The sequence below is a fragment of the Perognathus longimembris genome, chromosome 14, assembly GCF_023159225.1.
Source record: "Perognathus longimembris pacificus isolate PPM17 chromosome 14, ASM2315922v1, whole genome shotgun sequence".
Lineage (NCBI taxonomy): Eukaryota > Metazoa > Chordata > Mammalia > Rodentia > Heteromyidae > Perognathus > Perognathus longimembris.
Genome location: NC_063174.1, coordinates 55,220,276 through 55,271,306, shown reverse-complemented (window position 1 = coordinate 55,271,306; position 51,031 = coordinate 55,220,276). Strand labels below are relative to the sequence as shown.

General features: G+C 59.5%; 2 protein-coding genes across 2 annotated transcripts; one reads left to right on the top strand and one right to left on the bottom strand.

Annotated features, from left to right (window-relative positions):
* Positions 1-11,129: 11,129 nt before the first annotated feature.
* On the top strand, positions 11,130-44,018 carry Asb2 (ankyrin repeat and SOCS box containing 2). Its single transcript, XM_048362345.1, has 10 exons — positions 11,130-11,447; positions 21,043-21,289; positions 27,006-27,110; positions 29,129-29,295; positions 29,931-30,086; positions 32,242-32,487; positions 35,012-35,183; positions 39,424-39,994; positions 41,342-41,495; positions 43,360-44,018. The coding sequence occupies exons 2-10, from the start codon at positions 21,096-21,098 to the stop codon at positions 43,494-43,496; spliced, it is 1,902 nt and encodes a 633-aa protein (XP_048218302.1). The 5' UTR covers positions 11,130-11,447; positions 21,043-21,095; the 3' UTR covers positions 43,497-44,018.
* Positions 44,019-46,803: 2,785 nt separating this feature from the next.
* Positions 46,804-47,685, bottom strand: Fam181a (family with sequence similarity 181 member A). The gene has a single exon (XM_048362856.1). It carries the CDS (start codon positions 47,680-47,682, stop codon positions 46,804-46,806), a length of 879 nt encoding a protein of 292 aa, XP_048218813.1. The 5' UTR covers positions 47,683-47,685.
* Positions 47,686-51,031: the final 3,346 nt, after the last annotated feature.

Here is a 51,031-nt window from a genome sequence, read left to right as displayed (position 1 = left end):
CTCGTTTGTAAAGGCTGAAGAGCTTTCAACTAAAATGACCAACTGGATTGCTTCTGAAAGATTAGCTGGCCCTCATTAATTCATAAACGAGGTCGCAAAGATCGTTTTGCCCCATCAGAGCCTGGGCACTTAGGAAACCTGTGCACTAACATTAAGTTAGCCTCCTCCCCGCCCCTCCCCTCCCTCTCTCCAGTGTGGCTACTAGAATTTCACCCCTTGCGAATGGCGAGGCAGTAGTACCACAGGCACAATTAACGCCTGTTGAGAGAATGAATGTTCAGGATCGTTGACTGTGGCTCAGGAATGACATGGAGGGCCGTGTGGGACCCAGGTGTGGGTGACTCGCCTTGTGTACAAGCCCATTCATGCATCAAACAAGGAATGTTGATCACCCAAGATTCCTTCTTGACCCCTGGAGGAGCTATTGGGGAGGGGGGGTGTGTGCTGGGGAGGGTTGGGAAGGGGGATTGTGCACGGTCCACACCCATTTCACAAGTCCAGCGAATTGCATATTTCTAACTTACCACGGTGTGAAACCATTCATTGAATTTTGATTTTTTTTTTTCTTGGTCGAATTCACTCCCATCCCCAACCCCACCCCCAAGTCACAGGAATAGCCGCATCAAACCACAGCTATTTAGCCCTTGGAATCAGGAGGTAAATGACTGATCATCTACAGTGTGCTGTGTTGCTAAGTTTAGTAGATTTGGCATGTTTCATGCGTAATGGACTTTCAGCTTATGGTGTGTGTGTGTGTGTGTGTGTGTGTGTGTGTGTGTGTGTGTGTGTGTGTGTACTGGGATTTGAACTCAGGGTCTAGGTGCTGCTCCTTAGCTTTTTCATTCAAGGCCGGAACTCTACCACTTGAGCCCCAGATCCACTTCTGGCTCCTTGCTGGTTAATTGAAGATGAGAATCTCAGAGACTTTCCTACCTAGGCTGGCTTTGACCAGTTCTCAGCCTCCTAAGTAGCTAGGATTAGAGGCATGAACCACTGACTCTTGTCAGCATATACTTTAAATTTATAGTAGATTTGTCAGGAATAATCCCCATCATAAATTGAGAATCATTTATATCAATATTACCAGGCACCTGTATTAAGCAGTTCCCCTCCCCCTTCCTAATCCTCCTTGTCCCCAACCTCTCCACCCTTGGGCCCCAGGCTAGGCTCTTGGGAAAAAACAGCATCTGAGATTCTTTTTCTCAAGGCTCTACCACTTGAGTCACAGTGCCACTTCCGGCTTTTTCTGAGTAGTTTATTGGAGAGAAGAGTCTCACAGATATTCCTGCCTGGGCAGGCTTCAAATTGTCATCCTCAGATCTCAGCCTCCTGAGTAGCTGAGATTAACAGCCCAGTTACTCTGTGTGTGTGGTTTTTTTTAAATTTAATTTTATTGTCAAGGTGATGTACAGAGGGGTTACAGTTACATAGAAGGTAATGAGTACATTTCTTGTCGCTCATTATTGCCCCCTCCCTTATTTACTCTGGATTTTTTTTTTTAATAGCATAGCCAGAGAAACGACAGGAGCACTCCCATACAGCTGAGCTAGGAGCATGCCATAGACTCCTGACTCCTCATCTAGTGCTTGGTCCGAAATGTGCTCCAGGTCCCTTGATGGAGGAGTGATGGAGCCAGATGGCTCCGTGGGGGTGTGGATGGGAGTTTCCACCGCCGAGAGGTGGCTAGGAGCACCAAGCTGCATTAAGCAGGAGGCCCTGTTAAGCTCTGAGCCCAGGACGCGCGCCCTGCCCATCTGCAGGCCACAGCAGCTCCAAGCGAGGCCAGGATTGGGTTGTGGAAGGTGTGCCGGGGCCTCTGGCCTCTTCCACTCACTGTGCGTCCTCAGGCCACGCCTCCGCCCTCCAGTTCCTTGTTGATGAGAAGGCTGATCACCTGAGTAGTTTAAAAAAAAACAACAAAAAAAGGCTTAACATATATACTTGATAGTGACGTCTTTGAGCAAACCACTCTGAACGCGGGGATGGAGTCTTTGCTACCCGAAGGCCCGGATGAGCAGGAAGACTCCCAAGCCCCACCCGCTGCCAGCGTGTGCCTATCTGTAAGAACCAGATGCCTGGAAGTTAGTTCCTCCTGGTAATCAGCTAAAAGCAGCTGGGTCCAAGATGGCGGCTCAGTCAGCCACCGCCAGCTTCATTATCATCTGATTTCCATGCTAAGTGACACACCCAGCAAGTCCCATGGCGGCATCCAGGAAGGAACGTGAAGGAAAGGAAAGAAATCCTCATGAATATCCCTCGCCTGTCAGTTTCCGCTCTTCTACACCTGTGACCTCACAGTGAGTGGATTCGGGGTTCCCACATCTCTTTGGCCGCTGAAAACAGCGTGTGTTGTCCCCGATACTTCAGTGTTGTTGTTGGCCTTGCAAACCCAAACAATCCCTCCTCACCAGAGGGCCAGGACTTCCTCGGCAACAGCCAAAATGACAGCACGTCCTTTCCAAGGCTGGGTTACCTGGCTGTTTCGTTGGCCTTGCTAGGCCTCTCGCTGGGGCCCTGTGTGCCGACCCACGGGCCGGAGCTAAGGGAGAGCCTCAAAAATTGCCAGTAAAGAAGGGGAACCTTCAGCCCAACAGCCTATGGAAATCCTACCTGCTGACAGCCCCGCGGGGGAGCAGCTGGAAGCTGAGTCTCACCCAGCCAAGACTGCCAGGGGGACCACAGCCCTGGCCAGAAGCTCGATGGCAGCTCACTAAGTGCTCCTGAGCCAGAGGCCACATCCTTGTCCCTCAAGAACATCATGGGGACAACAAATATGAATGGCACGTCCAATTTGTTATGCAGCTTCCACTGACAAATACAGCTCCCTGGCTTTCGGCTTCAGCCTGCTGCCCTGTGCTGCAGGATGGAGACTCCGACCTCCAGCAGTTGTGCGGGTGAACGCCGCTGCTCCTGGGTAAGGCCACCCACTGACCCACTCTCTGACGCCCCCACGGGCCCTGCGGCTGTCGATGGATGACTCCATCCCCGTGGGGCTTCGTGAGCGTGCGAGCCCCGGCTCGCTGCGTCCCGCCAGGAGCCCACACTGACCGCACCCGGCCTTCCTCTCGGAGAACGCTCTCTGCTTAAGGAGCAGGTGAGCCTTTAGCTCTCACTAGCCCCCAGCTCTTCACTCCATCTGTTATGGGGAAGAAGATGAAATGAAGACACAGTGGCTCTTTTGACACAAGGGTTATGTCCTCAGAAATCACACTGCTCGATGGTGCCACTGAGCCCCGGATCCCACCAGGCCTAAAATCCACCCAGGTGCCAGGCTTCCGCCGATGACAGCAGTCATGCCAAAACTACCTGGAGAAGAACGGACAGAGTTGGCGACAATCAAGACAGCGCATGAATTCCGTAGTGGGACAGGAGTGAGAACAATCCAGAAACAGACTCCATGTTTACAGTCAGTCGATTTTTCCACTGGGAGACTTTGACAATTCAATGGGGAAAGGATAGATTTATTTTATTTTATTATTATTATTATTTTTTTTTGCCAGTCCTGGGCCTTGGACTCAGGGCCTGAGCACTGTCCCTGGCTTCTTTTTTTGCTCAAGGCTAGCACTCTGCCACTTGAGCCACAGCACCACTCTGGCCGTTTCCTTTATATGTGGTACTGGGGAGTTGAACCCAGGGCTTCATGTATACGAGGCAAGCACTCTTGCCATGAGGCCGTATCCCCAGCCCCAAGGATAGATTTTTATTTTCAACCAATGGTATAATAACAACTGATATTCCCAGAGCAGAAGGATGCAGTTGGAGCTCAGCCTCAGAACATACATGTGACTGTAACAGGAAATAGATATAAATAGTAGAGCTAAAACGATACACTTCTTTTGCTTGCTGTTTGGTTTTGTTGAGACAAAGCCTCAATAAACTCAACATACAGCCAGAGCTAACCTTGAGCTCTAAATACCACTTCCATCGCCTGAGTGCCCAGACGACAGGCGTACACTACCACAGCCAGCCTCAAAGCTGTACACTTCTTAAATAAAAGGGAGTATGGGTGTTCATGGCCTTGGAATAGGCAATGGCTTCCTAGAGACAACACCAGTAAGCGCGAATAACCGAGGATCACATGAATGGATTTCACAAACGCTGTAGACTTTTGTGACTCGGATCACAGCATGAGGAAGGTTAGGGAGAAGACAAGTGTGGGAATGCATGCTTGTAATCGCATCACTTAGGGGGTAGAGGCAGGAAGACGGTGAGTCTGGGCCACACCGTTAGTTCAAGCCTAGCTTCAGCTACATAGAAGACTCTGTCTCAATAAAAGAAGAAGAAAAAGGCCAAAAAAGATGCAGAATGGCACTACCCGGTGGGTAGTTCTTCAAGGTGGGTAGATGCACTGCCTTGTAGGCCACGAATCCCCCGGGGCTGGGCCTGGCCAGGCCTGCCACTCTCCCTTCCGCTCCTCCAGGGCCAGGGGGAGGGGAGGGGAGGTCAGGAGTCAAGGGGATACCTGGTCTTCCCGATCTGGAAGCAGATCAGCGCGGGGCCTGGCTCGAGGGAGGCACTCAGTGGGGGGCCGTTGGATTCCTGCCGCCCCTGTGGTCCCTCCGAGGACCCCACGCCAGGGACGCTCGGGGAAGAGTTGCTAAGGTTGTGGTTGTGACGGGCAACACATGCAGGAGAGCGAGAGATCAACCTGACCTAGGAACTCTGCTTGAACTGTGCGAGGACCCGCATCGCTACCTGCTCCTCACGGAGGGAGATTCTCGGTGGTGCTCCCTGCCCTCCCCACCCTCCTCCCTGCCCAGGGAACAGAGTGGGAAGAGCCCAGAGCAGCCCAGTGCAGGAAACCTCCTCCTCCTCCTCCTCCTCCTCCTCCTCCTCCTCCTCCTCCTCCTCCTCTTCCTCCTCCTCCTCCCACAGGTGGCTCACACCTAAAATTCTCAACTATTCAGGAGGCTGAAATCTGCAGATCGCAGTTCAAAGCCAGCCTAGGTAGGAAAAGACTCTTTATCTCCTGAACCACAAAAAGGCAGAAGTGGAGCCGTGGCTCAAGTGATGGAGTGCTAGCCTTGAACAACAACAACGACAAAAGCCAAGGGGCAGTGTCCAGTCCTTGAGCTCAAGCTCTAGCACTTGCACAACACAAAACAAAAGTGGCTCAGCCCTGGCTCGAACACAGAGAGGACGGAACGCTGGAGAGTTCTGTCTGGATCACCTGTGGCCGCCTTCGCCTCTTCCGTCCCTGCTATTCCTGCACAGTCCACAAGAGGGCGACTCGACTCCTTCTGAAGTACCCACTGGATGCCTGCCCTGGGGTCTGTCCTGCTGAGCTGGGCAGAGTGGAGGCCCCAGAAAGTGGTCCTCACTGTCCCCAGGGCTGTGGTGATCCCGGGCCATCCTGCCTGTGTGCACATCTCTCCGCCCCACCAGCCTTTCCCAGATGTGACTGAGATTGCAAATCAGCTGACCTTGAGATAGCTATGGGGGGTGGGGGTGGGGGGACCAGAACCCCAGGATCCCTTTAAGGCCGGGCCTTTCGTCTGCCTGACAGCAGGAACCGAGCCAGGAGAGGTCAGAGAGGACCCCTGGGCGGGCCAGCCCCACATGGCAGGCCAGGGTGTAGCGGGAAAGCGGAGCCCAGCAGGGCCTCCAGGCTGCCAACGGCGGGTGTGGGAGGGGAATCTTCCCAGGGCCTCCCCCCAGCCCCACCCCCCAGCAGAACAGATCTGGGGTGCTAAGGACCCCCAGACTTTCCCAGAAGCTGTGCAGGAGAGGGACAGTAACCTCCCTCTCCCGCCCCTGCCCCTGCTGCCTCTGGGGGTCACCCCCTCCCCCGTGGGACCATAGCCCCCCATCTGCTCTTGCTTCTGGCTCTTCATGCCACCCCTCCCCCCCCCCCCGCCGCACCCTGTTTCCTCTCCTAAGATGGGCCCTTCCCTGGGGAACGCAGCCACCCTGTGCCAGACAGGCACCTGGTGAGCAAGCAGGCCCCTGGGCACGGTGGCCTGGACGCAGTCCCGGGACATGTGTCACGGCAGACACTCGATCCTGCCGGGTCAGGAGTGGCACTAAATATAGGGCAGGGTAGAGAGAGCTGGCGAGGGCGGCGGGCCCACCCGAAGGGCCCAGCGTCGGGCCTCGGTCCCGTGAGACTGGCTGGCAGGACAGCCCCCCCCCCCCCCCCACCGACCGTGCCCCGGCATTGGCAGGCCGGGTCAGTGTGCCCCTGTCATGCACTCTGTGAGGCCAGCCAGGGACAATGACAGTGCACTATGCAGGTACCAGGGAGACTGGGGAGGGAAGGAGGAAGGAAATGAAGAGAGAAGGAGGAACACTGAAAGTCCAGCTATTGCCGGGCGCTGGTGGCTCATATCCGTTATCCTGTCTATTCAGGTGGCTGAGATCTGAGGCTTGGGGTTCGAAGCCAGCCCGGGCAGGAAAATCCATGAGACTCTTATCTTCAATAGACTAACCAAAGAGCCAGAAGTAGAGCTGTGGCTCGAGTGGTAGAGCGCTAGCTTTGAGGATAGAAGTTCAGGGACAGTGCCCAGGCCCAGAGTTCCAGCCCCAGGACTGGGGAAAAAAATAAAATAAAGTCAGGCTATTTCGTTAGTGCTTGGAAGCGGAGCCCAGGGAAGCAAGCTAGCCACGTCCACCCTTGGGACAGCCGCAAATAGAGGACACCTGCTTTCCAAGCCCCTCGCCCTACTCTCCTAGTGTCAGCTCACACCCTGGGACCCGGAGCCCCACAGGGAGGTGTGCGGCACGTGCGTGCAAGGCGGTGTGCAAAGCAGCTCCCTGCTGGCCGAGCCCTGGTTCAGGGCGGCCATTGTGAAATCCTGTGTGTAATCACTCCGGATTCCAGAGTTCCCCAAACAATGAGCCTCCAGAAACAACATCGTATCCCTTTTGTTTTGTTGTTGTTGTTTCTGATTTCAAAATATTTAGGGAGCCTTGATTTGAATTGCAACTGATTTCCAATAGGAATTTTTGTTGCTGTTGTTTCCAGAGCACAAAGCCCCTGGGTCACCGCAGCGCAGCCGCCGCTCAGCTGGTTTCAGAGGTGCTGGGTGCGCGGTGAACCTCAAGGGCTCCTTAGGGCTTCCGAAGGGAAAGGACTGCAGAGAACCCCACGGAACTTTCCAGAATGGCTAAGACCAGCGGGCTGGGCCAGGCCCTAGTCCTTTCCACAGCATCAGGTGCCTGAGTGCTCATGGAGTGGCTGATTTGTGTATCCTATGTGTGCCTTGAACAAAAAAGCTCGTGGACAGCACCCAGGCCCTGAGTCCAAGCCCCAGTACCAGAATGCGCACACACGTGTGCACATACACACAGACACACACACAGGGAACAGAGAGAGGAGGAGACTTGGGTTTTAGAAAATGAGCGACTGGATCGGCTGCTCAATGCTCGGCAAGCCTCCCGGTTCACCCTCCCTCCCGGCTGCGTCTCCCGGCCAGTGACCTTCGGCGCTGGCCTGTGGCCGTCGGTTATGTAACAGTCAGGGTTCTGGGACGGCAAGTGCCGGGGCCTCCCCGGCTGAGTCCCGAGACGCGGAACCACCCACCGCGGGGGCCGACCCCACCCAGCCGGGCTCGCTGGCCCACTGCGCCAGGGCCGGGGCCCGGATTCCATGTTGGGGTGAGGATGTCTGAAGCAAGGCCCCCCCCCCCCCCCCCCCCGCAGAGTTCAGCCCTGTCCTTGCCTTCTGCTCACCAGATCCTGCCCCACTCGCCGCCCATCTGTGACAACCAAAACTGTCTGCAGAAATTGACAAATGTCCCGGGGGGGGTGGGTGGGTGGAGGAGTGTGCCCAGTGGAGAACCACCACTGCCACCCACCCACCACCGTCCACCCACCCCCACCTCCGCCCACCCACTACCACCCACTGCTACCCACCGCTGCCAGCCACCCTTACCTCTCTGGCTCTATCAAGAAGCTTCTAGGAGGGCTGGGAATATGGCGTAGTGGCAAGAGTGCCTGCCTCGTATACATGAAGCCCTGGGTTCCATTCCCAAGCACCAGATACATAGAAAACAGCCAGAAGTGGCGCTGTGGCTCAAGTGGCAGAGTGCTAGCCTTGAGCAAACAAGCCAGGGACAGTGCTCAGGCCCTGAGTCCAAGGCCCAGGACTGGCAAAAAAAAAAAAGAAGCTTCTAGGAACAGTCTCTTACATCTGTAAGTCTTTATTCTAAAAGATACATAGACATACATATACATGCATGCACACACCTGCTCACATGGATGCATGGATGTACACACCGATAGGTATACTCACATGGATATGCATTGTATACTAAATATAGATGTATACTAATTGTACACTTTGTATGTATGTGCATGTAACAAATACATACATGTTTTAGTATGTGTATGTATACATGCAGAATGCTTTGAGCGTTATTCTACAACTATGTACCTATGTGATTTTTGTTGTTGTTGTTGTTGATGATCATGGAGTTTGAACTCAGGGCCTGGGCACTGTCCCAGAGCTTTTTGCTCAAGGCTAGCACTCTATCATGTGAGCCACAGCCCCACTTCCGGCTTTCTGGTGGTTAATTGGAGCTAAGGGTCTCATGGACTTTTCCTGCCTCTGGCTAGCTTTGAACCAGGATCCTCAGATCTCATCCTCCTGAGCAGCTAGGATGACTGGCGTGAGCCACCTTGGCCCGGCTCACACTTGTCATTTTTAACCCTTGCAGCTTTCCTGTGAGCTAGAGGCACTCTCCTTTTTTTTTGGTCTTTTTCTCATTGAGTAGGTCAGAAACCGGCGGTCCTGAGAGGGGCCGCGTGTTGTCTGAGTCACCCAGCTCTGCGGCCATGGAGGGCTACCTCCAGCCTGAGCCTCTGGGCGCCGGAGGACGTCACGGGGGATTCTGTCGTGGGGGGTTCTCCCCCGCCCACCTCCGTGGTTGCTTGCGGTCTGGGGCAGCCCCCTGCCTCCCAGCTGCGGGACCCCCATTCCCGGGGCCCTGCCCGTGGGGTAAGCGCCCGGCGCCCGCGTTCTATGGCAGATGCAACCTTGACGCACATAGAGGAGGCCGCAGGGGTGAGGGGGAGCCGGGAATCGCGGGGCACAGGTGGCTGGCCACTCGTCCTCTCCAGACTCAGTTTCCCCCTCCTGCAGTACAGGACGCTGGCGTGGCGACTCCCGGGCCCTCCCGGCCCTGGCCCGCTTCCCTGCTGCCTCTGTGCGGGCTGGAGGTTGCGGGCCGTGGGCTCCCATCCCTGCGGCTCCGCGGGTCGGGGGGGGGCCTCAGTTTCTCTTCTGTGACAGCAGAATGGTAAGTTCCAGCGTCTGGGCCGCATCGCCTCCCTCCCCAGCCTGGGTGGGGAGCAGACAGCTGGACGGCCAGCGCCGCCCTGCCCGCCCTCCCCCCTCCCCCCCCCCCCCCCCCCGGGAAGGGGCTAGGCCCAGGAAGCCATGTTCATGAACACCCCTTGCCCGCAGCTGACTTGGGCCTCCGGGTGGACCAGGGGTTCACGTTTTCCCAGAGTTCCCTGGTGACTCAGGCACGGTGAGCCCAGCTGTCGGGGGGGGGGGCAGACACCTGGCTACACGGTGCAGCCCCAGGCCCAGGCTGACCCGGGGGAGGAAGACCCGGTCCCCCGGCAACGGGAGGCCGCTTCTCTCCCGGTCGCTGGCCCAGGTTGCCCCCAGGGCAGGTCCGAGGGCTGCAGAAGAGAGGTGTTTTGTAGAAAGGGCTTCTGCTCCCTTATCCCCCTCCCCCCCTTGTGCCCCCTCCAGGACTGGGCCTCTGCCTGCTCTCCCCCACGCCCCCTCCAGAATGCTGCTGTCCGGGACAAGGCCTGGACTCCTGTCTGTTGCTCTTTATCCTGGCTATGTGAAACCAAAATAAACGGATATGGAGCCCGGGCCCCAGAGGGGCTGCATTTAGCTCTGGCAAGGCTGTCTTTGGCTGGGCAGAGGTTTCCCGGCCTCAGCATTCATCAGTCCCTCGTCTGGTGTGAATTGTCTCCCAGCACACACACACACACACACACACACACACACACACACACTCACATACATATGTACACACATCGGGATTCACGGTTCTCGCAAACATGTACCAGGAGAGAAACCTACAGGGAGAGAGGCCTGAAGACTGGCTTCCTGATCTTCCTCCTGGAAGCTACACTGGGCTCTTGGCTACATTGTGATAGAGATTCACAGTGTGGAGTACTACACAGCCGTGAAAAGAAGGTCCCTACAACCCCGTGGGTGTCTCTGGGAGAATCTCATGGAATACTGCAGGGTGAACGAAGACGGGGGCAACCCGTTCGCCTGGGCCGTCGGCTGCGGGCACGGCGGGAGGAGGGGGGAGCTGGAGGGGCCCTGTGGGAGTGCTCCCGTCTCCATGCGTGAACGGTGTATTCTCCTGTGGGCGTGGGCACACGCGTGGTAATTTTGTCTTTAAGCGCCTTCAAGCCGACGCCGCTTAGGTCCGGATTCAAATGGAGCAAACCAGAGCAAGTGGAGAGAGCCGGCTGCAGTGCATGGCGCCACCCCGACGTCCTATTTCACAGGGAACACCAGGACCTATGGAGCCAGCACAGAGCTGGCCTGACCAGCTCAGCCCCTCGGGACCGGCCCGAGATGACACTCCCCCAGAACCTCAGGCACCTGTGCCCCCTGACCTTCCTTCTGGGGAGTGAACAGGGAGCCCTCTGAAGGCTTTCGGAGTGGAAGCCAGGACCCCCCCAGCCCCCAGCCCCCGAGGCCGAAACCCAACACCCCCATGTAGAGGTGCGGAGCAGCGGGGCGCTTCCGGGCTCAGATCGTGGGCCTGGCAGAGTCCCCCCCCCCCCGCCCCCCAGCCAGAAGCGCAGAGGTGTGGCCGGCCGGGCACCTGCTGCCAGCCTGCGTCCCCAGGCCTTTGACACGGCACTCTTCCCTCCCTCACCCGCCCTCTTCCGTCCTGCCGTCCCTCCTCTCTGGAGTTTCCTCCCTTTGCCCTCTCTTCTCCCCCCATGGGCTCCACTTGCTTTCCCGACTCCCCATCTCCCTGCCCGCCTGGGCTGCTCCTCGGGGGGCCCCCGCCTCTGAGCGCCTCTCCTCTCTCTCACTCCCTCTGGGTCGTTCCAGAAACATAGCCATATATGGGCTCCATGTCAAGGATCACAAATGCTGACATCACGTGCGGGCCAAAGCCCTCCGGAGATGCTCCGGGAGGCCGGGGAGCCCCGCTCCCCGCACCCAGACGGGCGGGAGGAGGCGGGAGCGCCGCTCCCTGCGTGCGAACTTCAGACGGGAAATCCGAGCTTCTCCGCATCTTATAGCTTGGCCTGCCGTCCGTGGTCATGCGGTGGGCCCGAAATAAACTCTGGGCTTCCGAGGAGAGCGTTCCAGAACTGCCTGGCACTGTGAGCACAAGCTCAGGGCCGGGGCGGAGGGAGAGCACCGAGCCCACGTTCTGATTCCGGACCCTCTCCAGCAACTCCCCCCCCCCGTGCCCCCCACGCGCGGGGCCCCGGCCGCAGGACGACAGGTACGTACACCCCGGCTTTCTCGTGGCGACTCTGCAGTAGGGGGCTCGGCAGGCTCGGCTGCTCGGGACGTGTGCTGGCGGAACTCACTGGAAGCCAACCCCGTCCCTGCTCTCCCCCGCAGCAGGCAGGGCACTCTCGGGTTGGGTCTGGGGGACAGCGATGGGCGTGCACACGTCCGTTCTTCTGGAAGGCTCTTGTGGCTTAGAATATCACCGGTAGTCCTAGAAAAGGCAAGGTGACCGGGGCTCTCAAAGACGCCATTGTTGGATCCGGAGGGAGGCCTGGGGCGATCGCTGGGAATATTGTCAGGACAAGTAGGTGTCAATGATCTCTAGCTGGGGTGAGCAGAGCTATTTCCACGCGCGTGCGCGGGGAGTTGGTTAAATGCAGCAGTGCAGCGGGCTGTGCGTGCTCACAGTCACGGTGCCAGCGGTCTGCCTGCCGCTGCTTGGGATTTTGGGGGGCCGGGGGGAGGTGACTCGATGAGGAACATTCTCTGGGTGAGGTTTAACGATGCCACAGAACAGGGAGGGGGAGTCACCCACACCAGGCGCGTGCACGGAGACGGGAAGGTAGCTCCTGGCAGGTGCGTGCACATGAGACACACTCCTCGGGGTGGCGGGGGGGAGGGGCGGGGAGACCAGGAGGAATGCCACTGGGATGGGATGGGGTCAGGGACATCCAGATGGGACAGCAGCTGTTGGGGGGGGGGGGAGGCAGAGGTGGGAAATTGCATGCTAGTCTGCATGTCTGGGCAGAGGCAGGGCAGGTGGGTCTCACTTCAGGTGGCTCCTTGAGAAGCCAGGGGGTGGATGGGAATGAGGGAGGACAGGGAGACTGAGGCAGGACACAGAGCGAGCCCCTGCCCAGCGCCGCAGAGCCCTCTTCCCTACAGGAAGGGCCCTTTGTGTGAGGTAAGGGTTCTAGAGAGTTCCAAGGGGCCCAGGCAGATGGCACCAGCCCCCAGCGCCAGTCTGATTCTGTCACCAGAGACCTGGGGCAGCAGCCCCGCGGGGCAGCTAGTGGCAGATGACCCGGTCCCTTCCAGAACGGTGGGGACAGTGCCCACTGCTGGCCAGGCCTGCGTCTCAAGCTCCCCCAGGGACTGACCGCACTTGGTTTGCGTCATCCCTTCTCTGGTAAATAAGTTGGGTGCCAGTGCCCGCCTCCCAGTCGCCGGGGGTGGGCACCCGTCCCTTCCCCTGGGTTGGGGGGGTCCTGCCGTGACCCACCTTGGCCACCGACACTGAAGAGTCACACAGCCCGTACAGTGCTCCTGGAGCACTCACTGGATGACTCCCCTCACGGACCCCCTCTCAAAGCTGCCGTGAGCTAGAGGCCACGGTCACCCATTTTCCAGATTTGGAAACTGAGGCCAGGAGAGGCAAAGGATCTTGCTTGCGGCTGGGGCAGCGACGAGGAGTTAGGGTCAAGAATCCCACCCCAGGCTTCAGGGTGCACATTGAAAGCCGAAGCCTCAGGCAGCCCCTTGGGGACTGGGCCTTGGTAAGGAGCACCTCCCAGCACCTAGCGCAAGTGTCCTCGCTGCCCTGGGATAGAGCCCAGGCTGGACCCAAAACAAGCTTCCCCAGGGAGGCCCAGAATGGTCCCTGGGGGCTTCTGCCCCAGTGGCAAAGGGCTGCCTGGAGGAGACTCTGTCGCCAGAACGCGCGCGCGGGTCTCTAGTTCTCTTCCACAGCCTATCTTCTGGAACAATCTGTGCCTAGGAGTGCAGTTGTTAAGAGCTTGGGGCTGAAAGGAACGTGTGAGGGAGGTGGTGGTGAAGGAGGTTCCTAACCTGCCCCGCTCTTTCTTCCGTAAAGAGAATAGAAGAGCCGGGCGCCCGTGGCTCACACTGGCATCCTAGCTACTCAGGACTCTGAGCTCTGAGAATCGTGACTCCCAGCCAGCCGCCCCCCCCGCCCCACCCCACCGCCCGCAGCAAAGTCCGGGAGACTCCCATCTCCAGTAAACTGCTCAGAAAAAGCCAGAGGTGGCGCTGTGGCTCAAGGGGTAGAGTGCTAGCTAGCCTTGAGCAAAAGGAAGCTCAGAGACAGTGCTCGGGCCCTGAGTTCAAGCCCCAGGGCTGGCACAAAGATGATGAGGAAGGAAGAGGAGGAGGAGGAAGAAGAGGAGGGGGTGAAGGGAGAGAAGGGGGAGGAGGAGAGGGGAGGATGAGAGGGAGGAGGAGGAGGGAGAGGAGTAGGGGGAGGAGGAGGAGGAAGAGAGAAATGTAAGAAGGAGAGGAAAGGGAAAGGCAGCAGAGGAGATGGAAAGGGTTTAAAAAAGGGCAGTGGAAGAGAAGATAGACCCAGGAAGCGAGAGGGTGAAGAAGGGGAGGAGGTCCCCGCGGATGTGGGTGAGGTCTACTTAGGATCCCCAGCTAGCCCTGCAGTTGAGGGGGGCTGGAAGGCACCCCTGGAGTTACAGAGCCCCTGCTGGTCTGCGACCCTGGACGGGTAGGGAGTGTCCACAGCAGTGCCCATGCGACAGAGCAGGGCTGGGCAGCCGGCCCTAGAGCTGGGGCAGCTGTTGTTAGAGGCTGGGGGGGGGGTGCACCACCCATCCCACCCACCCGCGCTGCCTCCCTAGCCACGGGCACAGATGGCAGAGCTCAGGCAGGAACTGGCCAGGGGCCTGGAACCCCGTGTCCAGCACTGTTTGGCAGAGCCCCACGGTTGGGCCTGTGTGAAGAGGGGGGAGAGGAGGCCCAGGGCCCAGGCTGGTCCCTGCAGGGCGGGGAGGCAGGAGAGATGGGGAGCCCCAGCCTGGCCTGCGGACACAGCAGCTCGGGGCTGGGGGAACAGGAAGGAGCCTGGCTAGTGTTTAGCTGCTGCTCTGGGGCTCCACCTCCATGGGGGGCTTTGGAACTTAAATGCTCCTTGAACAGAATGTCTGCCGCCCAATACAGAGAAGGGGATTCCCCCCTTACTCTTCTATCTTCCTGTTAATTCTCATCATTTCTTTTTTTGGGTGGCTTCCAGAAACAGACCCCCCCCCCACCAGCCCTGCCAACAAGCAAATTTGAAGTTCTGTTAGGGCTTCAGGCAACCTGAGAGATGCACACAGATCTGGGTCAGCAGGAATGGTCCATTCTAGATCCAGCCTCAGTTTCCACATCGGTGCATTGGGCACGGGCCCCGTGACCACGGAGCAGGAGCAGTGGTAGCCCTGGACACGTTCGAATCTCCTGGTGTGGCCTTGAGCCATCCCATCCCCTTCTCTGGGCCTCAGTATCCCCTCCATACAAAAGGGAGAAGAGCTGCGGGGTGCAGGCTCCAACCCTGAGCAGATCTCCTAGGCCACATTCGGCGCCCTGGACCAGCTAAGTAAAATACCCCAAGACTCTGACACCCCCAAGCCTGTTTCGGCTGGAACTAGCCAGGCTGGGAGAGGTCTTTCAGAATCTTCAGAGTCCAGACAAAAGGGTCAAACCCCCAGCAGCTCTGAGGCCCGGATCCCCGAGGCCCATCTGTTCAGCCCCAGGCTCGGATGGGCTGAGGGCGCGGGTCCCACCCCGTCTTAGGGACGTGGCCTCCTGGAGCTCACCTCCTCCCCAAGGCCCAGTCTTACCTTGGCCAGGGCCGGACGCTGCTGAGCACCGAGGCTAATGGACATGGTGTTCACGCCACAGCTCTCAGCACTCAGGAGAGGGAAGAAAAGATGCCCCGGGCCCCTCAACTGGGCTGGAAGGGCCAAGGATGCCACTAGTGATGGCAGCTGGCAGGTGGCTGTTGAGACTTCAGAGCACTGTGATGGGGAGGGAGAAGGGAAGAAGGGAGCGCTCCCGGGCTCTGGCTGAGCCCTCAGCGGGAGCTTCCGGTTTCCTAGACTCTCCGGGGCCAGGGGGCTGGGGTGAGTGGCAGAGGCGACTCTGAAGCCCCGGAGTGGACAAGAACGGGCTGAGCGCAGGCCCGGGAGCCGCAATCCTTCGTTCCGCAGCCCAAGCAGCCACTTTTCAGGGTCACCTGGGACTGAGGGTCTTGTGACATTGGGCAAACCCTCCAGCTTTTGGGGTACAGTGCATGTGTGCACAGACGCAGTCGCCCAGCCGTGGGTGAGAGGAAGTCAGGCGCCAGGACGCGGCCCACGTACCGTGTCAGTCACTTCTGCAAAATGGCGACTAGCCTGCGAGGCCCCCCTGGGGGGACTTCAGAACACCCCTAGATTGCTTCTGATCCCCACTGCGAAGCCCCGGAGGTGCAACTATGTACCGGGCGCCTGTGTGTATGCGTGATGCCAGGAAAGGAGGCTGTACACGTTTGGGAATTACTAGGGCACCTTTTTCTTTTTTTTTTTCCCCCTTCTGGATAGTTTTGATTTGTGGTTGATTGAATGCGTACATACAGAATTCCCAGGTGTAGAGCCCAGGACTATTACACATACGTTGTATGTGTAAATGACAATGTGTACTCCATGTAACATGTAGGAACATATACGGTGTCACATGTGGAGCAAACCACACACGTGTGAAACCAATGAATCCGTGGGCATGTCATAACTGAGCAAAGGAGGTGCGGGTAAACAGGGCTCTGTCGTCCACAGGGGTCACCTTGAGAGGATGGGGGAGGAGCTGGCGAAGACTTCCCAGTTCTGGGGTGGGCGGGTGGTGGGGGGTGGGGCCTCGGATGGAGCTGGGGAAGGAGATGGCGGAACCCATGCTGCCCCTCCCAGCTCTGCCCTTACCTGGGTGCGGGCTGGCCCACGGCTGTCCCATGAAGCCTCACTTGGGGCTGCCTTCTTCCCCCCCCCCACCATTATAAACCAGCTCAGCTGAGGGCGGGGAGGGAGGGGTTGGGTCCCCCAGAGAGCCCTTCCGCAGGAATGGATGGAGGCTCTGTCTCCTGATTTCTGGGGCCACAGCACCTCAGCATCTGGGTACCATTCATCATGAATGCCCTGTCACCTTGTGTCAGATGACAACACAGCCAGGGCCAGAAGGTGGTGTCTTCTCCACTTCACAGCTGGGCAGTTACCCCCCACCCCCCCACCCCAAGCAAGTAGCTCTGCCTTCCTTGGCCAGCAGGGGGCAGGGCTGGGTTGTGTGCCACACACTGAAGCCTTATTCGACCCTGCCATTCCATGCTGCGCTTATTAAACCCCTCAGATTGTGGATTAGGCGGTGGATGGGGCACAGTCCTGCAGTCAGGACGGCTAAGGGCAGGCTGAGGAGCGGGTCCCTGGGCCCATCTGTGCCCCCAGCCTGTGCCCCCCCACTCCTGACCTAAGCCCTTACCCTCCCCAGCACACCCTTGCTGCCCTGCTCTGTGATGGGACCTTCAGGGGTGACCTGCTCTCTCCCCCCACCCAGGCCTGTCTGTAGGGCAGAAAGAACCCGGCTCCAGTCAGTACTGGCTTTGAATCCTCACCTCAGCCCACCTGCTTCACAGATTCAAGATGGGGGCCTCACCCGCAGGAGCACAAGCTGTGCAATGCCAAGGTGCTAACTCAAGTCATCCCGCAAAGCCAGTGACCACCTAGAGCTGACATTTGGGGGTGCTGCAAAGATGACAAAGAGGGGCCCGGTCTCCTGTGTCAAACTGTGGTCTGGCTGGTCCCAGAACCAACTCCACTGGGCCTTGCTCGCTGGACCCCGGCCAGCTCTGGGCAGGGCCTGTGTTTATCCCTGTCTGCCTGGGGCAGGGGGCTTGGGGCTGCCCAGCACTCAGCGTGGGCGGGCGGCTGGCAGTTGCGGCAGGGGCCTGGGTCTGAGGTTGGGGAACTTCAGACCCCAATGTTCCAGCTGCAGGCCCTCAGGCAAGCCCTGAACCCGCCTCTCCCACCCAGTGCCCCCATAAGCGGAAAGCGCGCGTGCCTTTTGATTCTGCTTTATGTTTCCTTGGTGCTGGGGTGGAGCCCCGGGGCCCACTGGCTCAGGATGGATGGCAGTGACAGCCTGGGCCTGGGAGGGGTGTGGCCTGAGAGGGGCGTGGCCTGGGAGGGGCGTGGTTTTGGAGGGGCCGTACCCAGGAGGGCGTGGCCAGGGAAGGACGCAGCCTTGGAGGGGCTGCAGGCCAGCCTCTGCCTGGAGACCGACCCACACAGATGCCTCCCCAGTTCCGGGAGGTGGCCTCTCTTCTTCCCGTTCTAAGGAGAAGGAACCAGGGCCCAGGAAGGGGAAGTGACTTGTCCAAGGTCACCCAGCTGGCAAGCGGCAGAACTGCAACTGGCCCTGAGGCCTCCTATCCAGACCTGAGCTCCAGCAGCTCTCCCCTGGTCCTCCCCACTCCATTGAAGGCAGACCTGGCCCAGCCCAGGCAGGCAGGGAGGGAGGGAGGGACCGGGAGCCAGGCCCAGCCATGCCCATGCCCAGCTGGGTTGGAGTCAGAGGACGGGGGCTCTCGTCCACTCCGACTCCCCCCTATCCCTGCCTTTTTGTGTGCTGGTACTGGGTGGGTCTTGAACTCAGGACCTGGCACTGTCCCCAGGCTTTTCCGCACAAGACCAGTGTTCTACCCCTTGAGCCACAGCTCCACTTCTGGCTTGTTTGCTGGTTTATTAGAGATAAGAGTCTCACAGACTTTCCTGCCCAGGCTGGCTTTGAACTATAACCCTCAGACCTCCTAAGTAGCTCGGATTGCAGGCGTGAGCCACGGTGCCTGACGTTCACCCTGCCTATTCACACGTGGAGAAACTGAGGCACTCAGGCAGGAGGGGAGGGGAGGGCCTGTGGCCGCTGCAATCCAAGCTCTTTCCACAATAACCTGAAGGACTGATGCCATCCCGGCATCCGATACGGGGTGCCTGGGGTGTCCCCTCCCCTGAGTGGACGCAGTAGCCATGCTACTTATTCGGGAAGAAAATCCTTTGTGGGAACACCAGTAATATTTCTGTGTAGGCAGAACTAGGCTCTGTGGCCAGACTCTACTGTCCTGTCGCAGTTCGTCCACACAAGAGACACGCTGCACAAAGCTGAGGTCTGTTCCGAGGGAAGTGAAGCTGGGAGGGCCGCGGGCGGAGACCTGGCTCGGCCTGACAGTGAACTGCAGCCTGTTTCCATGAGGTAGTGGCTTCAGAGAGGGAGGCAAAGTCAAGGTCACACTGGTGCTGCCGACCTCCGACCTCTGCCCAGGAAGAATTCCTCTTCCTGAAGAATCCAGGTGGACTTCCCAGAAAAGAGACACTGGCTCTGCTTCCCTGACGAAGTTGTAGGCACAGAGAGGAGGGAGACAGGTCAGGCAGGCTAAGCCAGGGCGCTGGGGGCAGGGCCCTCTGATGGGCTGGAAGTAAAGCGCAAGGTCCACTTTGAATGGAGGGTCCGGCGTGTGGAGGAGGAGCAGGAAGAGCTGTGAGAACAGCAAGAGGTGAGGGGGCGGGACTCCTCTGTGCCATGTCCAGAGGCTGTTTGTATCCATGAGAACGCGTGTTTGTCGCAGGCCCGCCTCTGTGGCTGATTCTTTTACACGCAGGTGGGCATCTGGGGTGCGTCCAGTTGGGTTTAGGAGCAGCAGGGTTGCGATGAGGTCCTGACCTTGCTTTTGGTGCCTGTAGCTCCATCGTTGTCTGGGATGTACAACTGGCAAAGGAGCTTTGAGCTCATTGGTAGCAAGACTACCCATTTTTCTCACTTGACGCCCCTCCGACGCTGGGGTGAATTGCAGTCGCCCCACACACTCCCCGCTGCTGGCACTTCCCATCTTTGTCTTTTCTCACTGGAGCTGCTGGCGAGTGCGGAGGTATTATTCTGGAGTTTCATTTGCTTTTTCTCCCTGGACATGAATGAAGGGAGCGCCTGGGAAATGCCTTCATCTTTGGCTCTTGGCCTTTTGGCCGTTCTCGGGAAGCGCTCGCCTCGCCCTCCGGGTCTCAGTTAATGAGGGCCTTGGGGACACAGCACTGCAGGGTGCTCCCCAGGACTGGCAGGCTGGGCTGTTGACTGCAGGACCTGCAGGATGCAGGTTGGCAGGCTGGCTTTTCCCTGGGGCCCAGGCTGCAAGGTAGGAGCTTTGTCACGAGTCTGCTTGTGCCTTGTTCCCTGGCCTCCATGGGCCAGAGCAAGCTGGATAGGCTTGGGTCCAACATCCATGGGGAAGGGATGGGGGGAGGGTGGGGTGGGAGGTGAACAAACCCGAGTATCGTGCTGGTACTTGGGGTGTTTTGACTTTCCTCGTGGGATTCGAATGTCCATCCAGGGCTAAGAACCGTTGGCGGGCATCACACCACAAGCTGGCCGGGCAAAACCCAAGTCAGGCTGAGTGGATGTTATTCCATTTCCTAAAAGCTGTTCCCTCCACCAGTTCTTTTTTTTTTATTTTCCCCCCTGATGCATTCTTGTAGAAGGCAGTGAACGATTGCAATGGCTGGTTTTAATGAGGTCTCACAATCTCAAAGGGTGAGCCTGGGTGTGACTCAGCTCTAGTTTTCTCAGCCCTCCCGCCGCGAAGTGGAAGGTGGCCAGGATGGGGGGGGGGGCGCTGCTGGTATGGGAGGAAGGAATGTGCTCACTGCTGTGGGAGCCATCCGGGCAGGAGGGGACAGGGGGCTGTTTGTTTGGATCACTTGTGTGTGCCTAGTGTTGCGTTCCTAGGAAGAGAGCTGGACACAGATTACTCTCTCAACAGTCTTTTGGCAGTCTATGCATGTATGCATCTATAGAAACCCTGTCTGGAGTGGGAAAGTGAATGGTAGATATTTGGATACATGTAAACATGGAAGGATGAGAGGATGAAGGGATAAAGAGGTGAGTAGGTAGACAAAAAGAAGGATGGGTAATGGAGAAATAGATGCATGGTTGTACAGGCGAAGGGACGGAGGGGTGAGGAGAAGGTTGCACAAGCGAGTACTGAGGGATGAGAGAGCAGATGGGTAAATGGTGGGGTGCTGGATGGATGGGTAGGAAGAAGAATGGAAGGCTGGGGTAGGTGGACTTTGGGCCCCTGGGTGGATGGGTGAATGGATGGGCAGATGGATGGCTCTGTAAGTGGGTGAGGAGACAGATGTCTGAGAAATGAAAGAAGATAAATGTGTAGATGGATAGCTTGAGGGAAGGGTAGATTGGTAAATAGAGGAGATAGGTGGATAGATACATGGATGGACGGATGAGTGGATGGGTGGATGAGTAGATGGATGGATGGATGGTGGATGAAGGGTAGAAGAGTGGATAGGTGGATGGGTGGAAAGATGGATGGATGGATGGATGGATGGGTAGATGAAGAGTAGATGGTGGAAGAGTGGATGGATAGATGGATGGATGGGTGGGGGGTAAGTGGATGGATGGTGGAGGAAGAGTAGATGGGAAAAAGGGTGGATGGAGAAGTGGATGGCTGGGTAGGTGGATATTAGATGGGTGGGTGGGTGGATGAATGGATAGATGGTGAGATGGCTAGATGGGTAAATGGATGGGTGGATGGCTAGATGGGTAGATGTATGGATCGATGGTGGATGGGTGAGTGGGTGGGTGGAGAGATAGATGGATAGGTGAATGAATGGCTGGCTGGATGGGTGGCTAGATGGGTGGATAGGTGGATGGATATTGATCATGTGTCCAAATAAACGAATGTGTGACTGCTTAGACAAAGCCTCCCCTCCCCTGTGGAGAGCCCTAACCATCTGATAAAGCACGCAGCGACCAGGCTGGCTTTGGTCTCCTTGCAGGGCTTTCTGCTCGGCCCTCTCCCCGCGGAGCAGCTGTTGTGGAGGCCGGGGTGATGGCGATGGAGGTCAGCGCTCAGGGCAGTGCCCGGTGGCACGAGGAGTACAGCCTGTACAGCAGCCTGAGCGAGGAGGAGCAGATCCAGATGGCCATCGAGCAGAGCCTGGCGGACAAGACGCGGGGCCCCACGGAGGCCACGGCACCCACGCGGACCAACCAACAACCCGCCCATTTCTACCCATGGACCAGGTGAGCCAGGCCGGGCTGCTGGCTGGAACGGGGCCTCCCAGGCCTCTCGGGCATGTTGAAGCCGCAGACCCCCAAAGCTCTTCCTCCTGACCATGCACTCCTGGTCTCCGGGGTGCTCCTAACGCTTGGCGATCTATACGGCTCATCTCAACTTGCTGAGCTCTCCCCCGCCAGACGCCACTCACTCAGCGTCGGAGGGAGGCTGAGACCAGGACGGCCCCGCAGATAGCAAAGTCCACAGGCACTGGGGGCCCTGTGTTCACGTCCCCCAGGCACTGGGCACCCCCCCACCTGCTGTCAAGCCTCTGTAGGTGGCTGAGATCCCAGCACGAGGTGGGTGATGCCAATCATTCTCTGCACGGCCTAGAGAACATGGTAAGAAACGAGTTTGCAACATTCAGAAGAGACCTTTTATTTTTTTCCTTTCCGGCAAATATTTTTGATTTGAGGTTGACTCCGCAAAAGCAGAACCATGAACGCACAGGCTTCCTTTGATCCTTTTAAAGACCCAGGGTGTCCCAGGACCGTCTGTCTCAACGCTGAGACGGACTCACGGCTGCAACTGGGCGAGGATCTCACAGGAAGGACAGGGCGTTGAGGAGATAGGAGCCGCCTAGCTCCGGAGCCCGCGTCCTGCCCTGCGCCGTGGCTTTGTGCTTGAACGGAGGCAGGCGAGGCTCGGACGGAGACCAGCGCGTTCCACTTTCCGTGTAGGAAAGCACAAAGGGCATCTGCTGCCCAGCACAAATGCGCAGCCCTGTCTCCTCTTCCCAGTTCCCCATCTCAGCCCTGCCTTGTCAACACTCTAAGAACAGCCCAGGCCAGGAAGCCCGTGAGACCCTTATTAACCATCTAAACACCGGACGTGGGGCTGTGGCTTCAGTGGTAGAGCGCTAGCCTGATGGGGTGGAAGGTGGGTGACGGGCGTGTCAGCCTTGGCTTCCTTCGGAACTTCCCAGGATTCCCCTCCCCCCCCAAAGTGACCTTGGCCTTGGGCAAGGCTGGTCTACCCCTGTCAGGCCAGGTCGCCCCCAGTGAGGGACCCTTCTCACGGGGAGCCCAGGAAGAGGACAAGGACTCGGGTTCCTGAGTTTCTGGAACCAGAAACCCCAACCCAGCCTAGGTTCCGTGCATGCGGCTGTCTCCGGGAGGCCCTGCTTTCGGTTCTCACCAGTTCAGCTGAAGTCTGACCACAGGTTCCTCTTTCTTAGGAGGAGACTAGATTGAGATCGAGCCCCCCCCCCGTCCCCCCCCCCCCTCACAGAGACAGGCCTGCTGCGCCGGGGCCTCCGGTCCCTGGGGCTGGCAGCCCCTCCCCAAAAGGAGCCCTTCCCCATGGGAGGGAGGGGTCCTAAGACCCCTAGAAATGGGAAAGCCAAGGCCTCTCCTCACTTCTGGGGGAAAATAGGTCAGGCTGCCAGGTCTAAGACTCTATCAGGACTGCAGAGGAGGAAGAGGTGGTGATGGGCCTCTCACCCCGGGGTGGGGGTGGGGGGCTGGAACCTGTGTCTCCTGCTCAGGAAGAAGCCGCACGCCCCCCCCCCCCACTCTGGCAGAGCCGCACCCCGCGCCATCTCCCCCATGCACTGGCAGAGCCGCGCCAAGGGCCTTTCCCACCCATTTCACAGATGACAAAACCCAGACTGAGCTTGTGTGCTCTGAAGTTCAGACACGCAGCCCAACTGCTGATTCCGCAGACGTCGCTCTGTTCCTGGCTCCTCCTCCTGGAAATGGGGTTTGGTTTCCTTACACCTGTAGAGGTTCGCCGTCCTGGAACACCCCCCCACACACACACCCCAGAGGCACGGCCAGGCACCCTGCCCACTTGTACCCCCCGCCATCCCCCCCCCCCCATAGCAGTTTCATCACCCAGCGTTTGGGAACAGGACGTCGCTCTCGTCCCCAGAGGTTGCTTCTCTCTCAGCTCAGATTGAATGTCACCTCCTCAGCGAATGCCGCCCTGGCCGTCGCCCAGGTCAAGCAGGCCACTGGCCCTTCCTGTGATCTTGGCTGCTTCCTGTAGAGTCCAGACGACGACTTATAAGTGATTCCTATTGTCTGAAAATGCCTTTAAGGCAAAGACCTCAGTCCCCCATATTTCCTATAAGGCCCAGGCCTGGCTCTTGGCAAGGGCCAAAGAGCTATGTGTGATAAAAAAATGAATGGGTGAATGAATGAATGAATGAATGAATGAATATGAAGGGAGAGGCCGTAGAAAGTGAAGAGCGGATTTAGAGGCTCAGATCCTAGGACCCTATCACCATTGCTTACCGGCTGTGCAACCTTAGGCAAGTTACTTTCCCTCTCGGAGCCCCGGTGGCCTTCTTTCTAAGATGGCAATAATCAAAGCTTGCTCTACTGACCTTGCAGCCATCTCTGTGTGTCTTTTTATGTGTCTCTATGGCGTGTCTCTGTCTGTCTGTCTGTCTGTCTCCCTCTCTTTCTGATAGTGCTAGGGATTGAACCCAGGGACGTATCCACCGGATGTATTCATCAAACACTGCACCGCCAACCGGAACCCTAACTTCCCTGCTGTCTGCTTGAAAATGTAAACATGACAAGGTTCAGGTGCAGGAGCCTCCCCAGTTCCACAGCCCCCCACCAACTCCAGGACTGCCTCAGCGTCCCCGGCTTCTGTGCCACCGTGGGCAGGGTTCCCGAGCGTCCCCAACTCCCTTGTGACATCTTTAAGATGGGGAGGGGGTACTGTTCACTTTCGTGTCCCCAGTACCCAGCGAAGAGCAGGTGTCATCGTGGCCCCCAAATGGATGCACTTCAGAACCACACATCGCCTGGAGATGCCATTGATCACACTCTTGGGACCAAAGTGGCAGTGGTCCATGTGCCCAAGAAGTGGGGGGGACGGGGACCCAGTCCCCATAGACAGACTGGCCAAGGGGGTCCAAGAACCTAGCTCTTCACCGCCTTCCAACTTGGGCATTTTATTTAAAGTCACGTTGCTAAGGAGACAAGGCGGGAACGGGCAAAGCCTGGCCTTGCTTGGGCTCCCGTGCGCTCAGCGGGAGACGAGCCCCAGCAAGCCGCCGCTGGCGCTGCGCGCAGAGCAGCCTCGTGCTTCCTGGCACTGGGCCTCTCAATGGCCACAATCTAGACGAGGCAAAGGCCGGCAGGTGCACCGTGGCCTGATGGGGAGATGCAGCCACGGGCCCCCACGTGGCCTCTTCTGGGGCGTGGCTGGCAGCCAGAGCCTGCCCGGCCAGGTGCCCCGTCACCTCTGATGACTCAGCCTGGGCCCCAGACGCTAGAGAGGCGAGGCCTCCAGCCTAGCTCCCAAGAGCACCCGGCCTCTTTAGGGGGTCCGGGTCCCCATCTAGGCAGACTCACAGCTTGGGGGCTATGAATGGAAGCCCTGTCTGGCCCAGGAACCAAATGGACACCCCTCCACCCCACCCCACTGCTCCCCGCCTCAGCCCTCCTGCTTTGATCTCAGCCCTGCCCTGAGGCTCTTTCCCTGTTTGTGTCCTGGTCACCGTCTTCAGGAACCGCAAGGAAGTGTGGCTGTTGAGCTGCATCCCCGGTGCCTGGCACAAGCCGGGACCCGGCCAGAGCGGGAAACCTCTGCTGGGTGGCACCCTGCTTCCTCACCCGCAGAAGGAGGACGGTACACCCTGCCGCCCCCGCGGGTGGCGGGAGGATGGAACCAGGCCACGCTGGGAAGGAATTCAGGAGCATTGGCAGAACAGGAATGTCACCCGCGACACATCACTCCACTCACGTTAGCCTTAGCTCCCTGCCTGAGCACAAATCGTGGTGTGTGTGTGTGTGCGCGCGTGTGCACGTGTGTGCGAGCGTGCCCATGCGGTACTGGGACTTGAACTCAGGACCTCCATGGCTAGGGCTCTGCCACCGGAGCCACACCTCCACTTCTAGGGGTGGGGGTTAATTGCAGGTAAGAGTCTCTTGGGTTCGTCTGCCCAGCGTGGCTTTGAGCCCAGATTCTCAGCCTGTCTTGAGTGGCTAAGATTGCAGGTGTGAGCCACGGCAACTGTTAGCAGGCAGAAGCAGTCCTGGTTTTAGGTTTGCACGGCAGGCTTTCACCAATGTGTGTAATCTCTCTAAAAACATTTTAACACACCCAAGAACTCAGAGGCCTTCGTTGTTCCAAGGAAGGCCAGGACGTCATGGGGAGCACAGAACCATAGTCCACAGTGGAGGCCTGGGCCTGTCTGCCTCCCCCCACCCCATCCCAGACTCTTCTCTTCTGGCCAGTGCAAGTGCAGGGAGCGCCCGACCAGCAGCTGCCCCAGGGTCGGCACAGCCATCCAGCCGGCAGCTCTCGACCTATCTCAGACTCAGTATCTCCACACTGCACGGGCAGTGGGAAAAATCCCAGCCTGGTCCTACTACGGTGTTACCAGTGAGGAAGCTGAGGCACGAAGAAGACACAGAGATGCCCATGTGGAGGCCTAGAGCTGAAGAGAGGATAAAGAGGCAGGAGAAGACCAGGCCTTTGGAGGAGGGAGGGACAATGAGGAGGGTGCCTGAACCTCAGCTCTGTTCCCTTATCTGGACTTGTGACCCTGGGCAATCTCTCTCTCTCTCTCTCTCTCTCTCTCTCTCTCTCTCTCTCTCTCTCTCTCTCTCTTTCTCTCTCTCTCTCCCTCTCTCTCTCTCACACACACATCATATGCACATCCACACATCCACATATATATACACACACATACACATATTCACAACACACACACACACACACATACACACACACACACACACACACACCACCAGAGTCTCTGTTTCCTTATCTGTAAATGAACTCTCCGGTTAATCTGACAAAACACCTGAGAAAAATCAACTTCAAGGAGAGATGGGTTTGTTTTGGCTCATGGCTTCGGAGGTTTCAGTCCATGGTTGCTAGCCTCATTGCTTCGGGCCCCAAAGTGAGACAGATCGACATGGAGACAGGGGTGTGTGGGGACAGAGGAGACTGCCTACCTGTGGCAGCCAGGAAACAGATGAAGAGAGGCAGAAAGAGAGAGAGAGAGAGAGAGGGAGAGAGAGAGAGAGAGACAGAGAGAGACCACAGACAGTGACAGAGAGAGAGGGAGAGAGAGACTCCCATCCCTCAGCCCTTTGGTCTTTAAGGAACATTCCAGCATCAAACTAGAACAGGTAAGCCTTTCACACTAAAGCCCAGAGAAGGTGAACCTGTCCCAACCTCTGGATTTGAACCCGTGTCTTACTCAAAGGCCCCATGTGTGCGCCCTTCTAGACTGTCAGGTCTTGAGCTTGAGGCTCCCTCCTCGTAGCGACTGGCAAGGCCCGTCAGCTTCCCTGGCCTCCAGCTGGGCAGAGACCTACCTCCATCCTTCCTGACCTGCTTCTGGCCACACCTCGCATGTTCCGGGGTGAAGAATGTCACCTTGCTTTCCTATCTGCTGCCCTTGTGGTTGGCCGGGGAGGGGGGCGGCAGGGGCGGGGGCGAGGCTAACCTCATTGTTGTCTTATATGGTCATTTAAATCTCCCGGGGCTTCCTCCCAGGGCCAAAAATAATCCAGAGACACAGCAGCTGTGTCCAGCACACCGGGAGGACTCAGCCATCTGCTTTGGTTCAGAGCCCTGTGTCTGTCACTCAGTCTCTCTCTCTCTCTCTCTGTCTCTCTCCCTCTCCCTCTCTCTCCTGCCTCCCGCCATGACCCGCTTCTCCTATGCAGAATACTTTTCCCTTTTTCACTCCTGCTCTGTGCCCTCCAGGTCGGCGGCGCCCCCGGAGAACCCGCCAGCCCGAGCCCCCATGGGCTTGTTCCAGGGGGTAATGCAGAAGTACAGCAGCGGCCTGTTCAAGTCCTCCCAGCTGGCGTAAGTGACCCCCGCCCGGCCCCCAGGCCTGTCACCAAGCTCACCCCCACCTGGGGCCACGAGGGAGACGGGGGTGGGGAAACGGGTCCGTAGCCTCGGGAGAGCTGGGGGGGGGGGGCGCTACGTTGGCATGTGTTCTGGCAAAGTCTCCCCCAAATGTATCCTGTAGACCCCGCTGTCCCTACGGAGCTGCGCCGTGGCCAGCCCAGTCCTGGAATGGCTGCCCGGCTGCACTCACCCCTGGAAGATCTCAGGTGGGGCCCCGGTGCCAAGGCAGCTCCGTGGGGCCTTGAATGTGGGGGTCCAGCTAGAGGGAAGGGGGAGAGGCTTTTAGAACCCGAGACCCAGAGGAGCAGGGAGACAGAACCGAGAGGCTCCTACCTTCTATTTCTTTCCCAGTCTCACACAGCCCCCCCGCCCCCCGCCCCAGTTCCCTCTTTGGGGCCCATCTGAGAAAATCCTAAATCTCTACACTCCCAGCTCATGTTTGGCTTTGCTGTTTTTCGGTGTCAGATGCCCGAATTCAGAAATTATCCGAGCCGCAGAGGGTTCGAGCCGCCTGGCACCCAGGCACTAGGCTAACGGGCTTGGAAAAGTTACGTCGGAAGCAGCTAAGAGCAAAATGGGGGGGGGGGAGCAAAGAGGAGGGTACGGCCAGTGCCCCATTCTGTTACAGAGAGCGGAGGGGCAGCTGGCCAGTACATTCCTTCTTCCCAGCCTTTCCACGCTGCTGCCATGTCCTTGGGGCTTCCAGGGGTTGACAGTCTGAAGAGAGACCCTGTCTGGCCTCCGCCGTGACAGCTAGAGAGGGGCTGTCCCCGGCCCCTGTCCCCAGGTCCTCCTTTGGTGTAACACAGGGTTGGAGAAGAAAGGTGACCCACAAGTTTCCATTCAGTTTGCTAGTCCCTAGTGGCCTGACCCTTCCCCCCTCCTCCGACACCCCTCCCCAGCCCCCCTCCGCCCCCCTCAGGAGGAGGACAGCACTTAGTCTGAATTCATGGGGCAGCCGTCTGGGTCTGTGTGCCATCGCTGGAGGGACCCATGACCAGCTATCGGTTCTGAGGGTGTCCCTTACCAAACCCACGAGGCCAGCCCGGCCCCTTTCTTCCAGTTTGGTGGGGGGGGGTTGTTTACTTACCCCTCTGGGCTTTTCCTGCGGTGGGGGCACGAAGGGGGGTGGGAGGGGGCTGTGGCTGTTCTAAGTGGAGCTCCTGTCGTGGAGGCAGGTGGAGACTTAGCAGTGCCTTGCTGGGTCTGTGGCTTCTGACGCTGTTAAGAACCAGGAAGGAGGCTGAGTCAGGAGGAAGTGCTTAGGGTGCTGGAGTACATTGAGGGTGGGGTGGGGTGGGAGACCCTGGGAGCCCATCCTACTCCCCTCCCCCCCCCCCCCCCCCCCCGCTGGAGGAAGTGCCGGCCCTGGGGCCTGTCTCCAGCCCCTCCTTCTCTCTGGGAAGTGTGTTGGGGAGTCACAGCCCCTCGAATGATTGAATGAATGAACAGAGTGACATCGTAAAGAGTTTAGTTTTATTGTCAAGGCGATGTTCAGAGGGGTTCCAGCGCCGTTCGTAAGGTAGTGAGCTCCCTGCTTGTCATACTTGTTACCTGAATAAGCCAAGCAAAGACGCCCTTCACACGAGCCCTGGATTCTTCACATTTCCAAGTTGCACATGGTGAAGCCCTGCCCTGGGGCTGCTCGCAGGTCACCCCAGCCCTGGCAGATGCCCCCCTGGGCACTGCACTGGAACGCCCTCGAGAGGAAGGCATTCAATCAGGGTTGGCACGGACTCATGGATGGCGTACCCGCCATGCCGCCGGCCTCTGGGGCTCCCCGGATAACATCCAAAGCCACAGGGACGGAGGGGACACCCAAGTCTCTCGCCGCCACTGGGCTGTGGGAGCTGAGCGCCGCTCCTGGGACCGGCTGGCACAAGCCGGCGCGGGCTCCTGACCGCCGGCTTGTCCTCGGGACAGGGGCTCCCCGGCCCGGCCCCTGCCCGAGCTACCGCTTGCTCACACAGTGCCACGGACCCTGTGCTGAAGGCCATCAAGGAAGGCAATGAAGAGGCCTTGAAGGTCATGATCAAGGACGGGAAGAACCTGGCCGAGCCCAACAAGGAGGGCTGGCTGCCGCTCCACGAGGCTGCCTACTACGGCCAGCTGGGCTGCCTGAAGGTCCTGCAGCAAGGTGAGGGGGGCCGGGGCCGGGGCCGGCATCAGGGAGAGGGGTTCGCTCTCCAGACAGGCCGGGCGGGCAAGGTTACGGCCCTCACGGGACAGCGCTTGTTCCCACCCCTGCTTCCACCCCTCCAGGCCTCCTCCCAAGCACAACAGCCTGATTCCTAGAAAAGGACTGACTTTGGGGGACAGCCGCAGCCAACGTGTTCCAGAATGTTCCAGGGGATGATTTGGTGCGGTGTGGAAAATACCGCAGCTGTGCCCGTGCCCTGCCAAGGCCGTCCCACCCAGCGGAGGGACCCTAAGCTAGTCACGACTCCCTCTCACCCCAGGGGCAGATGGGTAACACCTGCCGGAGGGGTTCACCTCGGCCCTCAGGCAGCCCACACCCCCAAAAGGGAGCCCACTGAGCTCAGCAGTGGCTGGTAGGAGGGCAACAGAGGACAGGAACTTTGAGGACTTGGAGGGCCAATCGAGGAAGGCTTCCCTGGGGAGGTGGTAGGACATTGAACTAGCTCTGTGAAGGCGCAAGGGAAAAGATACCATGGCAGATGAGTCCTTGGAAGTGGGGGGCGTTGGGAAGCCTGTGTGTTGGGGTGCCCGTGCCATCCTTCTTCATGGAGTCCCCGCTCTCTCTCTTTGCAGCGTACCCGGGGGCCATCGACCAGCGCACACTGCAGGAGGAGACGGCTCTCTACCTGGCCACATGTCGAGAACATCTGGACTGTCTCCTCTTGCTGCTCCAGGCTGGGGCAGAGCCGGACATCTCCAACAAGTCTCGCGAGACGCCGCTCTACAAAGGTGAGTCCTGGCTTTGCTGCGGCATGGCCCCCCATGGTAAGACGTTCTCAGACGTGTCCTTTATCTATGTGAATCACTCTCTCGCACAAGTCACCACCGAGCATCTCCCCAGTGCTCCCATCCCAGGCCAGGCCCACGGAGGACGCTGGGCTCAGGGATGAGAAGATACAGCCCGTGCTATGGGCTTTCCCGGGCCGGGGCGCCCACTCAGTCGACAGCAATGAAGGGCTTAGCGCGCGGCCTTGGGGGGAGCACAGAGGCGGGGAGAGGGGAAGAGATGGTGGAGCGGAATCCATATGCAAGAATTTATTAGTTGGCCAAGCTGGGACACACCGTGGGCGAAAGTTGAGAGGTATGAGGGTGTACCCCTCTGGGGTGTGTGCGTGCGTGTGTGTGTGTGTGTGTGTGTGTGTGTGTGTGTGACACAGTAGTGGGGCTTGAACTTAGGGCCTCATGCTCCTGCTTATTAGCTTTTTGCTTAGCTTCCTCTCAAATCACAGGTCCACTTCCGGTTTTGTTGTTTTTTTTTTGTCCTGGCTGCTGTCCTCGAGCTTTTTCACTTGAGGCCGGGTGCTCTAACACTCGAATCACAGCTCCACTTCTGGCTTCTGGTGATGGCTTGGAGATAAGAGGCCCATGGACGCTCCTGCCCAGCCTGGCTTCCAACCATGATCCTCAGATCTCTGCCTTCTGAGTAGTTAGGATTAGTCATGAGCCACGGACATCTGGCTTGGATTATTTGTTTAAGTAAAAGGATTCTTCTCTTCTTGCTCCATCCATCATCCAAGATATAGGTTGGCTGCCCCAGCAGGGCCCAGAGTCATAGGCATCTGGATAAACAATGGCTGGAGCTTGTTGGGCACTGCTTGTGCGTGCCCTCATTCCCGTCTACGGAGGAGGGAGGGAGGCGTTGCCGCCTTCCTGTTTTATGGATGAGGACTGGGGCACAGAGATGGAGACTGAGTTGTCCAAGATCACACAGCCAGCAAATGGTGTGCTGGGGTCTTGGCTCAGGAAGCTGGAAAGCAGCGCCACGCTCTGAACCTCCATGTTCCGGAGACCCTAGCTCACGCCACCCGCTTCAGCAATCAGGGATTTCCATAAATGACAGCGCTCTTGTACTGTGAAAACGACAGGCACCTTGGCTGCCCCTGCGCCCAGTAGCTGGTGCTCAGGATGTTCTGTGGGCAGTGGGGGCTGGGAAGTGGGACTTGCTCTGTTGCGGAAGTGCAATCCGTGGGTGGAAGGGTCTTTGAGAGTTCCCTGCCCACTCACGTGGGTGGGTGGGTGCCGTGCCTGTCACCTGGGCCCCCAGCTGTCCCAAAGAGTGCTCCCAAAGAGTGCTCCCAGGGAGGAGGGCGGGCCACAGCCAGGAGGGAGCCTCCCCCCCCACCCACCCCCTGCAGTGTGCCAAGCCCCATCCGCTGCCTGGTCTCCCTGAGTCCGGCCTCCCAGCAATCCTCTCTAGAAAGTGGGAACTTGGGGCCAGAACCGAGGGTCCATTTGGGGTCTGGAGACAGAGGAAACAGAAGGAGGAGGGGTGGAGCAGGTTGAGAAATAAAAGCCGCACTGATGATACACGTTTATCCCAAGTTAATTGAGTAACCCTTGGGAGCAGGGGAGGGTTGAACAGGTGTGCGGTGCTGTCTACTCATCATCTAGAAGGTTCTTCTGGTCTTTACGACGTGGGGGACCAAAGCAGGTAGCATTGGAGGAGGAGACAAGTTAGGGACATCCTGGAACATCCCAGGGGACAGAAGGCTACCTATAATCTTGGTTTCCTGTCTGTGGAAGGGGCAAGATCACTTCCTTATTTAAGGATAACGGGGGCGGGGATCCAGCTAGTCAATCAATCGTGGAAAGTCCCGGAGTGTGGGGCACAGGTCCAGCATTCTACCCGTGTTAGCAAGGGTTGCTGCCAGTATCCGCATTATTGTAATCATCCACTCTGAGCAGAGCCCTGGAGCAGAGACTGCAGCTTGGTGCAGACCTTGTGGCCACTTGAGTGAATGGCTACTGGATGGATGGATGGATGGATGGATGGATGGATGGATGGATGTGGGATCGAGCGGGCAAAGCAGTACATGAGCCGCAGGGCTAAGCAGGCCTTTGCCAGGGTGGTGCTGACACGCTTGCTTCTCCCCGGCGCACACAGCCTGTGAGCGCAAGAACGCAGAGGCGGTGAGGATTCTGGTACGGCACCATGCAGACGCCAACCATCGCTGCAACCGAGGCTGGACGGCGCTCCACGAGTCCGTGTCACGCAACGACCTGGAGGTCATGGAGATCCTGGTGGGCGGCGGGGCCAAGGTGGAGGCCAAGAACGCCTACGGCATCACGCCCTTATTCGTGGCTGCCCAGAGTGGGCAGCTGGAGGCCCTGAGGTTCCTGGCCAAGCATGGTGAGCGTGGCGTGGAGCCCCCCTCCCCGGGGGGGCACTGGGGAGCAGGCACTGAGGCACGCACGGTGTTGCCACGAGCGGGGAGGATTCTGAGGCTGCTTGCAGCCCGGGGGGTGCTCTCTGCTGCTTCAGTTAGGCGCAAGCACATGGCCCAACAGAAAATCGGAAGTGCCTTATGTACGGTCAGCTAGAACACCGAGATGTAGAACTCGCCGGATTCTTAGCCTATTGGTGCCCCAACCACGCTGTTTTGCCCGGCCACACTTTAAGACGAGATAGCGTCTCGGCTGCCTTTGGGACCAGCTCCTCCTTTTGCAGGTGATAAAATCGAGGACCCGGATGGGAAAGGGACATGTCCAAGGTTCCCCCGGTGAATTAGTGTTAGAGGTAGGATTTGAACACAGGGCTTTGTCCTCTTTGCCAGTGAAAAATATGAACAGGAGATGCCCAAACAGTGGGGCCTGCAGGAGTCCCAAGGCCAAGGAAGACCTTCTTTTGGTTAGAGAATGGTATATCGTGATTTTTCCCCACCAACACCTGGGATTTCCTTTCCCTCTCCACCGGAAGTAGCCCCAGAGAAGCTGGGGGCCAGGCACCTCCCAGGTCTGCTCTGGAACATTTCTGCTATGTATCCTCGTCCCACTTAATAAGCAAGGAGACCCGGGGTGCAGGAAGATGAAGGGATCCGTGCCCATCAGGGCCTAGACGCCAGCCCATTTCCTTCCGGCCCCAATGGTGCCCTGCTTGAGCTCCAGCTGGGCCCCTCGGCCTGGGAGAGTGACCTGCCGGGACACACTGTGTCAGACAGTCATCCATGGTTAGGAAAACAGACCCCAAGGGTGCTTCCCCGTCTCCAGGGACAACCCTGGACCAACCATCAAGAGAACAAAGGGACCCAAGCAGGGACCTGGGAGCCCAAGGTCCAGTGGGCCCTGGGAAGAGGGCAGGGCGCTCAGCGGTAGGGCTGAGCCCGCCAGCTCCACACATCAGCCCAGCCTCCTGTGGACACAGCATCAGGGGAAGTCTCCCCTCCCCCGCCCCCCCATCCCCCTTCGGGAGAGCCTGGCTGTAAAGGCTGCATTAGAGAAGTATGGTGGCTCTGCCTCCTCTTCCTTCTTCATCAGTCATGGGACTCAGGCCTGGATGCTGTCCCTTACCTCTTTTGCTCCAGGCTAGCACTCTACCATATTTAGCCGTTAAGCCATAGTACCACTTCTGGCTTTCTGGTGGTTAACTGGAGATGAGAGTCTCAGGGACTTTCCTACTCAGGCTGGGCTTTGAACCATAATCCTCAGATCTCAGCCTCCTGAATAGCTAGGATGACAAGCGTGAGCCACCAACGCCTGGCTGACAGCTCTTCTTTAGCAGGTCAGGCAGGGCCCTGGGCACTGTCACTGTGATAGTGCGTTGAGAGATTTAGGTACAATGCCATACATACACCCAGCAACTAAGGATTTTGGCTCCTGGTGAACAGCTGGGTAAACCAAGGCTTCTAGAGGCTTACCTGGAGCCAGACACTTGTGGGTCCTTGCCTGTAAGCTTAGCTATTCAGGCGGGCTGAGATTTGAGATCATGGTTCAAAGCCAGCCAGGGCAGAAAATTCCATGAGACTCATAGCTCTAGTTAAGCAGCAAAAAGCCAGAGGTGGGGCTGTGGTAGAGCTCCAGCCTTGAGGAAAAAACAAAAAACGAAACCAAAACCAACCAAACAAGCGAACAAAAAAACAAGAGGCAGTGCTCAGGCCCTGAATTCAAGCCCCATTATCAGTTCAAAATAAAATAAAATAATAAAGGAAGCCACCAGGAACCTCAACTTGCTCTCATTTGTCATGTCAGCCTGAGCTAGGATAGAAACTGGTGTACTATCACCGAGCATGAAATTACCAGGAAATCGGAGACGGGAAGAACCTTTGATTTCAGCCCATACTGATGGGCCTCCCTGGGTTCCTGTGGTCCCCTCTGCAGAGGAATCACATGCAAATATTTGTTGCCCTGCAGAAGGTGGAGGAGATTGAGCTGAAGGCAGAACGTCACCTTCCTGTAATTCCCCTACCTACCGGCACAGCTCGGGTCTTGCCTCCGAGCCGGGTGGAAGGGATCTCACTTCTAGCAGGGAAAACAGCAAATGGCAACGGATACAGTGATTGGGGGCTTCCTTTCTGAGGAGATTCTTTCTTATCAGGAGCTCCTGGGGCAGAGCCTGGATGTCTTACACAGAGGAAGGGCTAAAAGCGTGGCCTCTGCCTTCAGACGGGCTGAGTATGGGTCACTAAGACTGGAACGAGTTTACTTGGGTTAGAGATTCAGAGACAGGAACAGCTAGGCACCCGGCGCATACTAAGTGCTCAGCAAAAAGCCAGCATCGTTGCATGCCGTTGTTGATGGTCTCTAAGACGCCTGTGCTCAGGCCGGCAGGCCCCTGGGTCTCAGAGTCTCCTGAGGAATTTAGGGGACCAGGGGGGTTGGCTCAGCACACATGGAGGCAGGGCTATCCATCTCTTACCACTCTGCTTCTCCGTCCCCAGGTGCTGACATTAATACGCAGGCCAGTGACAGCGCATCTGCTCTCTACGAGGCCTGCAAGAACGAGCACGAAGATGTGGCGGAGTTCCTGCTGTCCCAGGGCGCCGATGCCAACAGGGCCAACAAGGATGGTCTGCTCCCGCTGCACATCGCCTCCAAGAAGGGCAACTACAGGTCAGCTCGGGCCCAGCCACCACACCGCTCAGCAGCACAACCTGGGGGTGGGGGGGCGGGTATTCCTGCTCCAAGTCCATCCCAAGAGGGAACCTCTTGGCTATGGGCAAGCTTGCAGCCATTGTCATTAAGCATCCACAAGAATGGTGTCACACACGTGCTAAGCCTTTGCACGGTAACTTTGCACGGTGAGCTTGGTCAACTCGGTGATACCCACTTTGCAGAGGAGGAAGCCTAAGGCATGGGGAGACTGGCTTCTGAGGTCTCAGTGTCCCAGCTACAGGAATTGTGCTCAAGGGACAGAGAGCAAGCAAGCGTTGAACCCCGACGGGGCGCCTGGCACTTAGCCACCGGTGGGGGACGCTGAGATCTCCCAGAGTGATCTGGTAGCCGGGAATTGGCACCCGCAAGCCCATGTGCACACACACATGTGCGGGAATTCACGCACCTGGGCTCGCAGGGCGTGCACAGCTGAGCAGAATCCCGCTGGACAGAGACTGTTACGGGCTGGAGCAGAGGCGTGCTGGAGCTGGCTTCTGCCGGGCATGCGGGCCGACTGCACGCCTAGCTGCTCCGCTGCACATTCATTAATTGACCACTCACTGGCCATGGCGGGGGTTTTGACTCCGTGAAAATTGGCAAACGCTGCAAATCTTCTCTCGCGTTTCCCCCACCTAAGAGCCAAGGGCTAAAAGCAGCAGCACTTTGGGCGGAGGAAGATGCCCCAGGGGAAAGAAGAAGATTCGCTCTTAGAGAGGCAGGATTTGGTGAGGTGACCTCAGCATCATGCACAAGGCTGTGGGGGCCCGGGTGGACCCTGGTTCCCACTGACAGGATAGGAAGCTGGGGCCCAGGGAGTCGAGAGCCTTGTCCTGTAGCAAATCCCTCCCAGGGCTGGGATTTAAAGATGAGAAAGTAGACACTCGAGTGGCCCTTCAAGGCTCACTTTCTTGATTTTAGATGTGTTTGTGTTGCTTAAGTATAGTTGTTGTTGTTGTTGTTGTTTTTTAAGCTGAATTCATTCTAAAGGAAACATTAGCCAGTTGTGGTGGCTTATGCTGGTATTCCCAGCTACTTGGGAGCCAGAAGTAACAGGAGGATCGAAGTCTAGAGCACATCCAGGGAATGTTATGTAGAGACTCTAGCTGAAAAACAAACTTAATGCAGGAGGACAGGAGCATGGCTTGTGTGGTAAAGCAAGAGGCTCTTAGTACGAGAGAGTCGGAGAGACAGAGAAAGAGAGAGAGAGAGGGATGGCGGGAGGGAGGGAGACTGATTTGTGTGCAGGTATGGTATTAAGAATTTACAATGAATAATGGAAAACTTTACCCCAAAGCTCACTCGTGTGCTCCAGGTGAGATGCTCTGGTCTTCGAGGAGTAGAGAAGAGGGGCTGGGGGAGTGTGATGGCAGGGAGGATGAAATGAAGACCCCTGTGGAGGCCGTAGAGGCCAGGCCTTTCCTACAGGCGGCCTGCCCACGTGACTAGCTTTCTGAGGGCTGCCCAGCGAAGGGTTAAAGCTGGGTGTCCGGCAGCTTGTACCACCTGGCAGGGCTATGAGCAGCCAGCTCCAGCTCCCACTCATGCCCTGGGCATGCGTCAGAGGTCCTCCCCACCCTGGGCTCGGGAGGCTGCTGGAGGATTCAGCGTGACCTCCCACAGTGCTCGGTGCTCCCGGCCCTGTCGCCCTGCCCCCTGCCCGCCCATCACCCGCCCTGCCTGCCTGGAACGCAGCCCTAGGAGCCCGGGGCAGCGGCATCTGCTCTCCTGCCCACGGGGAGCAGGGACAGCCTCGGGGGCCTGGGCCTCGAGTCCTCACGGCTTCGTCTCCCCAAGGTGCACTGCTCCCCGTTGTTCTAGTTTGGCAAAGGGACCTTGTGACATTAAAGATCAGCACCACAGTCAGGTTTATGAAGAAGCTGTGTGAGTTAGACAAGCACAAAAGCCCCCAAAGATAGCCCAGAAAACGGGTTCCCAAACCCGGCTGTACGCTGGAACCCCGGGCAGCTAAATTCCCGATGTCCCAGGCAGCAGAGCATCCTGGGAGACGAGGACAGAGCTGGGCAGGGCTGTGGTGGCCATCAGTTTCTTCTTGATTATTACGATTATTTTTTTGCTGGTCATGAGGCTTGAACTCAGGGCCCGGGTGCTGTCCCTGACCTCTTTCTGCTCAAGGCGAGCGCTCTGCCACTTGAACCACAGCTCTGATTCCAATCTTCTGGTGGTTAATTGGAGATAAGAGTCTCATGGACTTTCCTGCCCGGGCTGGCTTTGAACCATGATCTTCAGATCTCAGCCTCTTGAGTAGCAAATGTGAGCCACCAGCACCCAGCTCCACGCCTTTTGTGGGGCTTCTGCCCTCAGTCCTCCAGAATGAGCTAAGAAGGAAGAGTGAGGAAGCACAGTTTCCACATGGCCACTCCCCACAGTTAGAAATGGGGTACCATACAGAGACCAGTTACCTCCATTCTGCCCTGGTTTCCGCCCCCCCTACTTTCGGTCCAACTTCCTTTGCTTCCCTATCTCAAGCCCAGGCCTCTGCTTCACCCTCTGTGACATGCGAGGAGCTGGAAACACTGGCCCTGCCTAGTGTCCCACAGGCCAGCGCTACCCATTTCTTCTCTGGATGGATGCCGAGGTCCTCGAGTGTGCGGCAATCCCGTGATGCCCCGCGATTGAGACCTGAGGCGGGGACCGTCACATCGCCACATTCCTGCGGTGTTCGCAGGCGATTGCTGGAAACCAGCTGCAGCCGGCCTGCCAGAAATCCCTGCCCCAGCAGGCCGGCTGCCTGGGGCGGCCCCCCCGCCACCCCCCCCCCCTCCCGGTTGCTGTTCTTTCCCGCCCTTGGGCACGTTACGGCTGTTACAGAGCATTTGTTGCCCATGGCCTTGGTCCAGGGCAAGGCCCTAGCCTTGCTTTGGACCAGCACCTCTGCAGAGGGAGGTCAGGCCTCCAGTGCCTGTGCAAATAGAAATTAGGAGGCAATTAGCCCCCCTGGGTGTGTGAATCTCCTTTGGAGATTTTAGAGATAGGTTTAAGCCAAACACAGCCTTCACTAACAAGAATAGCGCTGTCCATGGAGACACTAGCAGGAGGTCTCTGGCATCTGATTTCCAGGAAGCCAGAGGGAAATGGTGTGCCAGGAGGCCAGAGGCGTGGGAACAAGCCTGATGGCACCTGCTTCTGCCCAACATGGCTGCCTCCTTAGAGCCCCACACGAGGCGGTGAGGTCACCTGACAGCAGGACTGCATGATTACGCTTCGGAATCATGTCAGCAGCAGGTGCTTGTTCTTGCGGGCAGCAGGGGTCTGAAGGAAGAGAACCAAAACAAAGGGTCCTGAGGCCAAGCCCCTAAAGCTGTTCTGTGACCTCTAATTCTTCACTGCAGTGCTCAGAGCCACATCAGCTCAAAGGAAACCGCAGGCAGCTCAGGCGACCCCACAGGGCTGCAGGGAAGGTAGACAGGGCAGGCGAGTTAACACACTGAAGATCCGAAAGCCCCCAGACGTCCCAGCCGCCACCACAATCGCCATACAGACACCAGTAGGCGGTTCAAAGCGTGACCCCCCAAGGATCAAATCCCGGCTCTCTCATGTCCTAGCCGCACATCCTTGGGGGAGTCACCTGCTCTCTCGGGTATTGTTAGTTCTCATCTGTCAAACAAGGACTAGTGTACAAGTAGCATCACCAAGCATGGCTGGGAGGACCTAGCAGGCTGTCCGTGGGCCGCAGCAGTGGTTGGCTCACCCTTCTGTGTCAGAGAAGGGTGGGGAGCCTGAGAGAAGCTGGGGTCTATCTTCAGGGGAGGCACTGCGTGTGGGAGAGAAGGAATAGGATGGCCGAGGTACCCAGTCAATAAGCACAGGATTGTTGGGGGGCCCTTGCCTGTCCCCAGGGCCTGTCTCCCCCCAGGGCCCCAGGGCAGGGGGAAAGGACAGGACAGCTCATCTGGGAAGCTGGGCCCCAGGCAGGGCAGGGCTGACTCCAGACCACCAGCAGGCTCCCCTGCTGGCCTTGGGGAGGGGGACCCCACCCCCTCTGGTCACTTCCGGTCACTTTCTCTATGAAGTGCCCGGATGTGAGCAGGTACCCCGGCTCAGCCCTGAGCCAGTCAGCCACCCAGCTTTTGGGCCGTGTGGTTCCGGGGTGGAAAAGAGGTGGAATCCCTCTGCGCCCGGGACAGATGTCCCCTCGCGGGGGTGGGGCCGCCCTGACGCCCCCTGTCCCCCACCCCAGGATCGTGCAGCTGCTGCTCCCGGTGACCAGCCGCACGCGCGTGCGCCGCAGCGGCGTGAGCCCGCTGCACCTGGCGGCCGAGCGCAACCACGACGCGGTGCTGGAGGCGCTGCTGGGCGCGCGCTTCGACGTGAACGCGCCGCTGGCGCCCGAGCGCGCGCGCCTGTACGAGGACCGGCGCAGCTCGGCGCTCTACTTCGCCGTGGTCAACAACAACGTGCGCGCCACCGAGCTGCTGCTGGGCGCCGGCGCCGACCCCAACCGCGACGTGATCAGCCCGCTGCTCGTGGCCATCCGCCACGGCTGCCCGCGCACCATGCGGCTGCTGCTGGACCACGGCGCCGACATCGACGCCTACGTCGCCACGCACCCCACCGCCTTCCCCGCCACCATCATGTTCGCCATGAAGTGCCTGTCGCTGCTCAAGTTCCTCATGGACCTGGGCTGCGACGGCGAGCCCTGCTTCTCCTGCCGCTACGGCAACGGCCCGCACCCGCCCGCGCCCACGCCGCGCCCGGGCCGCTTCCACGACGCGCCCGCCGCCGAGGACAAGGCGCCCGGCGCCGTCCAGGTGTGCGGCCCGGGGTGGGGGGGCGGCGGGGGGGGCAGGGCCCGGGGTGGGGGGGTGGTGAGGGGGGGGCAGGGGCCGGGGTGGGGGGGGGCAGAGGCCGGGGTGGGGGGGCTGGGGTGGTGGTGAGGTTGGGGGATTGGTGAGGGGCCTGGGGGTGGAAGGGATGGCGAGGGCCCCCCTCCCCCTGGGGAAGCCTGCGGCCCCGGGGCAGTGTGCCGGCCAGGCCATGCAGACCCCTGGCATTAGCACGGTTCGCTGACCCCAGCCAGGTGGGAGAGGAGGGAACTTGGGGGTTGGCACCTTCAGGGGTGGCAGGACTTCCTGATTCGTCTAAGCAGATACAATCCCGATTGTGGACTGTACAGTCGGGACGTTTTCGAAACCAACCAGTTGAGCAAGGGATGGGCCAAGAGCTCTGCAAAACGGGGGGGGGGGGGGGGGGCTCATGGCCTCCGACCCCTGTGGTCAGGGTTAAGACAGCAGCTCCAGCGGCGCTAAGGTTCCAAGAGGTGTGGGAAGCCTGCCGGCCGAGGTAGGACCTGTGGCTTTAAAGGTCAGCACTCTCTGCTGGGCACTGGTGGCTCACCCTTGTAACCCTAGCTACTCAGGAGGCTGAGATCAGAGGATCGCAGTTCAAAGCCAGCGTGGCCAGGCAGTCCGTGAGACTATCTCCAATTAACCAGCCAAAAGCCAGAAGAGGAGGTGTGATCCACGTGGTGGCTTGCCAGCCTTGAGCACAAAAGCTGTACAAGAGTGTGAACAATCAGCACTTCCAATGAAAATGAAGCTTACAAACAAAAAGAAACCCACTCTCATTGCACAGGTTAATGACCAGCATTTATGGGCTGCCTATGTGCAAAAGAAGTTTGGGTTCCTGTTACCTGAAACCAGGGCTCAAGCTCAAGGCCTCGCTCCGCTCGCTTGCTCCGGCATCAACCACACCTTCATCACCCAGATTTTTGCTAGTTATTTGGAGATGGCATCTCAGGTTTTTCCACCTGGGCTGGCTTCAAACCACCATCCTCAGATCTCAGTCTCCTACGTAGCTAGAAGTACAAGGGTGAGCCACTAGGTGTGAGCCACTAGTGCCTGGCTCTGGCTGCTCATCTCTAAGAGACCCGCTGAAGTGGACCTTTCCCACCCATTTTATGGACAGGGCCTGGGGAGGTGATGGGACCTCCTGGCCAAGTTGCCCACGTACTCTTTAGGCAGAGAGGCCTAGGTGCGGAGCTGGGGTGGGGGGATGTTTGTTGACGTAGATCTAGCCAGGTGTGCTGGTGCCCGCGTTCAGCATCTCCCCTGCTTCCCTAGCCTCACCTGTGGAACTAATGGGGTCCTCCCTTCCAGTTCTGTGAGTTCCTGTCAGCCCCGGAGGTGAGCCGCTGGGCTGGCCCTATCATCGACGTCCTCCTGGACTACGTGGGCAACGTGCAGCTGTGCTCCCGACTCAAGGAACACATCGACAGCTTCGAGGACTGGGCTGTCATCAAGGAGAAGGCAGGTAGGCCGTGGCTGCCACCGCCGGCAGCGTCCCCGGCCCGACACAGAGCCAAAGCCCCAGGACATGTGGCAGCTTCTGCACTGGGCCACGCCAGGCCTCTGCTGTGCGGGGGTCCCCCGCAGCGTGTGGGTGCCTCCGCGGATGGTAGACGACCCGTCGTCTGGGTCAGCGCCACACAGCTGGGATTCTGAGCTGCCGATTCCAGTCGTGCTGGCCCCCACCACGGTTTGGACGTCTTCTCCCGCTGTTTGGAACACTTCTGCTCCCTAAGGGGGCTGTTGCTCCCATAGGTCTCCCGAGAGGCAGCGTGGCAGGAGGAGGAGAGGCGGGCATCCCTAGAGAGTGCTCACAAAGCACCTCCGTGCCTTGTCTAGAGGGCAGCTTTTGGTTTTGGCAGCGCTGTGACTCCTCCAGCTCCTCTCCCTGGCTCAGGTGTGCCGGTGCCTCGGCTGCACAGTCAGTGGAGCTGCCTTGGCGTAGGAGATGGGCTCCTGAGCCCTGAGCTCACCTTGCCAGGGTCACATGGGTGGCCATGGTCAGGGACCCTCCCACTTGGGTAAAGAAGGCTGGACACACCAGGGGTCCAGTCCCCTGCCAGCTCTGCCAGCCTCTGGTATGTGGCTGTGCCCGGCACAGTGCAGCTGTTGTGTGTTGTGTACATGGGGAATCCGTGCCAGCTGGGATCCCGAATGCCATTGTGGCTAAGCACAGAACAGTGTCCCTGGGCTTTGCTTGGGCAAGTGACCTAGAGACGGAGGCATTGACTCGCTACTCTTTCTGGTTCAGTGATGCGCAATGAAGTTTGCCTATTGAACAGGCTGCTGTCATTACCATCCCTGGCCACTAGAGGGTGGAGCGGTCCATACCTCGATGCCGGTCTCAGTCTCTCTCCCGCTCTTCTCTTCCCCAGAGCAGGGTCTTCCCGCACAATCAAACCCTGTCTGTGCGGAGATCTTTTCTGCGTAGCAAATGCTAATGCACAAGCAGAACACCGAGTTCTGAACCAACATCTACACTGATGATTAAATGCCGGCATCCCACCTATAAAACTCTCCCACTGCTTTTGTATTTGGCGCTCTGATGTTTATATGATTCTAGGAAGAAGAGAGAGAGAGAGGTCCCCAGAGGGGGCAGACAGCCCGGCCTGCGTGTCCAGGTCCCCCAGCAGCCTCTACTTCCCCTTGCGTCCCTCCCCAGCTTCCCAGAGGGAGGCTCTGTTGTGAGACTAGAGGGTGAGGCATGGATGTCTGGCTAGGCGTGCTCCAGCCATCTCGCCCTCGGCCTTCCTCCAGACCCCGCTGTCATGCTTTTTATCCTGAGCTTTGCCATGGCCTCCTGTGGTTGACACTTGGCATCCAAGTCAATTCCCCGTGACTCCTGCCTCCCATCTCCTCCTCTAGAGAGCACCCCACCGGGTGAGGCCTTCGGGGGGGGGGGTGGAGGACAGCTGAGAGGGAGCCGCCTGGCACCGCCCACCCCCCCTGGCCTCTTGTGCCCGCAGAAGTCCAGAGCTGAAGCCCATGCACAGCACACCCAAGAGGTCAAACTCGGACGCCTTCGTTGAGGCTGTGGTTGGGTCCACATTGGGTGTAAAGAGGAGGGCATAAAGGAAGATACATCAAGCCCACACAGAACAGCCCAGGCGAGGCCCCGGGAGCCTCACTTCCCTCCCCAGAGGGAGGGCACTCCGTCAGCTTCCTCACTACAGGGACCCCACTCAGGTCCTGCCACACCAGCTGGGCACCTCCCTCGGGCCACACCCTCTGCTAGATGCAAGCCACAGTCAGCATCTCTCTCTCTCTCTCTCTCTCTCTCTCTCTCTCTCTCTCTCTCTCTCTCTCTCTCTCTCTCTCTCTCTTCCCAGAACCTCCAAGACCTCTGGCTCACCTTTGTCGGCTGCGGGTTCGAAAGGCCATTGGGAAATATCGTATCAAGCTCCTGGACACGCTGCCTCTCCCGGGCAGGCTGATTAGATACCTGAAATACGAGAACACCCAGTAGCGGGCCTCAGAGAGAAGGAATGGCCCTCAGACTGCTTCCTTGAAGTCTCAGGAGAGTGCTGCCCTGTGTCCTCCGGGGGCACGTGGGGGCAGAACAAGGCTGCGGGCCGCCCCCTGTCAGCCGGAGCAGCGGCAGCCACCTTGCTGGTCTGTGGCAGAGCTTTGCCCAGAGCGGAGAGCACAGTGTGTCAGTAGGAGAAGAATCATTTGTTTCAAACTGTTGTGCAGGCCTGACCTTCTCTGCCGGTGGGAAGGTTGGAGGCCTCCACCGTGAGGCGCGGGCGGAACCTGAAGTGGTCTGGGCAAGGCAGGCTCGGCGAGGCCCGGCCTCCACTTGGACCGGGGCTGGAGGACTTGTAGAGATGAGTTTGCCGTCTGGGATGACCTCATGCCTCTCTCTTCCCTGTGAACCTCTCCACTGGACTCTAGACTTTCCCCCCAAAGCTGGGGCCCGGGACTGGGAGAAAGCACTGGGGTCTGGCCCAGGGGCTTCACTGAGTTCAAATAAATGTTCCACACAGGTGCTCTGCCCATGCAGGTCCTTCTCACCAGACTCTCAGCCCCACCTGAAAGCCTTGCCCTGCTCACCTCCCCCCCCCCCCCCCGCCACGGCTCCCCACAGCCACAGCTGATGGGCCGAGTCCTCTCCTGTGTGTCCATGCTGATTGGCCAGGCCCTCCTCTGGTGTCAGTGCTGATCGGGTCAGGCACTCAGAGTGCCATGCTTCACATCCTGTCACTCCTGTCATCTTCTGCAGAGGCTGCTACCCCCACTGCGGGGGTGGGGACCTGGCTACCGGAGGGCTTCCGGCTTCAGCGTTGTCACGTAGCATCACCAAACACCAACCTTCCTGGGGGTATGGCCACCATCGCATTTCCTAAGCGGAAGCGTTTGCCCCAGCAGCAGTGGGAACTGAACGCTGACAGGCAGAGTCTCCAGGCTGTGGCTCTAGGTTGTACTTTGAACCAACACAACTGGCTTTTCAGTTGGGGTGAGTCTGCTGCGGGTGCTTTTTAAATCATTGTCGTCAACAGCCAGTCTCCCCAGATGTGTCCTGGCACCTTTCCACGCGGGGAGGTCACAGCGCCATGGGCCGCCGTCGTGGCTCAGCACACATCTGTGCTTGGCAGCGAAGCCTCCCAGGCACCCTGCGGACACAGAGCCCCGGCGGGGACCCAGGCCTGGTGGGCTCGACGGCACCCTGCGGCCTGCCTCTGGAAGCTGGCTCCCACAGGCAGTGTGCCTCGTTGGACGGTCCAAGCAGCCGGGGCCAGGGGTAGTGCAGTCTGGTAGCTCGTGTCTCTCATTCCAGCTGCTCAGGAGGCTGAGATCTGAGGAGGATCTTGGTTCAAAACCAGCGGAGGCAGACAAATTCAAGAGATTGGTATCAACCAGCTAAAAGGCAGAAGTAGATGTGTGGCCCAAATGGAAGAGTGCCAGCTTTGAGTGAATAAACAGAGTGAAGCCCTAAGTTTAGCCCCCAGTACGCACACACGCACACATGCGCGCGCACACACACACACACACACACACACACACACACACACACACACGAACCATTCCTGGCTCAGCAGGATCTGCAGACATCACCCAGTAATCCTGATGGGTGACATCACCCGGTAATCCTGACGGTGACTTCTGGCTGCTGTAGTTGCTGAGCCGTGCCGCAGGTCTCTGAGCAATCACACTGCTTTTTGGATGAGGAAATCTGGGCACAGAGAGGCGCCATGCCCAAGCCCACACAGCTGATAGGCAGCGGGGCGGGGATGTGCGCTTTTAACCCCCTGCTGTACGGTTTGGAGGGTTGGGGATCTGGAGCCCAGCGCTATGGATTCTGTGTGCTTGCATGATGTGTGGGGGCATAGAAGAGCACACGCCCTCCTCCTGGCCCCTCACCGTTCTTGAAGCCCAGGCGGTCTGCGGCTAAGGGTCCATGCCAGACAATTACTCAGAATGATTCTTCTGGTTCTCCCAGCATCTGTGTCTCAAGTCTGAGGCTGTTGGACTCGAGCCCCCAGCACCCTGTCCGGTGACTTCCTGCTCCGTGGCTCCTGGGATGGAGCCAGCAGGGGGAGGAAGGGCCCTGTGCAGCCCTGGCTTAGCTAGCAAGGCCTCGGGTCGGGAAGGAGAGAGAGAGAGAGAGAGAGAGAGAGAGCAAGCCTGGATGCAGGAGGCTGAGGCTCTGAGGGGTTCGCTCCGCAGCCCGGCCGTGGGGCCCCACTTGATGAGCTGTGGAGTTTGGCCGCCCCGCCGTGCGGACCTCCGTGGGCCGTGGCAGCCGAGCGTCTGCGGGTGGAGCCCCGCCCCTGTCGCCCTGGTGGCCTTGCTCGTCTGGCAGCCTCAGGCCAGGACCCACTCCCTGCCGCCGGTACCCTCGAGTGCGCTGTTGCCTGTCATTCCAGTGAGGGGTGCCCGGAACATGCCGGAGACTAAGCCATCCACAGGCAGACCTGGGGATGGGAACCAGGCGTTATCCATGGCTTTGGTTTGGGGGTGTTTCACCTTCGCTATGGTCCCAGAACCGGCAAGCTTAAATGGGATGCTCGGTTGAATTGCCTGTTTGGTCCGCAAGGGACTGAAATCCTGTTCCACCGGGTAGGTGTTCGCTCTGGTCAGCGTTGGGCGCAGCCTGTGCCCTAGGCTGTCACGAAGCACAACAGGAACTGTAGCTTCACCTGGGGCACGGAGCAGCGTGGACCCCCCCCCCCCCCCAGTGTCCAGCTCTTCTGACCCCGGGTCCCTGAAGGGCCCTTCCTGGGGCCCCTGCCCAACGCTCTCCACCTCTGTCCTGTGAGGTGAGCAGGGGCCCCCGGGGCCTGTCCCTGGGTGTCTCGGGGCGGGGGGGGGCTCTGCACCGCTCCTCAACCACTCAACGTCATGACACCCAGGCTGTGGAAACTGCAAAAGAAACGTCTTTATTCTGTAACCTTCTCAATATTTACAAAGAATGAAACCAACATCTGGGACGGGCTCGGGGTGCAACGGCTAACTGGCGGGTAACTGGGGTGGCTGTGGGGTGGCCGAGTCCCACTGCCTGGCGGGTGTGCAGGGCTGGGGGTGCTGTTAGGCTCCGGCCTGCGTGGGGCCAGGCCGGCCGTGCCCGGCTCTGCAGCTCCCACGGCTGCGAGGGCGCTACCCGCCCGCTGGGGCTGCCCTCTCTCTCATACACCCAAAGGGAAAGGGGTTTGGGGGGTTGCCCAGGCGGCCACGCCACAGCTCAGCCCCCTCCCCACAAGGAGAGCTCAGCGTGGGGGGGGGACCTCCCCATCCTGCAGGGCGGAGCGGGGAGCCAGCCTGTCCCTGCCCAGCTAGAGGTAGCCGAAGACGTTGAAGATGGGCGGGGGCATGGCCGGCTTGGTGGGGATGGGCTTCAGGACCACGGGCCTGCACACCCTCTGCCCCGGGCCGTCCGCGTCCTTGCAGAAGTGGACCAGCTCCCCGGGGGAGGCCGGGCTTTTCCGCCACAGGCCCAGGCCGGGCACGGGGCTGGGAGGCAGGGCCCCCGGAGGGCCGGGGAAGATGGGCTGTCCGTGGTACGGGAAGGGGCAGCAGCTCCAGGCATCCATGCAGCCCACCAGGGGCATCCCGGGCATCCTGAGTGGGTCCTTGTCGGCCAGCACCCGCGGGGACAGGGGCCCGGGGGCAGAGCCCAGCCCCAGGGGCTCCAGGCCGTGGCAATTCTTCTTACTCTCATAGGGAGGTTCCTCCCTCGGGCCCAGGCCCCCCTCGAGCCCCACAGCGTAGCTGTGGGTGGGCCGGGGCTCCTCCCAGAAGGAAGCGGGCAGCTGTCTTTTCCTCATGGGCACCTGGCCAGGCTGGGCGGCTTCTGGGCTCTGCCCCTGGAGGGCCAGCTCCTTGGGGAGGCACTCCGGCGTGAAGGCGCTCCCCAGAGCCTTCTCCTTGCAGCCCCCTCCCGCGCCGGGGCTGCAGTCGGGGCCCAGGTGGAGGGGCAGCCTCCCGGGCCGGTCCTCGGGCCCCCTTTTCGGGTGGGGCTCGGCCCCCCGGCCGGGAAGGCCCCTGGGGAGCCGGGAGTACTTCTGGGAGAAGCGCTTGAGCTGCTTCTGCAGGTACTTGCGGTGGTCCACCGAGCGGCGGCACGGCGCCGACTTGTCCAGGGCCGCCTTGATGTCGCTCGACGCCAGGTTCACGAAGTTCAGCAGCATCTTCACGTCACTGTCCGCTGCCATCACCAGGGGCCTGCGGCTCGGGGCTTTCCATGAAGGGGGCGGGCTCTGCGGGGTGGGGGCGCCGGGAGCTCCGAGGAGGGCGCAGAGCTGACCTGGGGGACACAACAGCCACGGGATGCAAACGGGGTGCCCACCCCACCCCACCCCCACACACACCTCAGCCTGACCTCGACAGAGCCCCGGGCAGGGGGCACCTGTCCGGTCCTGACCGACGGACGGACGTCCTGGGCACCCGAGGTGGGACGGGTACTGACGGCCTCCTCCTCCCGGGATCTGCGGCCCTCTCGGGGCAGCTGGGAGCTCAGAGACGTCAAGCAGCTCGCCCGAGGCGGCCCAGCTCCACGCGGCGTCACGGCTGCGCTGCCACACCCCCCACACGGCCCTGCCAGCGCGCACAACTTGCCAGCAAAAGTTTTTGTTTTCTTTCCCGAGCTGACACAACTGCTTCCCTTTAAAGGCCAAGCCCCCCCTCCTCCCGGGGGTGGCCGCCCCCTCCGGCAGCCCGCCCCCTCCGGCCCACGCTCCACCCCCAGCTCGCCGGCGGGGCGGCGGGCAGGACCAGGCAGGACCCCTGTCTAGCACTTAATCGAGACCTGCCCTGCAGACGGAGCTCAGGCGGCGGGCAGCGGGGCCTCCCCAGGAGCAGCAGCTGCAGCGATTTCATGCCTGCGGGTCCCCCGCCCGCCCGCCCCGCGCCCCTCCCCCGGCCCCCCGCCTGCCCGCGTCCACCCTCCCCCCCCCCCACCACCACACCCGGCCGGGCCGGCCTCCAGGGCCTCCACACTGACCGAAGGTGCGGCCGGGCCCCCGCCTGCCAGCGTGGCCCGGCAGGTTTCCCCCGCAGACCTGGGCAGGCCCGGCACGCCGCCGCGCGCGCTCGCGCTCCGTGGCCAGGAGCAGTTGTGCAGCCCTTGAGGGGACTGAATGGAGGACAAGTCCGGAGCTGGGGGGCCCTCAGGCCAATCAGGAGCGCCTCTCCAGATACAAAGCATCCCAATCCGCCGGCGGCGCCCCGTTCCCACATTCTTTGCCGTCACAAATTGTCACCATGGGGACCATCACAAAAAAGACAGCTCCAAATGCAATCATTTCCCGGTAAATTTCTGGCCTTTGGGCCAGGCTCTCCTGGGCCTCCCTCTCCTGTTCCTCGAGGGGGTGGTGTGTGCGTGCACGTGTGTGCATGCATGTGTGCCTGTTTAAAAGATCCAGGGCCGGGCGCAGGGGAGACGGGGCTTGCACACACACACACACACACACACGAGCCCCGGGCCCGACAGCTGCCATGCTCCAGTGCAGACAGACAATCCGACGGGGTAAGGCAGGGAGGGCTGTTTTCCCCGCTGTCCTTGAGTGTTGAGTGGCTCTCTGTCTGTCTCTGTCTTTGTCTCTCTCTCTCTCTCTCTCTCTGCACCTCGCTCGCTCTAGGATTCCCCCAGGGCCGGGGCGCTGGAGGGCCGGCCGAGGCCCAGGCCTGACTGACGCGGAGAAGGGCAGGGCCCGCTAACAGGATGCTGGAATATCCCTGGGAAGGGAGCCGGAGCGCTCAGGAATCTTGTCTTTATGTTTGCTTCCTCAATTGAGCTGCACAAAGCCTGAATTGCCCATTCAGTGCCGGGGGACAAAAGGTTGGCGTTGCACGGTCCCTTAGCATTTGTAGTCAAACAGTTAGGGACTTAAATCGAGTCGTCATGATGGAGAAAGAGGTGGACAAAGCCCATAGAATTGCCATCAGCAAACATTTTCCTGTGTCATATTAGCCAGTCTCCATGGCTCCCCCTGGCCTGGGGACAATGGCACAAGTTTGCACACTTGGCTACTGTCACCGTGCCAACGCCGGCAGGGCTGCAAGCAGGGCACCGCTTAGAGAGCGAGCGAGTCCGGGCCACGCTGGCTCGGCCCTCCAGCCGGCCAGAGGGAAGGTGAGGCCCCACGGTGAGGATGGGTGGGTGGTGAGGAAGGCCACCCCTCGCACGCCTCTCCCTTCCCTTCCCTCCTCTCCTTGCCCCTTTCTTCCTGCTGCCCTTGCCTCCCGGTCAGCCGAAGGGCTGATGGTCTGTGGGTGTGGATATGCACACGCACGCCGTCTGCCCCTGGGGCTTGAACTCAGGGCCTTGTGCGCTCACTTGGCTTTTTGCTACCACTTGAGCCACACCCCCACGCCCAGCCTGGGCTGGCTTCCATCCGTAATCCTTGCATCGTCGTCCTAGCACGGGATTTCAGGCGAGAGCCACCAGCGCCCGCCCGGCTCAGCCCTGGCCCTGGGATGCTCAGCCTCCACCGGGCGTGGGTGGGGCAGCCAGGAGCCAATAGCCAGCTGCCTTTGGGATGAGGGACCAGCCCACCGTCACCTGTCTCCCAGGAGGGGGGGGGGAGGGGGAGGCAGTCCTGGGAGGAGGCGCACGGTCACACCCCTCCCCCGGGGCAGGGGCGGGGACCGGGGCCCGTCGTGGGATGCTGGCTCTGGCCAGGTGGCTCTGGAGCCCATTCCAGCCCGGTGAGGCAGGCACATCCCCTCTGCCGGGGGGGACTGGCTCCCTGAGGGGCTCCAGCCAGCTCCCCTCCCCTCCCCTCCCGGCTCGCCGCCGCCTCCTCCTCCTCCTCCTCCGCGGCCCGCCGGGCCTGCCGTCTGTGGAGAGCTGGGCTTCCCGAGCCCCGGTCTGGCTTTGCACAGACGCTCGGCACCCCGCCTCTCTCTCTCTCGCGCCCCTTCTCTCTTCCCGCGTGCCCAGACATGTTCCAGCCACTCTACTCAGACCTCAGCCGCCCGTGGAGCTCCGGCCCATCTAGAGCCCTTCTCAGCCCGCCTCGCCTCCTGGTTCCTCGGCCAGCGGGGACCCCCCCCCCCCAACCAGCGGGGCTCCGTGTGGAGCTCAGTGCCTTTCCAGGCTGGGGGTGCTGCAGGGTAGAGGGAAAGAAATCGCCTTCCCTGGAAAGCCCACCGAGAGGCAAGGGAGAAGCAGCCGGGAGGAGCAGGAAGGGCGCAGTGGAGTGCAAAGGGCTGGGAGCTAGCTGCTGGGCGCCTCGGAGGAGCCCAGGGAAGCGGAGTTAGCGCCCCCGAGGCCTCCAAGTTCAGAGCTGGCAGACCTTGACCGTGACGCCAGGACTGCGGGTGTGCAGAGCCTCTGGCGGCCCCGCCCCGCCGCAGCCTTCCTGCGCCCCTGCCGTGTGACAGGCGCTTGCACACTTACCTCGGGGAGCAGAACTTCTTCTCGGGGGTCGCGGGCTCAGGCCTGGGTTTGGAGGGCGGCCGGCGTTGGGAAGTGGTTGAGGGTCTGCGCTGACCGGGCCCTGCTCAGGGAGCCCGGCCAGGCCTCTGCCCGCCCCCCCCCCCCCCCCCCCCCCCGCCAAG

Coding starts and splice junctions, on each gene's coding strand:
- Fam181a (XM_048362856.1), bottom strand. CDS start 47,682: ATGGCAGCGGACAGTGACGTGAAGATGCTGCTGAACTTCGTGAACCTG.
- Asb2 (XM_048362345.1), top strand. CDS start 21,096: ATGGCGATGGAGGTCAGCGCTCAGGGCAGTGCCCGGTGGCACGAGGAG. Junction 39,995..41,341: donor AGGCGCCCGGCGCCGTCCAG/GTGTGCGGCCCG, acceptor CCTCCCTTCCAG/TTCTGTGAGTTCCTGTCAGC. Junction 41,496..43,359: donor TGTCATCAAGGAGAAGGCAG/GTAGGCCGTGGC, acceptor CTCTCTTCCCAG/AACCTCCAAGACCTCTGGCT.